The sequence below is a fragment of the Elephas maximus genome, chromosome 3 (assembly GCF_024166365.1).
Source record: "Elephas maximus indicus isolate mEleMax1 chromosome 3, mEleMax1 primary haplotype, whole genome shotgun sequence".
NCBI lineage: Eukaryota > Metazoa > Chordata > Mammalia > Proboscidea > Elephantidae > Elephas > Elephas maximus.
The window spans coordinates 144,816,254-144,888,342 of record NC_064821.1 but is presented as its reverse complement, the minus strand read 5'-3'; positions in this window follow the sequence as shown (position 1 = coordinate 144,888,342).

The window sequence follows — 72,089 nt, the reverse complement described above, 5'->3', positions numbered from 1 at the left end:
AACCCAGTGCCGTCGAGTTGATTTCGACTCATAGTGACCCTATAGGACAGAGTAGAACTGCCCGATAGAGTTATTTGCTCAGCATACAGATTGAATAAGTATGGTGAAAGGATAGAAGAACCCTGATTCACATTTTCTTGATTTTAAATCACTCAGTAACCCCTCACTGTGTTCAAAAGACTGCCTCTTGGTCTATGTACAGGTCCTGTATGAGCACAATAAAGTGTTCTGGAATTCTCATTCTTCACAATGTTATCCATAATATGTTATGATCCACACAGTCGAATGCCTTTGCAAAGTCGATAAAATACAGGTAAACATCTTTCTGGGTTTCTCTGCTGACATAAGCAATGATATCCCTTGTTCCACATCCTCTTCTGAATCAAGCTTGAATTTATGGCAATTCCCAGTTTTCTGGTGCAATAGTTTTTGAATGATCTTCAGGAAAATTTTATTTGCGTGTGATATTAATGATATTGTTTGATAATTTCCACATTCTATTCCTTTTTTTTTTTTATTCCATCACCTTTCTTTGGAAGGGGCACAAATATAGATCTTCTATTCATTTGTTCAAGTAGCTGTCTTCCAAATTTCTTGACACGGACAAGTGAGCCCCTCCAGCGCTGCATCCTTTTGCTGAAGTACTTCAATTGGTATTCCTTCAATTCCTGGAGCCTTGTTTTTCGCCAATGCCTCGAGTGAAGCTTGGACTTCTTCCTTCTATACTATTATTTCTTGATCACGTGCTACCTCCTGAAATGGTTGAATGTTGAGCAATTATTTTTAGTACAGTGAATTTGTGTATTCCTTCCATCTGCTTTTGATGCTTCCTGCATCATTCAAAGTTGTGCCCATAGAATCCTTCAAAATTGCAACTCGAGGCTTGAATTTTTTCTTCACTTCTCTCAGCTTCAGCATGCTCACCATGTCCCTCCCTTTTGGGTTTCTAACTCCAGATCTTTGGACATTTCATTATAATACTTTACTTTGTCTTCTCGAGCTGCCCTTTGAAATCTTCTCTTTAGCTTTTTTACTTCATCATTTCTTCTATTTGCTTTGGCTACTGTAGGTTCAAGAGCAAGTTTCAGAGTCTCTTCTAACATCCATTTTGGTCTTTTGTTTCTTTCCTGTCTTTTTAATGACTTTTTGCTTTCTTCATGTATGATGTCCTTGATATATTACCACAAGTTTTCTGTTCTTTGATCTTTAGTGTTCAAACCATCAAATCTGTTCTTGAGATGGTCTCTACATTCAGGTGGGATATACTCAAGGTCGTATTTTGGCTCATGTGGATTTGTTTTAATTTTCTTCAGCTTTAACTTGAACCAGCATATGAGCGATTGATGGCCTGTTCCACAGCAGACCCCTGGCCTTGTTCCGACTAATGATATTGAGCTTTTCCGTGGTCTCTTTCTACAGATATAGTGGATTTGATTCCTGTGTTTTCCATCCAGTGAGGTTCATGCGTATTGTTGCCATTTATGTTGTTAAAAAAAAAAGTATTTGCTATGAATAAGTCATTGGTCTTGCAAAATTCTATCATGTGATCTCTGGTGTTTTTTCTGTCACCAAGGCCGTATTTTCCAACTACTGATCTTTAGTCTTTGTTTCCAGTTTTCCCATTCCAATCATCAGTAATTATCAATCTATCTTGATTGTATGCTTCATCAATTTCAGACTGTAGAAGTTGGTAAAAATCTTCAATTTCTTCATCTTTGGCATTAGTAGTTGCTGTGTAAATTTGAATAATACTTGTATTAATTGGTCTTTCTTGTGGGAGTGTGGATATTATTCTATCACTGACAGCATTGTCCTTCAGAATAGATCTTGAAATGTTCTTTTTGGTGATGAATGCAACACCATTCCTCTTCAATTTGTCATTCCAGGCATAGTAGAGCATATCATTTTCTGATTCAAAATGGCCAGTATCAGTCCATTTCATTTCACTAATGCCGAAGATATCAATCGTTATGCATTGGATTTCATTTTTGACAGCTTTCAAATTTCCTGGATTCATACTATGTACATTCCACATTCTGATTATTAGTGGATGTTTGCAGCTGTTTCTTCTCATTTTGAATCATACCACATGAACAGATGAAGGTTCTGAAAGCTTTACTCCATCCGTGTGATTAAGGTCACCTCTACTTTGAGGAGGCAGCTTTTCCCCAGTCATCTTTTCAGTGCCTTCCCATCTGAAGTGCTTATCTTCCAGCACCATATCTGACAGTGTTCTGCTACTATTCATAAGGTTTTCACTGGACAATTTTTTTCAGAAGTAGACTGCCAAGTCCTCCCTAGTCTGTCTTAGTCTGGAAGATCAGCTGCAACCTGTGTACCAATGACGGCCCTTCTGTTATTTGAAATACCAGTGGCAAAACTTCCAGTATCACAGCAACATGCAAGCCACTGCAGTACAACAAACTAACAGACACGTGGTGGCCAGGTGTAGAGGGAATGAATATAACAGTAGAAGGAAACAGATCAGAAGATGAGATTGGAAAGTACAGAGGGGCCAGGTTGTGAACAGTCTGTGGTGTTCTGGGGTGTATTTTATTAAACATGCAAAGAATATGGTTTTTAAGAACGCAATTTTTGTGCAGTGCAGAGGAATGAAGAAGCTGAATAAAAACATGTTCTTGCTTCACTCCATTTTCATTTTAATTTTCCCATCTCCTTATTTAAGATGGAAACCTTGTTTGTAACTAAAATGCTGACACTGCCTCGGTTGCTTTGCTTCAAATGCTGCCTCTTCTCCAATTACTAATTGAGAAAAAGACTTCAATTCTTATTTCATTCACGCCTTCTATTTGGAAACGGTACTGCCCCCTGCAGTGGCCCCCATTGTCTGGTCAATATTTTTTGTTGCCTGATGGGAAATACGAATTTCAAGCCTACACAGCAGAAGGTAGCTATTAACAATCTAGAAACCGTTGAAGCAAGTGCTGATTGTGACAGCCATGCGTATCTCTGCATATTATTCTGTCACTGTTTCCCTGGAACTGAAGATTTCTCTTTCTCTAAAGAGGAAATCTTTGAAAGCTCACCAGTTTTCTGAGAGTCATTTCTTTGATGGCATTTGTTTTAGTCAGTGTAAAGAGCCGATTTCTCGCGCCTAAGAAAGTGTTCATTACATTCTCTGGTAGATCCTACGCTACCTCTAACTCCACATATTATTCATTAATAACAATTCCCCATCTCCCAAGAATGGAACGAAGAAAGGCTCACTAAGGGGACTGAACCATCAGAAGCTTTCTGTTTTGCATGATGGTCTGGCTTTGAGCATACTTGATAGCAAATGTGCTTTTGCTAAAAGAAATCAAAGTGATCTGTAAAATTAAATTCAGAAGGGTCATGAATAGGGATGAAGGTGATTTTGATTCTCTGTTTTCCTTCTTCTGGGTATATTAGCAAAGGTTGTTGACAAAAAGTGAACACTTAAGCTGAAAAGGAAATTTAACATGAAGCTGTCTTAGGTGCAAAGGCACAAGAGTTGAATAACATCTGGCGAAGCCATAGATCTTTTAATGTGATTCTCTTTATTGATAAGAATAGAGTCCTTTTCTCTAAGAATTTATATGTGGCAGGAATACTGTATTTTCTGGCATATTTAGTTCACACCAGAAATTACAGTTTTATCCTGAAAATAAAAACCAAACGAATCTCAGCTGGTCATTTGTATAAGAAGAAAACAAAGCATTATTATTATTTTTTTTAATCCTTTTAGTGGAGAGAGTCCCACCATCAATTTGTCTGCAGAATATATGAACTAGTTTATTACTCGTATGCTTCTGTGAGTATACGAGTGAGAGTAAGAGTTGATAACTCAGCTTTATGCGAACCAGTCTGCCTTGGCTGGACAAAGGGAAGAAGAGTTTTATAGGATTTTCCATGGGCTGCCACTGACTGGAGTCACTCAGGAACACTTTCTGACCTGCAATAATTTATGAAATTTATTGCTGCTTAAGCTTGTCTGAACAATTTTGGCCTGTCAGAAGAGTAAATGATTTATTTGAAGATTATAGCAAGGTCGTCTTAAATACTTCATCAGAAGAGAAGCCGATGCAATTGCATCATGCTTTCTGAACAAACAGCACAGAGCCCTTAAGTGAGGCAGAGGGCTCCTTCCCAGAGAGACTCCAGACTCTAGCCAATTAGCTTAAATGATGCAATTCCACTGGAGTAGACCAGGGAAGCCATTAACAAGCTGAGATCAGTGACTCTGCTAAGGTAGAGACTTCCTTGGTTGGAGAGCATTAGCTTCAAATTGTCTGTCGGGGAGAATTTAGATTTGGGTGAATCAAAACTCAGCCTCCCCCGTGACATAGCTTGGGGTAGACTTACAACATGTATGGCAGAGAGCAAAACCTGAAGAGGTAAAGAAGGAAAATCCCTAGCCAACTTGTAGACACTTCCTTCTGAAGGCAGAAAACAGACTGAGAATTAGAATCAAGGTTTCTGTCAGCGGGAGGTGAAACAGAAACTGCCTTAGAGATTCTGAGGCATGATGGGGTAGCAGCGCCTTTAAAATGAAAAGTGGAAAGCAGTAGTTGAGCAGGCAGCTGCAGTTGTTAGCAGCCCCCCAGACCCCACAAGCAGTTATAAGCTGGTTTCAGCAAATATTGGTGATGGTAGGCTTTATTTCTTTTGAAGGTAACTACATCTTTTGACATATCTTAAATCACAAGAGGGGTTTATGTCCTATCACATTTTCTATATCTCAGCAGTTCCCTAATGCTGGCATCTAGATACCGAAACACTTACGGTTCAGTGAATGTATGATTTACTTTTGGTAACAAGGTGTGGATTATTCTCCTGGTTCAGAGACAAATTTAATATTTTTCATTTGAACTTTTATATTTCTTTTTTACTCTTATTAAAGCTATAACCTAGGCTATAATTTTCATCACATTATTCACAACACTTTCTACGCTGCACTTAAGGTAACATTACATTTCTTGAGGAGTAGAAACCCAGAAACTACAAGTATCACGTAATTAAAATCTAACTTCACTGCTGGAAAGCTATCTATCAATTGACAGTATATCAAACTTTAGTTTTAATTGAACTAAAATCAGTACAGTCCTATCTCTGGGTTCTAGAATAAGTTGTTAGAGTTGGAAACAGTTATTTTCACATTTGATCGAGACGTGACTGGCAATAAGAATCAGCAAATCCTGCTTGAAGCTATACACTACCATTTAATATGTATATATGATTAAATTCAGATGCATTTTAATTCATTTACTCAGCGAGCATTTATTGGGCCCCTACTATACGCCTGGTAATCTGATAGGCTAAAACATATAAAAAATAAATTATGGTGACAAGACTTGAGCATAATTAGCTTTGAGACTAAGTAGAAAGTGGTATGTTATAAGCAAGTATCGGTAATTGCAATGGGGATCCAGAGAGAATATCTGCAGCCAGGGAAAGCTTCACAGGAGATGTAATTTTGAGCTGGATGTTTTAGGACGAATCAGGGAAAAGTCATTCCAGAGCAAAGACACAAGGGTGGGAAATTACAGGTTGTGTGCATAGCAGGGTTGGTAAGTAAGACAGATTTTTTTTGTATACACTGTCTTCATGGTATGAGTTTTTTCAGCTTTTGACAAAATCTTTTTATTATGCAATTTAGAGATAGGACTTAAGGTGGTGATCACATACTAAATTAAATTCTCATTAAGATATTTGTTAGTGTAATGAGATCTTTTCCTGTGGAGTTTTGGTTTAGCCTTTTCTAGACTTTGGGTGTGTAAGTGGACGGAGATAGAGCTATACTGAATGAAGGTAGAATATCACCTAATTAATAGGGAAAGAAAGTGTGATGGTGTGAATGGAGATACTTCTCCGTGGACAAACAATGCTGGGTGCCTATGTTGCTGTCTTTTTTGTGATATCGAGAAAATCTCGTGCATTTTAAATGAAAATTTAGTTCTGCTTTAGTGCTGACACTTTGTACTTGCTTGTTATGTTACCTTAGGTGGTCCTTTCTTTATAGGATTTCTTTTTATCTACTCAGCTTGGTAGCTCTATGAAGATTTCAGGCTTCAGAAAGTCCACCACCATCCCCTTTGAGCCAAGAAATAAATTTTGCTGGAAAAAGTGAAAATGCAGGCTGATTCAAATATTGTTCTTTTTTTTTTTCTTCAAAAGCACATGCTTCCTTTCACAGCTCTTACTAAATTAGGACAGAGATGGTTTACATCTCATCAGCCAGCTTTTGGGTAAATAAGTTGACCAAATCAGAGACAACTTGATACAGAATTTCTAAGACACTCACTGCACACACATTTTGTAGTAAAAGCTTTCTTTGACATTAACATGTTGTATAACAGGAACCACCATCAACAACAGCAAATGCAATTTGTGTGATAAATTGGAATAAACAAATTGAAGCTATGAGGATATGTATTCTCACCAGAAAGGCAAAAATGGCCACTAATAAAAATTCTTAAAGAGAGGTTAGTGATGTAAAAACTGAGCAATATCTAGAAGGTATCCAGTTAGCTAAATGTGTTTTTAACCCTAAGGGAAATCTGACTGTCCAGGGTGAGGAAAGGGAATTAAATATTTCACTAGCCAAATATTACAGAAGAGTCTGAAAGAAAGAATCTACCTTTACTGCTGGAAAACCATCACATGCTGTATCAATATAATGCACGGGGTTAAGGACTAATAAGGTTCACTTCACTGGTTTTCTTACCAAAAATGTTCTAAATTTAGTGACCAAAGTTGACAGGTTTATTTGTCCATGTGATCTCAGCTTAAGTTAGCAAACCTGATTTTAACTTTTCTCTCCCATTTGTTTCCTTTCTCCTCTTACACACCTTTTTCTGTTCCTCTGTCTTCACTCTCTCTCCCCTAGTATCTATATTCATTTTCCTAGGTCTTCACTATTACAGAGGGAAATGGGTGAAAAACTCTATTTCATTCAATGTGTCTGAATACTTTCCCTATGAATATTTGCATTTTGCGTGTGTAATAATATATATATATAATATATTACATATATATAATATCTGGCACTGCAATATTATATATATATATAATATCTGGCTAAACATATATTGCATTGGGCAAATCTGCTTCAACAGACTTCTTTAAAGTGTTAAAAAGCAAAGATGTCACTTTGCTGACTAGGGTACACCTGACCCAAGCCATGGTATTTTCAATTGCCTCATATCTATATTCTATATATCTATATTCATATCTATATTCCTTAATTACATATTCTATATATATTCATATCTATATTCCCTAATATCTGTATTCATTTTCCTAGGTCTTCACTATTACAGAGGAAAATAGGTGAAAAACTCTATTTCATTTAATGTGTCTGAATACTTTCTCTAGGAATATTTGCATTTTGTGTGTATAATAATACATATATAATATATATATTATATATATAATAATAATAATATCTGGCTAAGCAGATATATTGCACTGGGCAAATCTGCTTCAACAGACTTCTTTATAGTGTTAAAAAGTAAAGATGTCACTTTGATGACTAGGGTACACCGGACCCAAGTCATGGTATTTTCAATTGCCTCATAGGTATTCAGAAGCTGGAAAATGAATATGGAAGACCAAAGAAGAATTGAAACATCTGAATTGTGGTGTTGGAGAATAATAGTGAGTATATCATGGAGTTCCAGAAAAATAAATAAATCTATCTTGGAGGAAGTACAGCCAAAATACTCCTTAGAGGTGAGGATGGTGAGACTTTGTCTTGCTTACTTTGGACATGTCCTTGGGCAGGACCAACTGCCAGAGAAAGACATCATGCTTGGTAAGGTACAGGGTTAGCAAAAAAGAGGGAGATCCCCAACGAGATGGATTGACACAGTGGCTTTAAAAATGGGCTTAAATATAGCAATGATTTTGAGGATGGCTCAAGACTGGGCAACATTTCATTCTGTTATACATGAGGTTGTTATTAGAGTCGACTTGATGGCATCTAACAACAAAAACTTGAACCATTAATGATGCAACCATTTATCTAAAGGTAGTCTTGCATGTATTTTCAGACAATCCTCATAGGTGGTGCCTTGCTGTTTTGATGGATGAGGCCAATTGCTCTGATGTGTAGCAATAATTTTTAGGATGACTAGTGAACACAGATAAAGTATCAATCAAGTAGAAGTTTTCTTCAGCATCTATCTATAAGGAAAATTCTAGATTTCCCCTAGGAAAAAGACACTATCCATCCTACACTTTATTCCTTTGAGGCTTCCATCAATAACAGCTTTCTCTAGGAAAACACAAATCTGAGCTGCATCGGCCACCAGTGAGGCTAATCTCACCTCAGCAGTCCAGAGAGTTACAGGTACCTCAGCAGAGACATAGAAGTGTCATCATTACTGGCTATGACACAATATCCAGGACCCAGTGCTGTGTGATCTGTCCCCCATGCTCTCATTCAAAGATCTTTTGATAAAACATTTGTGTTATTACCTGTGAGTTTTCAGCTTTTGTAATTAAAGCTTTGGCATTAGCCTTAGTTTAAAATGTGTAGTGTTATGTATATATATATATATGATCAAAGACAAGTGAAATAGTAAGGGAATGGAGCTGACTCTGCATACTAGACCATGGAGTCCTGGATAGCAGTGAAGATCAATGCAATGTGAAGGTTATGAAAAGGAACTTCATTATTAGATTTGTGTTCTCATTGCCATTTATTAGCTGTGTTGACATTCAAAAAGTAGGATGCAGTGAGGATTAAATGAGGTAACACAAATCAGGCAGTACACTCTCTGATACATAGGAAAAAATAAAAGTTGCCATCAAGCTGATTCCAACTCATGGCAACGCCATGTGTGTCAGAATATAACTGTACTCCATTGTAGTTTCAATAACTGTGATATTTCAGAACATTTCAGCTCCAGGAGAAGGCTTTCCCTCTCTGTTGGCTCTGGGGGAAGGTCCTTGTCATCAGTTTTCCCTTAGTCTAGGAACTTGTTAATGCAGGGACCCCGTGTCCAAAGGATGAGCTTTTCTCCTGGTTCTTATTTCTTAGCTGTAAGAGGTCCCCATGTTTCTCTTCTTGCTTCTGTCTTATATCTCAAAAAAGATTGATTTAAAACACAGCCTTATTTTGTAGATTGAGTCCTGCTTCATTAATATAACTGCTGCTAATCCCACCTCAATAACATCATAGAGGTAGGATTTATAACACATAGGGAAATCACATCAAATGACAAAATGGTAGACAATCACAATACTGGGAATCACGGCCCAGAAAAGTTGACACACATTTTGGGGGGACACAGTTCAATCCATAAGAACTTTCCAGGGAGTTTGTGGATCTCAGCAAAGCATCTGCATGTAGAACCCTCTGGAGAGAATATTCTGAAAACAGTCTGGAAGGTTAAACTTTGCATCTCTCATGGAATGATTTCCTCCCTTCTCTAGTAGCTGATAATCGGGAGAAAGAAAGAGGTCCATTCAATGTTAAAGTACAAAGTAAAACTTCAGGTAGATACTGAAATAATATTTCCCATTTTACTCTAATTCAAGTCCAGGGATTTTTAGGAAAGTCAATGATGTGACTGCGAAGATCTAATGATGAGACTCCTAATCCCTTCACCTGCTGGTTGGGAAAATGTTCCTTTGGTGCTGCGTCTGAGACAGACCATTGTCTGGATAAGTAGGATGCTGACTTTGACCATCTCAGATGTACAGGTGAGAAGATCTTTTTAGAGCATTGGAAAGAAGTCTAAGTGAAGGAAATATAAAAATGAAATATTTCCTATCACGGAGACACCTTTTAAGGGTAGTCTGCTTGAATTTTTCATGTTTTCAGTAGGTTATGTGGCATTTTGCGAATATCAGGAAGAAATGTTTATAAATCCTTAGAAGGCACTATGCGCAAGAACCCCTAAAAACTTCAATAATAAAGAAAGAAAAAGAATAGGAAAGTTGCGAATTAACTATAGATGAAACTGCTGAGCACTGTCACCTGCAAGTTAGCTTAACACTTTCCTTGATGTTTATGCCAAGTATCTGTGAAATTTACACGATCTCCAGTGTAGGGACCTTGCTTAGAGGGAACTGTTGTCACTACCCTAGATAAGCAGATAAGTGGACGGTAACATCATCCATTGGTAAGCCCACTTTTACAGCCCTTTGGAAGGACTATTTCACTGAAACTGTTTATGCAGAAAGGAGTGGTCTCATCCACAGTGCCTTGGTCAGAGAAGAGAGTCCCCCACATACACATTCTCTCACACTTTTTGTAGCATTGCCTCTGACTTACTTCATGATCAATTTGTGACAGTTTTTTTTTTTTTTATCTTTGAAGTGGAAATAATATCTGCTTTTCTCTCAGGAACATTGTGAAGATAAATGAGATAAATCATTTGAAGTGCTTTGGGCTCCACTGATGATAAGTGCTATGTTATTTCAAAGCATTATTATTTACTTCACAAGTGACTTGTCACCATTCCTAATCTGTGTAAAGCACTTTGAATTCCTTGGAGAAAGACTTGATATTGAGTGAAATTTTAATACAAGTGGATAATATGCAATGCATAGAATGCATTCTGTTAGAGGCCTGATTACTATTGTGGGGGAAAAATAATGCATGCTGTAGCATCGGAGATAAGAAGAAATGTCAGGGCATACTTGGTCCTTCGAACTTGCGTTCTGATCAGGTCTCCCAACTAACCTAAGAAACTTACTTGTGTTAGAGACAAAGAGCTTGGGTGTGAATATTTGGTTTACATCCTTATCAAACATTTACTGAGCATTTACTATGGATCACTGGACTAAATTCTAGAGTTACAAAAATGACCAAGGTAAGAAAAAGCTTTTGTGAACAATGAAAACATATGTAAAGAAAAGTAGGGTATAACAATGTAATCAGTTAAAGTAGAAACATCAGTGGGACATCAAGACGGTTAAAATGACAGTTAAATGACTTGTTTTTCTTTTAGGCTTGACGTTACTAAAGGATCCCAATAAAAAAGAAGCAGCAGTAGAAGTAGAGCTTCTACCCATTGCAAATTCTTTTTTAATTTTACTTTAGATGAAGGTTTACAGAGCAAACCAGTTTCTCATTAAACCATTAGTAAATATATTGTCTTGTGACATTGGTTAACCACCCCACAACATGTCAGTTGTTCCTTCTCAACCTTAGATTCCCTATTACCAGCTTTCCTTCCCCTCCTGCCTTCTAGTCCTTGCCCCTGGGCTGGTGTGCCCCTTTATTCTCATTTTGTTTTATGGGCCTGTCCAATCTTTGGGTGACAGGTGAACCTTAGGAGTAACTTCAGTACTGAGCTGATAGGGTGTCTGGGAGCCATACTCTCAGGTTTTTTCTCCAGTTTCTGTTGGGCCAGCAAATCTGGTCCTTCTTTTTGAGTTAGAATTTTGTTCTACATTTTTCTCTAGCTCTGTCCGGGACACTCTATTGTGATCCCTGTCAGTGGCGGTAGCCGGGCACCGTCTAGCCAATTCTTCCGGACACCCCTAAGATGCAGATTTTAATCTCTGATACCATCTTTCACTATAAAAAAAGCCAGGATTTCTTGGAGGAGAGCTAATCTCATGCTTCAGATCAGGAAAAAAATATCATAATGGGCTTGGATATTTGGCTGTTGCTGTTCATCAGGAGTGCTTTCAGGCATGACAGAGGCACTGCAAAAGGGCCAGAGAACGAAATTTAAAGGCTTTCCAGATGGCCATTTTAAAGTAGTTTGGCTATGTAATAATAATAATATTATGGTTAGTTGGAACAAACCAAATTTGTTAAAAGTTAGGAATTCTTATTGGTTAAAATTTTATATAAATTTTAGTTATGGGCAGTCCTTCGTTTAAACCATATTTTTTGAGTGCATGCATACCCTGGAGCAGTCATAGAATTTCCATTCTAGTGGAGAAACACAAAGAAATAAGATAAACAAATAAATAAGCAAAACATACGTTAAATGGTGGTGAGTCCTACAGAGAAAAATAAATCTGTCAAAGGTGTGCCAGAAATGAGACCCTGCAAAGACAAGGAGAGAACCAGGTTATCTGAGGTAAGAGTGTTGCAGGCAGAGTATAAAATGTTGGAGCCGTGGTCAGAGAATAGAGAAGTACAATTGTGTAGAGCCTCCTAGGCCCCTGGGGAGAGTTTGGCTCCTCCCTGAGCAAATGGGAAGCCATTCGAGGCTGGTGTGGATAATAGCTTGCAGGTGGGGCAAAGCAGAAGTAAGGTCACCGCAGGGAGGCTACTGCGAAAATCCAGGGGAGGTAAATCATGTTGGCCTGAGAAATGATCAGATTCTCAATATGTTTCATAGTTAACACTAACAGGGGATTTAAAAAGATTTGATGTGGGGTACGAGAGAAAGGCAGTTGTGGAGGGTGGTGCCAAAACTGTGGCTTGAAGAATCACAAGAAAGGAGTTGGCTCTTACAGAGTTGAGGAAGAATGTGGGGAAACATTGAGGGAGGAAGACTAGAAGCACAGTGATACATGTAACAAGTTAGAGTTGTGTGTTTAGGCATTCAAGGAGAGAAGTAAAGCAGGCAGTGAATATATGAGGCTGGGGTTCTGGGAGAACTGAGCTAATGATATTGTTAGTTATTGTGTGTGTGTGTGTGTGTGTGTGTGTGTGTGTAGGCTAGGGCAAGTAAATGCACAGATTAGGAACAGGCAGAGCTGATTAAGAAAGATGATCTGAGAGAACCTTGAAAGCGTTATCCTGAAATTCAGGTGGGAGGCAGGGTTTCAAATGTAGTTGTAACAAAAAGAAAAGTGAAATAAAATAAGAGCTGTATAATTTTTAGGGATTTTAACAAATTGTCAGCTTATTATTTTTTATTACATGTTTGTTTATAAAGTGTCTCTGTTGTAAGTCCAGTTGCACTGGTAAAAGTAGCTCTATTCCAAAAACAGGAGTGATGGGCACTGAGGATCACTCGTAACAACCAGGTGGAAAGGGCTTCAGTAATTGGCACGTGTAGCCATTGACAAAAACCAAATGGGAAGAAGGTTTAACAGTATTTCAAAATGAACAGTTCACCCAAGAACTGAAGAGGAGAGATAATAATGCAGACTCATTTCCTCATCTCTTAGGAGATGATAACTCTAGATGGCCTTTTGAATTACAATAAAATACTAGTGAGGAGTGCCTGTAATTTTTAAATCACAATATCAGACCAGGTTACTGTACTGCAGACAATTAAATGGGTTAAGTATTGCAGGCCATTTGAAAATTTATTGGAAAGACAACAACTTATAGAAACAAAAACATATACCAGAGAAAGATGTAATTGTCCCAAATACATGACAAGCAAAACACTATTATTAAAATGGATACAGCCAAATGAGCCATTAGGGTTTAATTCTCCTAAATTGGGGGTAGGAGGAGCCACAGCAACTGCTGTTTTAAGACAATATTTCTTTATTTGAAGGGGAGGGAGGTTGGATAAGACCAGTGAAATTCTAGGGAGGGATCAAAGTAATAATATTTTTCTGAAATCACAGAAAAATATCAAAATAAATACTGAAATAGCCTAGGAAGCTAATAAATCTGGTCAAGAGATAACAAATTAAAAAAGTAAGCACATGGAGTTGGTTATTTTAAGCTAGAGGTTAAGTGTAAATGTCATAAATTTTGTAATTATTGCATTTGTATAGATTTTATCTGTAGTTTAAAGTATTTTTGGCAATTTAGAAGAACAAGCCATAGTAAATTTGTAATGGTCATATGTATTATTTGAGAGAAATTAGTCAAAATTGCGACTGATGCTTGAATGTTTAAGAACAATTAGCTTTCATAGTTTATTTTTTAGATATGGGTTCAAAGCATTGAACATTAAAATCCAAAGAGGAGTGAGTATTCCTCACCCCCATAAATTCCCTTGGACACTGAGAATCAAGCACAGAGTTGAGTCAAAAACCATCCCAGTCTTCAGGACCTGACAGCATGATGATGGAGATAAATCAATGATACATTTATAAGGCCACTGGTACATAACTGAGGCCTGCTTTAGGGCAGTTTTTCTCAAATGTGTTGATCTCAGGACCTCTTTATACTTAAACATTATTGAGGACTCCAAACAGCTTGTGTTTAAATAAGTTAAATCTATTTGTTTTATTGTTTTTTATCAATATTTAGCATATTAAAATGAAAAGTGAGATGTTTAAAAATATTTATTAATTCATTTTCACAAATATTAAAACCCATTTCATATTAACATAACACATTTTTTATGAAATATAGATAGTTAGCTCCATGTTCCCAGGGACTCCTGGTGGTGCAGTAGTTAAAAGCTCAGATGCTAATCAAAAAGGTAGGAGTTCAAATCCTTGGAAACCCTATGGGACAGTTCTACTCAGTCCTATAGGGTTGCTAGGAGTTGGAATTAACTTGGCAGCAACGGGTTTGGTTTGGGTATTTTTTTTTATCTTCACAAACACAAATTTTAGTGAGAAAAGTTGTTTTAAATTTTTTTGGAAATCTATTTTGTGTCTAGCTTAGGAGAAGGTAGATTTTCAGATCTGTTTTGGCATTTAATCTGTTGTAATATGTTCTTCTAGCTGTCATATATGAGGAATATCTGGACTACCACAGGTATGTATTTAGAAAAGGGAAGAGTATTTTAATAGTATTTTTAGATAATTCTCTGCTACTAAACCAAAACTCAACAGGTAGTAGTTTTTGAAAGGTTATGGTTAAAGGAGAATTTGAAATAACTTCAATAAAACTTTCTTATTCTATTACATAGATTCATCGGACTACTCACATTTTGAATGGATATTTTAGCATTATCTTATAAAATCATACATTGCTTATTTGAAAAACATTGGCTCAATGAGTTATACAGATCTTCCAAATACTGACACATTTCATTATGCAATATCAAAATTTCACATTCGTTAACAACACCACTGATTTCATCAGAGAAGTGTTTATATATTGGGAAGATATCAAGCTCACAATGGCACATAAAGGTTTTCCAAAATTCTAATTTTCCTTGACAGTTCGTTTTATCATAATAACAAATACTATTAGTTTTTTTTTTCTGTGAAATAATAGGCTCATTTCATACATTTTTTTGAAAAATATCTGCAAAACGTGCAGGTCTGAATAAACATAGCTTTCTATTGTTCTTTCAAGCAAAAACGGCATTCCTTTAAAAAAAAAAGTGGCTAATTCAGCTGGTAGCAAAAGTGCTTTATATGTGCTTCCCATTTCATTACATGAAATATTAAAAAGATGTGTACTCAAGTATCCAAATTAAATATATATAATTTTTACTTTATCAAGAAAATTCCTAAATCAAACTGGCTTTTTTTTCCCCCTCTCCAAGTGTCTGGCTATGAAATACTATACAGTGACTTCTAGGACCATTTAGTGTCCCCGCCCCTTGGCTTGTACTAAGATTCTTGCATGCAGTTTTACCCACTTGCTTTGGCACCATTTGTTTGAATGTCGACATAGTGAAAAAGGCCCATGTCATCTTAGTATTATCGTGAAAATAGTTTTGAACTCACAGAGCCCCCAAAAATGCATTGGGATTCTCCTCAAATCTGTAAACCACATTTTGTGAACCACTGTTCACATTTTGTGAACCTAGTACCCCAGGAGAGGTACTAGGGATTATAGTTAGGGAAGACCTCTTTAAGAGAAAAGACACTTGAGCTGAGTCTAAAAGATAATTGGTTTTAAAAAAAAACAAAACCAAGTGCCGTCGAGTTGATTCCAACTCATAGCGACCCTATAGGACAGAGTAGAACTGCCCCATAGAGTTTCCAAGGAGCGCCTGGCAGATTTGAACTGCCGACCTTTAGGTTAGCAGTAGTGGCACTTAACCACTACGCCACCAGGGTTTCCACCTGCCCCTAGTAACTACTAATAAACTTTGGTCTCTGTACGTTTGTAAATTCTAGACATTTCATGTAAGTGTGATCATACAGTATTTGACCATTTGCGTGTGACTTATTTCACTCCGCATACTGTTTTCAAAGCTCATCCATGTTGTAGCGTGTGTGAGAACTTTCTTAATATGGCTGAGTGGTATTCCATTGTATGTATATACCACATTTTGTTTATCCATTCATCGACTGATCACCCCCCCAACCTCCATCAGGATATTAATTCAGCATACTTGTTTCCACCTTTGACTATTGTGAATAGCCTGAGGTAACCAATTTTACAGTTTGCTGTGTATCCATCAAAGGGTATTGCTTAGTTTTTTTTGTGATTTTGAAACTGCTTAGTAGGCAGTTGGATATGAATTGAAGCTTATAGCATCACTCACATGTGGGAAGTGGTTAAAACCATGACTCTGAGTCAGATAACCTAGGAGATTATACGAGGACCACCACATGGAAGAAGCAGGCAAAGATCAGAAAGTCCACAGGGAAACAGAGAACGACAAGTTTTGAATGGAAATCCTGATGATAGTTTTAGTTTTAAAACATTGAGGATGTACCTTTTTATCAAGAGTATGGTGAATTAATATCCTGAAGGAGGTTGGTAGGCTGTAATAAAAATTGAAAATTGAATAATTTTCATGTGGTTCTGTACATTGAATGCAGTCCCTCTTCCGTCAGAATTTCAGGGACACTCTTGACAGCACTCAGAGAAATAATGAAGGACGGCGCTTATTGTAAATTTGGTATTAAACAAATGAGCAAACATCTGATGGCCAATTAGAAAAAAGTGGGGAGGGGAGAGAGGATTATTTCTTAATGCAGCCCTAAAATGTGAAGAAAATTGCAAATTTTCCAGAAAATATTAGAAAAAGGAAGACACTGAGAAAGCAATCACTTCAGTTTGTGTTGGGGTGAAAAAATCTCTCAGAAAAAAAATCTAATACAGTTTGGAAGATGAAGAGAAGAAGGATAGGTGACTTTCTAATATTTAACCTGCAAAAATGTAATGAAAATCAAATTAAATTAGTACATAGCTTGGCAGTTATAAGTATTGCTTTATTTTGGTTTTATTCAAGTGGAAATGAAGGACATTTTACAGCCCTCAGAATGGGACTAGAATCAGCGTGCATGCTTTTCTTATTTGAAATCTGCAAGCACTTACTATTGTCATAATGAGTAGACACTGATTTGAGTGTTTGTGTGCTTTCCCTATGTAATAATCTGCCCTCTTTCACAACACATTTAATGCAATTAAATATTTTTGAACATCTATATGTCAGATACTGTACTAGATACTGGGTATACTGTTTTTTCCCTTAAAGAATCACAGTCTCCCTAAGCAAACTTCTACCTAAGCCATTAAAATACACTGGGATAAGCATGATACAACCCATTGACGTCAAGTAATTTCCAAATCATAGCGACCCTATAGAACACAGTAGAACTGCCTTATCGAGTTTCCAAGGAGTAGTTAGTGGATTCCAACTGCCAACCTTTTGGTTAACAGCCAAGCTCTTAACTCCTGCATTCCAGGGCTCCCAATGATGGTGTAGGGATTGCTTTTTAAAAAGTCTAGTAAAACTAGACTTCTACAGCTTTTTGACGTTTAGGAATTTTTTTAAATTTTTATCTCTTCTCTCTTCCCTGAGAGTAGGCCTTTAACAAAAGAAAATAACCACTTTACATCTCATCTAAATATCTGGGGCCCACGCCCCCGGCCGGCCTCGGACCCTCGGGCCCCAAGGCCGCTGAACCGGGGACGAGCGGGCGCGGCGGCGACGGGGCGGGGTTGGATTTTTTTCTGTTTGTTTTTTCTCCCCCCCCCACTCCCTTTTCTCTCTTTTTTTCTTGCTTTCCTCCCCCCCCCCCCACCTCGGCCGCCGCGGCCCCGTCATCCTCCCTCCTCTCCGCGGACTCCAGGTCGACTAGGCCCTCTCTCTCTCTTTCTGTGTCCCCGTCTCTGTCTCCGTCTCCCCCCTCCCCCTCTCTCTCCCCGTCTCTCTCCCCCCCTCTGTCTCTGTCTCTGTCCCTCCCCCCTCCCCCCTCCCCGTCTCTGTCTCTGTCCTCCCCCTCCCCCTTCTCCCCCCTCCCCGTCTCTGTCTCCGTCTCCCCCCTCCCCCTCTCTCTCCCCATCTCTCTCCCCCCCTCTGTCTCTGTGTCTCTGTCCCTCCCCCCTCCCCCTCCCCTCTCCCCGTCTCTGTCCTCCCCCTCCCCCCTTTCCCCCCGTCCCCATCTCTGTCTCCCCCCCCTCCCTCCCGCCTCCCCCTCCCTCCCCCTCCCTCCCTCCCTCCTCCTATGTAGGAAGTGTTGAAATTTGAGTTTTTTAAAAAAATCCAAAGATACATAGTACAATTGAGTATCCTGTGTTCTTCTAATCTGTGAGATGGAACCTCAGTTAATTTAGCAGATTTGGCAACTTACACAGAAAAGTACTTAATTGTCAGGTAGCTTTACCAGTTGCCCTAGAGTCGACTCTGACCCGTGGAAATTCCCGTGTGTGTAACAGCAGAACTGTGCTCCATAGGGTTTTCAGTGGGTCATTTTTTGGAGATAGACTGCCAGGCCTTTCTTCTGAGGTGGCTCTGGGTAGACTTGAGGCTACAACATTTCAGTTAGTAGCTAAGTATGTTAACTGATTGCACCAAAAATGAAATAGAATGCTTGATGAGCAATATTCAGGCATTAGTGAACTGAAATGGACTGGCACTGGCCATTTGAATCGGACAATCATATGGTCTACTATGACGGAAATGAAAAATTGAACAGAAATAGCGTCACATTCATTGTCAAAAAGAACATTTCAAGATCTATCCAAAAAAAATGAGAAGATGCAAATAACCAAAATGAGAAATGAGATGGGTGATGTTACAAACAGAACAAATTGAGATATAAAGAATCATAACAGAATATTATGAAAAATTGTACTCCATCAAATTTGAAAACCCAGAAGAAATGAAAAAATTTCTACAGACACACTACTTACCTAATCTAACAGAAACAGAAGTAGAAAATTTGAACAGGCCCATTGCAAAAGAGGAAACCCTGGTGGCGTAGTGGTTAAGTGTTGTGGTTGCTAACCAAAGGGTCGGCAGTTCGAATCCGCCAGGTGCTCCTTGGAAACTCTATGGGGCAGTTCTACTCTGTCCTATAGGGTCACTATGAGTCAGAATTGGATCAACAGCACTGGGGTTTTTGATAGCAAAAGAAGAAATTGAAGAGGTCATAGAAAAAAACTCCCAGTGAGGCCCAGAAGGCTTCACTGGAGAATTCCATCAAACATTCAGAGAAGAGTTGACACCAATTCTACTCAAATTATTCCAGGACATAGAAAAGGAAAGAATGCTCCCTAATTCATTCTATGAAGCCGGCATAACCCTAATAGCAAAGCCAGGCAAAGGCATCACAAAAAAAGAAAATTACAGACCAATATCTTTCATGAGGAGCCCTGGTGGCACAGTGGTTGAGAGCTTGGTTGCTAACCAAAAGGCTGGCAGTTTGAATCCAGCAATTGCTCCTTGGAAACCCTATGGGGCAGTTCTACTCTGTCCTATAGGGTCACTATGAGTCAGATTTGACAGGAAGGCAACAGTTTTGTTTTTTTTTTTTTTGGTTTATCCCTCATGAATTAAAAAAAAAAAAAATTTGTTGCCATAGAGTTGATTCCAACTCATAGTGACCCTATAGGACGGAGAAGAACTGCCCCATAGGGTTTCCAAGGAGAAGCTGCTGGCATCAAACTACTCACCCCTTGGTTAGCAGCCCAACATTTCACCACTGCACCACCAGAGTGCCTCCTTACGCATATAGATGCAAAAATTCTCAACAAAATTCTAGCCAACAGAATTCAACACATCTGAAAAAAAAAAATACATCACGATCAAGTGGAATTTATACCAGGGTGCAAGGATGCTTCAACATTAGGAAATCAATCAGCATAATTCACCACATAAATAAAACAAAGGAAAAGAATCACCTGATCATTTCAATGGACACAGAAAGGGCATTTGATAAAATCCAATACCCTTTTTGGATAAAAACTTTCAACAAAACAGGAATAGAAGGGAAATCCCTCAGCATAACTAGGAAGATATATGCAAAACCAACAGGCAACATCTATTCTCAGTAGAGAAAGATTGAGAGCATTCCTCTTGAGAATGGGAACGAGACAAGGATGCCCTTTACCACCACTATTATTCAATATTGTACTGGAAGTTCTAGCTAGAGCAATAAGGCAAGGGAGGGAAATAAAGCATGCGCAAATCGGGAAGAAAGAAATAAAACTATCCTTATTGAAAATGACATGATCCTACACACAGAAAATCCCAGAAACTCCATAAAAAAAAGTTATTGAAACTAATAGAAGGATTCAACAAAGTGGCTGGGTACAAGATCAACACACAAAAATCAGTTGTGTTCCTCTATTCTAAAAGGAAATCAAGAAATCAGTGCCATTTACAATAGCCCCCATAAGGATAAAATATCTAGGAACAAACATAGCCAGGGGTGTTAAAGACTTATACAAGGAAAATTATAAAACACTACTGCAGGAAACTAAAAGAGATCTGCATAAGTGGAAAAACATTCCATGCTTACAGATTGGGAGACTTAACATTGTGAAAATGTCAGTACTACCAAAGCCATCTAGATATATGCAATCCCCATTCAAATCCCAAAAACATTTCTTAATGAAATGGTAAAACTAATCTCCAAATTTATATGGAAATGAAGGAGATCCTGAAGAGCTAACGCAATATTAAAGAAGAACAAAGTAGGGCCTCTCACTTCCTGATCTCAAAACTTACTATATAGTCACTGTAATCAAAACAGCCTGGTGCTGGTTCAATGACTGACACAGAGACCAATGGAACAGGATTGAGAACACAGAAGTAAATCCATTTATCTATGGGCAGCTGATCTTTGACAAAGGGTCAAAGTCTATTCAATGGAGAAAAAAATCTCTTTAACAAAGGGTGCTGGCAAAACTGGATATCCATATGCAGAAAAACAAAGAGGATTCATACCTCACACAACCCACAAAAACTAACTCAAAATAGACCAAAGAACTAAATGTTAAAGCTAATAGCTATAAGGTTACTGGAAGTTAATATGGGATCAACACCAGCGGACCTAATTTTCAGCATAAATAGTCTATCAAACAAAGCTAAAATGTATGAATGATAGAAGATAAATTAGATAACTGGGACCTTTTAAAAATTAGATACTTATGCTCATCAAAAGATTTTACCAAGAGATTATAAAGAGAATCTACAAACTAGGAAAAAGTCTTTGGCAATGACATATCTGATAAAGGTCTAATCTCTAAAATTTATAGAGAACTTTTAACACTCAAATACAAAAAGACAAACCATTCGATCAAAAAATGGGCAACAGACATGAACAGACACTTCACCAAAGAGGACATTCTGGTGGCCAACAAATACATGAAAAAATGCTTGTCATCATTAGCCATTAAAAAACCAAAAAAACCAAACCCAATGCTGTCGAGTCGATTCCGACTCATGGCGACCCTATAGGACAGCGTAGAGCTGTGCCATAGAGTTTCCAAGGAGCGCCTGGCAGATTCGAACTGCTGATCATTAGCCATTACAGAGATGCAAATCAATACTACAGTGAGATATCACCTCACCCCTGCAAAAATGTCAATGATTTTAAAAAACAACAAATTCTGGTGAGGTTGTGGGAGAATTGAAACACTTATGCATTGCTGGTGGGATTGTAAAATGGGACAGCCACTATGGAAAACGGTATGGTGCTTTCTGAAAAAACTAGAAATAGAAATACCATGTGATATAGCAATCCCATTCCTAGGTATGTATCCTAGAGATATCTTAGTTATCTACTGCTGCTATAACAGAAATACCACAAGTGGATGGCTTTAACAAACAGAAATTTATTCTCTCACGGTTTAGGAGGCTAGATGTCTGAATTCAGGGCACCAGCTCCAGGGGAAGGCTTTCTCTCTCTGATGGGTCTGGGGGAAGGTCCTTGTCATCAATCTTCCCCTGATCTAGGAGCTTCTCAGCACAGGGAAGCTGGGTCCAAAGAGTGCACTCTTATTCCAGCTTGGCTTTCTTGGTGATAGGAGGTCCCTCTACTTGATTCTTTCTTTTATATCTCGAAAGAGATTGACTCAAGATATAACCTAAATCTGTGGGTTGAGTCCTGCCTCATTAACATAACTGCCCCTAATCCTACCTCATTAACATCATAGAGGTTAGGATTTACAGCACACAGGATAATCACATCAGATCACAAAATTGTGGACAACCACACAATACTGGGAAACATGGCCTAGCCAAGTTGGCACACATTTTGGGGGGACACAATTCAATCTATGTCAAGATATAAGGGCAGTGACATGAATAGACATATGTACCAAGCCAAAAACCAAACTCAGTGCCATCAAGTTGATTCTGACTCATAGCCACCCCACAGAGTTTCCAAGGCTGTAAATCTCTATGGAAGCAGACTGCCACATCTTTCTACTGCAGAGCTACTGGTAGTTTCAAACCACTGAAATTTTCAGTTAGCAGTCAGTCACTTTAACCACTGTGCCACCAGGGCTCCTCAGACATGGGCACGCCTGTGTTCAATGCAGCATTATTCACAACAGCAAAAAGACAGAAACAACCTAAATGCCCATCAACAGATGAATGGTTAAATAAATTATGGTACATACATGCAATGGAATACTACACAACTATAAAGGATAATGAGGAGTCCAGTAAACATCTTATAACATGGGTGAATCTGGAGGACATTATGGTGAGCAAAATAAGTCAATCACAAAAAGACAAATATTGTATCATCCCACTATTATAAAAAGTCAAGAATGAATATACACACAGAAAGCAAAGTTCTTTGCTGGTTATCGGGGATGGAGGGAGAGGGAGGGGAAATCACTTTCTAGATAGTACACATTGCTGTCGAGTCATTTCTGACTCACAGTGACCCTACAGGACAGAGTGGAAATGCCCCGTAGCATTTCCAAAGAGTGGCTGGTGGATTCGAACTGCCAACCTTTTGGTCAGCAGCAGAGCTCTTAACCACTGGACCATCAGGGTCCTTCTGTATAGTAGACACTTATTATTTCTGATGATGGGAAAGGCAGTACCCAATATGGGTGAAGTCTGCACAGCTTGTCCAAGGTAAGTGAAGACACTAAGAAGTACACAAGAATAAGGAACAATTTTGGTAAACGCCATAACATACAATTTTGCAACGACAATAATAACAACCAAAAAAAAGTATGTGTAGTTACATAGACATGCATGCATATATGTGTATAGGAAAGCACATATGAGAATATGGGCGTGTATGTACAGGTGTATCTGTAGGCATATGTATATATGTGTTTATGTGCACTGCATATATATTCAAATATATATATAATAAACCACATAGGGGGCATAGTTATGGATACTTCCTAGACATAACCAAAAACTTCATGGGATTGGATTACTGGGTTTGAAGGCTTGGGACCATAGTCTGGTAGGACAACTCAGTTATTGTCATAACATATTCATAAAGATAATGTTCTACATCCTAGTTTGGTGAGTAGAATCTGGGGTCTTAGAAGCTTGCAATTGGCCATCTAAGATACAACTATTGGTCCCTACTCGTCTGGAAAAAAAGAGAATGAAAGAAATCAAAGACTCAAAAAGGAACTTGTGCATATTGCCTCATCTAACCTGAGACTAGCAGAACAAGATGGTGCCTGGCTGCCACTACCAACCATTCTGACTAGGGACACAATAGAAGGTCCCAGACAGAAAGGGAGAAACAAGTAGAACGAAACTCAAATTCCTAAAAAAACGGCCAGACTTGCTGGAATGATACAGACTAGAGAAACCCCTGAGATTATCACACTAAGACACCCTCTGAACTTGGAAATGAAGCCACTCCCATTGGTCACCTTTCATTCAAAAAATAAAGTGGCTTATAAAATAAACAATATCACCCATGAACATTGTACTCCCTTAAATAATCAACCATCAGACACCAAACGGTCAACATTTACGCTAAAACAAAGATGAGAAGCTAAGGAGGGGCAGGGAAGCAAGATTAATGGAAACAGAACAAAAAGAATGGAATTAATGAGAATGTTGACAATGAGAAAAATGTAAACAATGTCATGGAAAAAGTTGTATAAAAATTGTTAAATGGGAACCTAATTTCTATGTAAACTTTCATCTAAAACACAATAAAATATTTTTAAAAAAAGATTTATCTCGAAGTACAAGGCTGTCAGTGAAAGGATAAAAGAAAAAAATTAAGCTTCAAGTTGCAATATTGAAAGATTCTATGGGCAAAATATTAAAAGACCCAGGAAACATAAAAAGAAGATGGAAGAGATACACAGAGTCAGTGTCCCAGAAAAAATTGGTCAACTTTCAACCATTTCAGTAGGTAACATATGATCAAGAACCAATGGTATTGAAGGAAGAAGTCCAAGCTATACTGAGGCATTGGCAAAAAAAACAATGCTTCAGGACTTGATGGGATACCAATTGAAATGTTTCAACAAAGGGATGCAACGCTGGAATCACTCATTCTTTTATGCCAAGAAATTTGGAAGATAGCTCCCTGGCCAACTGACTGGAAGAAATTCGTATTTACTCCCATTCCAAAGAAAGGTGATCCACGAGAATATGGAAATTATTGAACAATATTATTAATATCACACACAAGCAAAATTTTGCTGAAGATAATTAAAAAATGATTGCAGTAGTACATGGACAGGGAACTGCCAGAAATTCAAGCCAGATTCAGAAGAGGACGTGGAAAGAGGGATATCACTGCTGATGTCAGATGGATCTTGGCTGAAAGCAGAGAATACCGGAAAGATATTTACCTGTGTTTTGTTGACTTTGCAAAGCTGTGTGGAGCATTACAAATTGAGGATAACATTGACAAGAATGAGAATTCCAGAACACTTTAATTGTGCTCATGCAGAACCTGCCCATAGGTGAAGGGACAGTTATTCAAACAGAACAAGGGGATAATGCTTAGTTTAAAATCAGGAAAGGTATGTGTCATGGTTATATCATTTCACCATACTAACTCAATCTGCATGCTGAGCAAGTAATCTTAGAAGCTGGACTGTATGAGGAAGAACAGGGTATCAGGATTAGAGGAAGACTCTTTAACAACCTGTGATACATAGATGACAGACACAACCTTGCTTGCAGAAAGTGAAGAGGATTTGACACACTTACTAGTGAAGATCAAAAACAACAGCCTTCGGTATGGATTGCACCTCAACATAAAGATAACAAAAATCCTCACAACTAGACCAATAAGCAACATCATGATAAATGGAGAAAGGACTGAAGTTGTCAAGGATTTCATTTAACTTGGATCCAAAATCCATGCCCATGGTAGCAAGAGTCAAGAAATTAAAGAATGTATTGCACTGGGCAAATCTGCTGCAAAAGTTCCCTTTAAAGTGTTAAAAAGCAAAGATGTCATCTTGAGAGCTAAAGTGTACCTGAACCAAGCCATGGTATTCCCAATCACCTCATATGCATGGAAAAGCTGGACAATGAATATAGAAGACTGAAGAAGAAATTATGTATTTGAATTATGATCTTGGCAAAGAATACTGAATATACTATGGACTGCCAGAAGAATGAACAAGCCTGTATTAGAAGAAGCAAAACCACAATGCTCCTTAGATGCAAAGATGGCAAGATTTCATCTCACGTAGGTTGGGCAAGTTATCAGGAGGGACCAGTCCCTGGAGAAGCACATCATGCTTGGCAGAGGGTCTTCGAAAAAGAGGAAGAACCTCAATGAGATGGATTGACACAGTGGCTGCAACAACGGGCTGAAACATATCAACGATTGTTAGGATGTCACAGGAGCGGGCAGTGTTTTTTTCTTTCTACATAGGGTCACTATGAGTTGGAAGAAATTCGATGACACTGAACAACAACAACAGCAACAGTATTTATGGGAGCAGATTGCTAAATCTTTTCTCCCCCGGAGCTGCTGGTGAGTTTGAACTGCTGACCTTTCGCTTAGCAGCTGAGCACTTAACCATTGCATCACCAGGCCTCCTTGCAACTTATGGACATATTAACATCCTTGGACCTATATGTTAGTATTCCTGTGCTGCACTCTTTTGCATTTTTTCTTTTTTTAAGAAAAAGATATCATGTTAACTTCCACTCTGATAAGAAATGTGAAGGATAAAATGGAAATAAAAAGGAGAGTTAGACACAACAGAAAGGTGATTGAATCCAGAGACCTGTAACAAAGAATGACTTTGCCTAGAACACAATGTAAGCCAGGGCTGAAAATGTGGTGAGAATGAGAAACAGAATGTTAAACAGCTTTTCAAAAACTGTGAGGTATATGTCGCACTGAAAGAGAAGGCAGCCAATCACATGAAGGAAAAGTGTTAAAAGTATAGGAGATAGAGACTTCTGGCATGACAGCATGAGGCGATCTACAGACTTGCTCCCTACCAACATTAATAAAAAATTATTTTAGGAAAAGAAAACAGGAGGCGGAGCCAAGATGGCGGACTAGGCAGACGCTACCTCGGATCCCTCTTACAACAAAGACACGGAAAAACAAGTGAATCGATCACATACATGACAATCTACGAACCCTGAACAACAAACACAGATTTAGAGACGGAGAACGAACTAATACAGGGAAGCAGCGATTGTTTCCAGAGCCTGGAGCCAGCGTACCAGTCAGGTACGGCACAAGCACAGAGAGCGGCTCCACCCCCCTGAACTAACCCCGGGAGGGGGACCAGCCGGTTCCACGGGCGGCGTGGGACGCAGCCGGTAGGAGAAGTCCCTGGGAGGCAGTGACTGGTCTTGGAGCAGAAAGAGCAGCGTCCGAGCCGGGGAACCGTCCTGCAGGGATTTGGACTGGACGCAGGTACGGCATAAACACGGAGAGCTGCTCCACCCCCCTGAACTAACCCCGGGAAGGGGCCCAGCCGGGTCGTGCGGTCGGCGTGGGACGCAGCCGGTAGGAGAAGTCCCCGGGAGGCAGCGACTGGTATTGGAGCGGGGAGAACAGCGTCCCAGCCAGGACACTCGGTCACGGCACAAGCACGGGGAGCTGCTCCACCCATCTGAACTAACCCCGGGAGGAGGCCCAACTGGTTCTCGGAGGTGGCACGGCCACGCGGCTGGAGGGACGAGAAGTCCCCGGGAGGCAGCAACTGATTTTGGAGTCAAGAGTGCACCGTCCCCGTAGGGGAGCCTTGACGCTGGGCGTGGGGCTGGAAGCGGAGGATCTGACCGTGACTCCAGTGGGCCAGACCCCCCGGGGGCAATCTCCACACAGCCAGCACACATAGGCGAGGTGCCTGCGGGAATCTCAGATATAATAGTCATTACAAGCAAGACAAGCAACTCTGGCTATATTCTGAGGTGCTACTCTCCTATCTCTCTGTTGCCTCCACCACCCTCCCCAGGCGGCTTCATTAACATCTGAATAGCCTGAGCCAGAGGGAGAACTCTGATAGGGATCTGACTGCATTTTTTTTTTAGCGGATTTTCTGGAAAAACTAGTTTCCCAGTGATGGCTCGGAGACAACAATCCACATCAAACCACTTAAAGAAGCAGACCATGACAGCTTCTCCAACCCCCCAAACAAAAGAATCAAAATCTTCCCCAAATGAAGATACAATCTTGGAATTATCAGATACAGAATATAAAAAACTAATTTACAGAATGCTTAATGATATCACAAATGAAATTAGGATAACTGCAGAAAAAGCCAAGGAACACACTGATAAAACTGTTGAAGAACTCAAAAAGATTATTCAAGAACATAGTGGAAAAATTAATAAGTTGCAAGAATCCATAGAGAGACAACATGTAGAAATCCAAAAGATTAACAATAAAATAACAGAATTAGACAACGCACTAGGAAGTCAGAGGAGCAGACTCGAGCAATTAGAATGCAGACTGGGACATCTGGAGGACCAGGGAATCGACACCAACATAGCTGAAAAAAAATCAGATAAAAGAATTAAAAAAAATGAAGAAACCCTAAGAATTATGTGGGACTCTATCAAGAAGGATAACCTGCGGGTGATTGGAGTCCCAGAACAGGGAGGGGGGACAGAAAACACAGAGAAAATAGTTGAAGAACTCCTGACACAAAACTTCCCTGACATCATGAAAGACGAAAGGATATCTATCCAAGATGCTCATCGAACCCCATTTAAGATTGATCCAAAAAGAAAAACACCAAGGCATATTATCATCAAACTCACCAAAACCAAAGATAAACAGAACATTTTAAAAGCAGCCAGGGAGAAAAGAAAGGTTTCCTTCAAGGGAGAATCAATAAGAATATGTTCTGACTACTCAGCAGAAACCATGCAGGCAAGAAGAGAATGGGACGACATATACAGAACACTGAAGGAGAAAAACTGCCAGCCAAGGATCGTATATCCAGCCAAACTCTCTCTGAAATATGAAGGCGAAATTAAGATATTTACAGACAAACACAAGTTTAGAGAATTTGCAAAAACCAAACCAAAGCTACAAGAAATACTAAAGGATATTGTTTGGTCAGAGAACCAATAATATCAGATATCAGCACAACACAAGGTCACAAAACAGAACGTCCTGATATCAACTCAAATAGGGAAATCACAAAAACAAACAAATTAAGATTAATTAAAAAAAAAATACACATAACAGGGAATCATGGAAGTCAATAGGTAAAAGATCACAATAATCAAAAAGAGGGACTAAATACAGGAGGCATTGAACTGCCATATGGAGAGTGATACAAGGTGATATAGAACAATACAAGTTAGGTTTTTACTTAGAAAAATAGGGGTAAATAATAAGGTAACCACAAAAAGGTATAACAACTCTATAACTCAAGATAAAAACCAAGAAAAACATAACGACTCAACTAACATAAAGTCAAGCACTATGAAAATGAGGATCTCACAATTTACTAAGAAAAAACGCCTCAGCACAAAAAAGTATGTGGAAAAATGAAATTGTCAACAACACACATAAAAAGGCATCAAAATGACAGCACTAAAAACTTATTTATCTATAATTACCCGGAATGTAAATGGACTAAATGCACCAATAAAGAGACAGAGAGTCACAGACTGGATAAAGAAACACGATCCATCTATATGCTGCCTACAGGAGACACACCTTAGACTTAGAGACACAAACAAACTAAAACTCAAAGGATGGAAAAAAGTATATCAAGCAAACAATCAGCAAAAAAGAAGAGGAGTAGCAATATTAATTTCTGACAAAATAGACTTTAGACTTAAATCCACCACAAAGGATAAAGAAGGACACTATATAATGATAAAAGGGACAATTGATCAGGAAGACATAACCATATTAAATATTTATGCACCCAATGGCAGGGCTGCAAGATACATAAATCAAATTTTAACAGAATTGAAAAGCGAGATAGATATCTCCACAATTACAGTAGGAGACTTCAACACACCACTTTCGGAGAAGGACAGGACATCCAGTAAGAAGCTCAACAGAGACACGGAAGATCTAATTACAACAATCAACCAACTTGACCTCATTGACTTATACAGAACTCTCCACCCAACTGCTGCAAAATATACTTTTTTTTTCTAGCGCACAAGGAACATTCTCTAGAATAGACTACATATTAGGTCATAAAACAAACCTTTGCAGAGTCCAAAACATCGAAATATTACAAAGCATCTTCTCAGACCACAAGGCAATAAAACTAGAGATCAATAACACAAAAACTAGGGAAAAGAAATCAAATACTTGGAAAATGAACAATACCCTCCTGAAAAAAGACTGGGTTATAGAAGACATCAAGGAGGGAATAAGGAAATTCTTAGAAAGCAACGAGAATGAAAATACTTCCTATCAAAACCTCTGGGACACAGCAAAAGCAGTGCTCAGAGGCCAATTTATATCAATAAATGCACACATACAAAAAGAAGAAAGAGCCAAAATCAGAGAACTGTCCCTACAACTTGAACAAATAGAAAGTGAGAAACAAAAGAATCCATCAGGCACCAGAAGAAAACAAATAATAAAAATTAGAGCTGAACTAAATGAATTAGAGAACAGAAAAACAATTGAAAGAATTAACAAAGCCAAAAGCTGGTTCTTTGAAAAAATTAACAAAATTGATAAACCATTGGCTAGACTGACTAAAGAAATATAGGAAAGGAAACAAATAACCCGAATAAGAAATGAGAAGGACCACATCACAACAGAACCAAATGAAATTAAAAGAATCATTTCAGATTATTATGAAAAATTGTACTCTAAGAAATTTGCAAACCTAGAAGAAATGGATGAATTCCTGGAAAAACACTACCTACCTAAACTAACACATTCAGAAGTAGAACAACTAAATAGACCCATAACAAAAAAAGAGATTGAAACGGTAATCAAAAAACTCCCAACAAAGAAAAGCCCTGGCCCGGACGGCTTCACTGCAGAGTTCTACCAAACTTTCAGAGAAGAGTTAACACCACTACTACTAAAGGTATTCCAAAGCATAGAAAATGACGGAATACTACCCAACTCATTCTATGAAGCCACCATCTCCCTGATACCAAAACCAGGTAAAGACATTACAAAAAAAGAAAATTATAGACCTATATCCCTCATGAACATTGATGCAAAAATCCTCAACAAAATTCTAGCCAACAGAATCCAACAACACATCAAAAAAATAATTCACCCTGATCAAGTGGGATTTATACCAGGTATGCAAGGCTGGTTTAATAAATTACATTAACCATTAATGTAATCCATCACATAAATAAAACAAAAGACAAAAACCACATGATTCTTATCAATTGATGCAGAAAAGGCATTTGACAAAGTCCAACACCCATTCATGATAAAAACTCTTACCAAAATAGGAATTGAAGGTAAATTCCTCAACATAATAAAGGGCATCTATGCAAAGCCAACAGCCAATATCACTCTAAATGGAGAGAACCTGAAAGCATTTCCCTTGAGAACGGGAACCAGACAAGGATGCCCTTTATCACCGCTCTTATTCAACATCGTGCTAGAAGTCCTAGCCAGGGCAATTAGGCTAGACAAAGAAATAAAAGGTATCCGGATTGGCAAGGAACAAGTAAAGTTATCACTATTTGCAGATGACATGATTATATACACAGAAAACCCTAAGGAATCCTCCAGAAAACTACTGAAACTAATAGAAGAGTTTGGCAGAGTCTCAGGTTATAAAATAAACATACAAAAATCACTTGGATTCCTCTACATCAACAAAAAGAACACCGAAGAGGAAATCACCAAATCAATACCATTCACAGTAGCCCCCAAGAAGATAAGATACTTAGGAATAAATCTTACCAAGGATGTAAAAGACCTATACAAAGAAAACTACAAAGCTCTACTACAAGAAATTCAAAAGGACATACTTAAGTGGAAAAACATACCCTACTCATGGATAGGAAGACTTAACATAGTAAAAATGTCTATTCTACCAAAAGCCATCTATACATTTAACGCACTTCCGATCCAAATTCCAATGTCATATTTTAAGGGGATAGAGAAACAAATCACCAATTTCATATGGAAGGGAAAGAAGCCCCGGATAAGCAAAGCACTCCTGAAAAAGAAGAAGAAAGTGGGAGGCCTCACCTTACCCGACTTCAGAACCTATTATACAGCCACAGTAGTCAAAACAGCCTGGTATTGGTACAACAACAGACACATAGACCAATGGAACAGATTTGAGAACCCAGACATAGATCCATCCACGTATGAGCAGCTGATATTTGACAAAGGACCAGTGTCAATTAACTGGGGAAAAGATAGCCTTTTTAACAAATGGTGCTGGCATAACTGGATATCCATTTGCAAAAGAATGAAACAGGACCCATACCTCACACCATGCACAAAAACTAACTCCAAGTGGATCAAAGACCTAAACATAAAGACTAAAACGATAAAGATCATGGAAGAAAAAATTGGGACAACCCTAGGAGCCCTAATACAAGGTATAAACAGAATACAAAACATTACCAAAAATGATGAAGAGAAACCCGATAACTGGGAGCTCCTAAAAATCAAACACCTATGCTCATCTAAAGACTTCTCCAGAAGAGTAAAAAGACCACCTACAGACTGGGAAAGAATTTTCAGCTATGACATCTCCGACCAGCGCCTGATCTCTAAAATCTACATGATTCTGTCAAAACTCAACGACAAAAAGACAAACAACCCAATCAAGAAGTGGGCAAAGGATATGAACACACATTTCACTAAAGAAGAGATTCAGGCAGCCAACAGATACATGAGAAAATGCTCCCGATCATTAGCCATTAGAGAAATGCAAATTAAAACTACGGTGAGATTCCATCTCACACCAGCAAGGCTGGCATTAATCCAAAAAACACAAAATAGTAAATGTTGGAGAGGCTGCGGAGAGATTGGAACTCTCATACACTGCTGGTGGGAATGTAAAATGGTACAACCACTTCGGAAATCCATCTGGCGTTATCTTAAACAGTTAGAAATAGAACTACCATACAACCCAGAAATCCCACTCCTAGGAATATACCCTAGAGATACAAGAGCCTTCATACAAACAGATATATGCACACCCATGTTTATTGCAGCTCTGTTTACAATAGCAAAAAGTTGGAAGCAACCAAGGTGTCCATCTACGGATGAATGGGTAAATAAATTGTGGTATATTCACACAATGGAATACTACGCATCGATAAAGAACAGTGACGAATCTCTGAAACATTTCATAACATGGAGGAACCTGGAAGGCATTATGCTGAGCGAAATTAGTCAGAGGCAAAAGGACAAATATTGTATAAGACCACTATTATAAGATCTTGAGAAATAGTAAACCTGAGAAGAACACATACTTTTGTGGTTACGAGGGGGGGAGGGAGGGAGGGTGGGAGAGGGTTTTTTATTGATTAATCAGTAGATAAGAACTGCTTTAGGTGAAGGGAAAGACAACACTCAATACATGGAAGGTCAGCTGAATTGGACTGGACCAAAAGCAAAGAAGTTTCCGGGATAAAATGAATGCTTCAAAGGTCAGCGGAGCAAGCGCGGGGGTCTGGGGAACATGGTTTGCGGGGACTTCTAAGTCAATTGGCAAAATAATTCTATTATGAAATCATTCTGCATCCCACTTTGAAATGTGGCGTCTGGGGTCTTAAATGCTAACAAGCGGCCATCTAAGATGCAGCAATTGGTCTCATCCCACCTGGAGCAAAGGAAAAGGAAGAACACCAAGGCCACACGACAACTAAGAGCCCAAGAGACAGAAAGGGCCACATGAACCAGAGACCTACATCATTCTGAGACCAGAAGAACTAGTTGGTGCCCGGCCACAATCGATGACTGCCCTGACAGGGAGCACAGCAGACGACCCCTGAGGGAGCAGGAGATCAGTGGGATACAGACCCCAAATTCTCATAAAAAGACCAAACTTAATGGTCTGACTGAGACTGGAGGAATCCCGGCGGCCATGCTCCCCAGACCTTCAGTTGACACAGGACAGGAACCATCCCCGAAGACAACTCATCAGAAATGAAAGGGACTGGTCAGCGGGTGGGAGAGAGACGCTGATGAAGAGTGAGCTAATGATATCAGGTGGACACTCGAGATTGTGTTGGCAACTCTTGTCTGGAGGGGGGAAGGGAGGATAGAGAGAGAGGGAAGCCGGCAAAATTGTCAAGAAAGGAGAGACTGAAAGGGCTGACTCAATAGGGGGAGAGCAAGCGGGAGTAGGGAGTGAGATGTATGTAAACTTATATGTGACAGACTGATTGGATTTGTAAACGTTCACTTGAAGCTTAATAAAAGTTATTAAAAAAAAAAGAAAACAGCCATTTAAAATCACTGGACTATAGTCCTAGGGGCATCTGGTACCCGAAAAAACATCCATGTCTTCAAGAAAATCTGCTAAAGTTCAGTTAAGAACAATGAGGATCTGTCCTGTTTGAACCAAGCATGCTCCCTGCCTCTCCCCTCTCAGCTCAGCAAGATATAAAGTGCAATCCAGACTGGTGCAGCCAAGAACACAGCCCCTATTTCTTTGTTACCTCAATTCCCAATCATAGGGCTATTTTCCTGGGAGGGGCAGAATGTCAGCATTTCTTATCCTGCCCCCAGGCACTTGTTGAGACCAGGTGAGAGAGGCCAAGAGGTAGCGGCTTCCTTCTTCAACTCAGTCCCTGCTGGTGAAATGGAGGCTCTACCTTGTGTGCCATTGAGAATACTGGAGCCTAATCAGCCTTGCCCTGATTCATAAGGTGATGGTTCCATGCCAGAAAAGGCAGGCAGAAAAGACCTGAGGCTACTGTCCACCTGCTCCACCTAGCATTCACTTCCTAAAGCTTCTGGTCAATAAAAAAAAAAAATAATAATAATAATACCAAGATACACTATGAACAATCCAAAATTCAAAAATGAATTTAAGAAAATAATTTCATTTATTTACAACAGCATCCAGGAGAATAAAATACTTAGAAATATATTTGACCAAAAAGTGGAAAGCTTATACTCTAAAAGACTACAAAACATTGTTGAAAGAAATTGAAGAAGATTTAAATAGATGGAAAAACATCCCCTATTCATGCACTAGAAGACTTAATATTGTTAAGATGTCATTAAATTAATTATAGATTCAATACAGTCTCTGTTAGAATTCCACTGACTTCTTTGTCGAAATTAACAAGCTGTTTCTAAAATTCTTATAGAATTGCAAGAGATCCAGAATATCCAAAACAACCTTGAAAAATAACAAAGTAGGAAGATTCACACATCCTGATTTCAAAACTTACTGTAAAGCAACGGTAAATAAGACAATGTCATATTGACATGATAGACATAGAGATCAGTGACTTACAATTAAGAGTCCAGAAATAAAACCATGTGTCTATGGTCAACTCATGTTCAACAAAGGTGCCAAAACCATTCAATTGAGAAAGAATAGTCTCTTCAACAAATGGCGCTGGGATAACTACAGTTAAATAGGCACATGCAAAAAATGAAGTTGGACCTATCTCACATAATATACAGAAACTAACTTAAAATGGATCAAGGACATAAGTGTCAGAAGCTAAAACTATAAAACTCTTAGGAAAAAATGCAGGCTTAAATCTTCATGACCTCAGATTTGGCAATAGATTCTTAGGCATGACATCAAAATCATGAATAACAAAAGAAAAATTAGATAAAATGGACTTCATCAAAATGAAAAAAAATCTTGTGCTTCAAAGAACACTATTAAGAAAGTGAGAGAACAGCCCACAGAGTGGGAGAAGATATTTGCACATTATATATCTGGTAAAGGACTTGTAACTGTATATCTAAAACACTCATACAACTCAGTAATGCAAGGGCGAATGACCCAATTAAAAAATGGGCAAAATATCTGAATATACATTGCTCCCAAGAGGGTATACAAATAGCCAATAAGCACAGGATAAGATTCTCAAAATCAAGAATTAGCCGTCAGAGAAGTACAAATCAAAACCACAATATACTTCATACCCACTAGGGTAGCCAGAACCCAAAAGTCAGATAATAACATGTGGTAGTAAGACTGTGAAGAAATTGGAACTCTATACACTGCTGGTGGGAGTGAAAACTGTGCAATGACTTCAGAGAACACTCTGGCAGCTCCTCTATGATTAAGCATAGAGTTACCATATGATCCAATAACTCTACTCATAGGCATATACGGAAGTGCAATGAAAACATATGTGTACTTTATGTGCACTTGTACATTACTGTTTATAGTAGCATTATTCATAATGGACAAAATGTAGAAACAATCCAAGTGTCCATCAATTGAAGAATGGGCCAACAAAATGTGGTATATCCATACAATGGAATATTACTGGCCATAAAAAGTGATGAAGTACTGCTATAACATGGATGAAACTTGAAAATATTATGCTAAGTGAAAAAATAAACAAACAGTTAACCAAACCGGTTGCTGTTAAATTAACTCCGACTCATAGTGACTCTATAGACCAGAGTAGAACTACCCAATAGGGTTTCCAAGGAAGGACTGGTGGATTCGAACTACTGACCTTTTGGTTAGCAGCCAAGCTCTTAATTACAGTGCCACCCCCAAAAGACCACATATCACACGACTCCATTTATATAAAACATGTAGAATAGGCAACTCTCTAAAGACAAAAAGTAAATGAGTGGTTGATTAAGATTGGAGGGATGGGGGTGGGGGAATTGGGAAACCCCTCCCAGCAGGTGCAGGGTTTCTTTCTGAGGCGATGAAAATGTTCTAACATTAACTGTGAATATACTAAAAACAATTGAATTGAACATTTTAAATTGGTGAATTATATATGTGAATTGTATCTCAATAAAACTATTTTTTTGGGTTTAAAGCTATTTTTAAAAGTACAAGATATAAATTGGAAAAAAAAGTTCACTTCCAGTGAATGATTTGCAGGATCGTTTATAATTCATTTCTCCACACTGTGTAGTTCATACTCGCCATCTGCCTGCACTGGGATAGATGGATAGGCACTCCTGAAGAAAAGAGAAAATCCATAGTCCCCAAATGAAGTAGCAAGAGTGTAGTTAGTGAAACAGATATTAGGGTCATATGAAAAATAAAGACAAATGTTACAGAAATACAGAAAAGGGAGAAATCTACAAGTAGAATATGGATGACATTTGAGATGGGTCTTGAAGGGTATGTAGGATTTTAACTGGAGAAAAATAACTGGGGAGAGAGAAACCATTATTGACAGAGGGAACAGCCTGAACAAAATCAGAGACAATGATCTGAAAATGGTGAATGGTTATTTACATACTAAAAAAAAAATGCCTAGAGTTATCAGAATGCTTCAGGAAGAAAGAGAGAGGAAGGAAGATTTCCACACTGAACACTATTGCAGAGTCTGAACGGTATTCTTCAAGCAATACAGTAAAGGGATTAAGCCACCAAATGATTGCTTTAGGAAAGGACAGTTAAAGCTCAATTGCTTCTAAAACCCAAACATTAGAGTACTGACATGCATGTATCATTAAAAGTGGTTCTCAAACGAGGAAGCTGGTCAGAATCAGAGGAGGTGCCTTTCAAAAAAACACGTCTTTTCCTGGTGAGAACTACTTCCTTAGAAAAATCCTCAGCAAATCCTACAAAACATGGTGCCTGTAGCAAAGGGCATTTTAATAAAGACAGGCATGATATTTACTTTACCAAATATTAATTGATCATCTACTATGCAATGTGGAAGAGAAATAATAAATAAATAAGATACTGTTTCTTGCCTCCAAGGGTCTTCTTCTAATCTATCCTATAGTTAAAAAAATTAAAATTACACAATGCAACGGTCGTAAGTGGTGAGGGCTGCTGAGCGAAGTCAAGCAAGCAGGGGATGAGTCTCTAAACCGTAGGTCAGCAAATTATAGCCAAATCTGGCCAGCAGCCTTTTGTGTACAGCTGTAGGAGTGATTTTATATTTTTAAATAGTTGAAAAAAATTGACAGAAAAAAATCTCATAGTATGCAAAAATTATATGAAAGTCAGATTTCGGTGTCCATAAATTAAGCTTTACCAGAATCCAGTCATGCCCATACATTTACATATTATCTGTGGCTGCTTTCCCGTTCCAATAGCTGAGTTCAGTAGTTGTGTTAGAACCCTTATGGTCTGCACAGTTTAAAATATTTACTATCTAATCCCTTACAGAAAAAGTTTTATGACCTTCCTAGTTCTAGACTGAAAACTGGAAAGGCTGGTTGAGATGGCCTACTTACCTCTACTTTGTCTTGGAGAACTATTCCTAATAGAGAAGAGGTCAACGCAGGTGTGATTTAATATTCCATCCCAGCAGCAGCACATTCAGTGTAACAGCATGTTTGTTTTGTTTTCCCAAAACCACTCAACAGAAATGACTTTTTAAAATAACTAGTAGTGAGATGTTTATTTGGGGAGGTAGTCATTATATTAGCATAAGGAGGGAAATTTGGAAGTACTTACGAAAGGGATGATATCTGCATAATAACTTTGTGTTTATAGAAAAGCTAGCTTCCTTGGTTTGTAATGTAGGGGTCTATTGTTTTTGCTCTTAGATGCAGTCGGGTCAGTTCCAAATGATAATGACCCCATACACAACAAAACCAAACGCTGCCCAGTCCTGCACCATCTCCATAATTGTTATGCTTGAGCCCATCGTTTCAGGAACTGTGTCAATCCATGTCATTGAAGGTCTTCTTTTTTGATGACCCTCTACTTTTCCAAACATGCTATCCTTCTCCAGGGACTAGTCCCTCCTGACAACATGTCCAAGACAAAGTTTCACCATCCTTGCTTCTAAGGAGCATTCTGGGTGTACTTACTTCAAGATTTATTCATTATTCTGGCAGTCCATGCATATTCAATATTTTTCACCAACACTATATTTCAAAGACATCTATTCTTCTTCAGTCTTCCTTATTCATTGTGCATCTTTTGCATGCATATAAGGTGTTTGAAAATGCCATGGCTTAGGTCATGCTCACCTTAGTCCTCAAAGTGATGTCTTTGCTTTTCAACACTTTGAAGAGGCATTTTGCAGCAGATTTGCTCAATGCAAAACATTGTTTGATTTCCTGATTGCTGTTCCCAGGAGTGTTGACTGTGAATCCAAGTAAAATGAAATCCTTGACAACTTCAATCTTTTCTCCGTTTATCGTAATGTTGCTTATTGGTCCAGTTATGAGGATTTTTGTTTTCTTTACGTTGAGGTGCAATCCAAACCTAAGGCTGTAGTCTTTGATCTTCATCAGTAAGTGCTTCAAATCCTCTTTACTTTCTGCAAGCAAGGTTGTGTCATCTACATATCACAGGTTGTTAATGAGTCTTCCTCCAATCCTGATGCCCCATTCTTCTTCATACAGTCCAACTTCTCAAATTATTTGCTCAGCGTACAGATCGAATAAGTATGGTGAAATGATACAAGCCCGATGCAAACCCTTCCTGACTTCAAAACACGCAGCATCCCCTTGTTCTGTTCGAATGCCTGCCTCTTGATCTAAGTATGGTTTCTTCAAGAGCACAATTAAGTGTTCTGGAATTTCCATTCTTCACAATGTTAACCATAATTTTTCATAATCCACACAATCAAATACCTTTGTATAGTCAATAAAACACAGGTAAACATTTTTCTTGTATTCTCTGCTTTCAGCCAAGATCGATCTGACATCAGCAATGACATCCCTCCTTCCATATCCTCTTCTGAATCTGGCTTGAATTTCTGGCAGTTCTTTGTCCATGTACTGCTGCAACTGCTTTTGAATGATCTTCAGCAATATTTTGCTTGTGTGTGATATTAATCATACTGTTCGATAATTTCCACATTCTGTTGGATCACCTTTCTTTGGAATGGGCACAAATATGGATCTCCTCCAATCAGTTGGCCAAGTAGCTGTTTTCCAAATTTCTTGGCATAGGTGAGTGAGTGCTCCCAGAATTGCATCCATTTGCTGAAACAGTTCAATTGGTATTCCATCAATTCCTGGAGCCTTGTTTTTGCCAGTTCCTTAAGTACAGCTTAGACTTCTTCCTCCAGTACCATCAGTTCTTGATCATATCCTACCTCCTGAAATGGTTGAACATCAACCAACTCCTTTTTGGTGCAGTGATTCTATGTATTTCTCCCATCTTCTTTTAATGGCTCCTGTATTGTTCAATATTTTCCCCATAGAATCCTTTAGTATTGCAATTAGAGGCTTGAATTTTTTCTTCAGTTCCTTCAGCTTGAGAAATGCCGACCATAATCTTCCCTTTTGGTTTTCTAACTCCAGGTCTTTTCATATGTCATTACAATATTTTACTTTGTCTTCTCAAGCTGCCCTTTGAAATCTGTTCAGCTATGTTACTTCATCATTTGCTTTTAGCTGCTCTAAATTCAAGAGCAAGTTTCAGAATCTCTTCTGACATTCATTTCAACCTTTTCTTTCTTTCCTGTCTTTTTAATGACCTTTTGCTTTCTTTGTTTATGATGTCCTTGATGTCTTTCCACCTGATGTCATTCCACAACTTGTTTTGTCTTGGGTCATTAGTGTTCAATGTGTCAAATCTATTCTTGAGATGGTCTCTAAATTCAGGCGAGATATACTAGAGGTAGTATTTTGGTCCTTGTGGACTTGTTTAAATTTCTTCAAAAAAAAAAATTTTTTTTTTTAACATGTATTTGCTTATGAGCAATATTGATGGTCTGTTCCACAGTCAGCCACTGGCCTTGTAATGATATTGAGGTTTTCCTTGGTCTCTTTCCACAGATACAGTCAATTTGACTCCTGTGTATTCCATCTGGAGAGGTCCACATACATAGTTGTTGTTCCTGTTGTATTCACAAAGTCGTTGGTCTTACAAAATTCTATCATGTGATCTCCAGGGTTGTTTTTATCACCAAGGCCATATTTTCCAACTATGGACCCTTCTTTGTTTCCAACTTTTGCATTCTAATCACCAGTCATTATCAATGCATCCTGATTGCATGTTTGATCAATTTCAGACTGCAGCAGTTTGTTAGTGGTTGGTGTGTAAATTTGAATAATGTTCTTATTAACTGATCCTCCTAGTAAACATATGGATATTATCCTATCACTGACAACATAGTACTTCAAGACAGACCTGGAAATGTTCTTTTTGGTGATGAATGTGAAGCCATTTCTCTTCAACCTGTCATTCCTGGCATATTAGACCATATGATTGTCTGATTAAAATGGCCAATAGCAGTCCATTTCAGCTCACTAATGCTTAGGATATCGATCTGTATGCAGTCCATTTCATTTTTGATGACTTCTAATTTTCTGAGATTCATACTTCATACATTTCATGTTCCAATTATTTATGGATGTTTGCAGCTGTTTCTTCTCATTTTGAGTTGTGCTACCTCAGCAAATGAAGGTCCTGAAAGCTTTACTCCATCCACATCATTATGTTTGACTCTAATGTAGGGGCCTAGGAAGTAGGAAAGGACCCTGATTAAAGAGTGAATTGAAATATTTTTTACAACCAATGAGACTGATGTTTATTCTCAAGCTAACCTCTCGGGACAAGATGGCCACAACTACTTTTTTGATTAACAGCTAGTTATTTTCATAGTGATCTAACACAACACCTTATAATGTCTTGTTATCCTTAATTTGCAGAAGATATTAAAGAAATTCAGAGAGTGTCTGTGCTAAACTTGAGAGAAAGCAGAACAGCCTTGGCTTAGCTAGGGTTTGAACTTTGCACAAGCAGCTTTTCCAAAAAACCCTTTTCCTCAAATCTTCTGGTTAACCTGAAGGAAGGCTTACTTGAGTGCTTGGCGAAGATTTCTTTACCCTCTAACTGTTCCCTGCTTTGCCTATGCCAGAATATGGTGGAAATGCAAACTTTCCACCTTGTCTTTTTCTTTAGTAACTTTGCTAAGGGAGTAAGAGCTTAGAGTTGCTTATTTTTGGAGTGAGTGTTAACAATTTTGGAAACCCTGGTTGTAGTGGTTAAGTGCTATGGCTGCTAACCAAAGGGTAGGCAGTTCAAATCTGCCAGGCACTCCTTGGAGACTCTATGGGGCAGTTCTACTCTATCCTATAGGGTCGCTATGAGTCAGAATAGACTCGAAGGCACTGGGTTGGGTTAACGATTTTAGATTTTTTTCCTTCTGTATACACTATTCTGGCAGTGACCAGATTCTGAACAAATCTCCAAAGTAAACTAATTTACTGAAGCTTGCTCTTATTTGTCATTTTGAAAAATGAATAAACATCAGTAAAAGAAGCAATCCAAGTTCTTATGCCAAATATGTGTATGTCCAAGACCAGAATATCTTCAAATTTGATTATGGATATGAAGTCTGAAGTGATAGGTGTTTTTAATTTTCTTTCTATGTTTTTTTCCCTATCACTTCATTCACATCCTCCAGTATTGATGGGCCTTGGAAGTAGGGCTGCTTGCTGCTTAAGGAAATATCTGTTCTAGCAGGTTGGAGGCTGGGTTATCTTCAGTTTTATCTGGAAGAAGACTTGATTTCAGACCAGTGTATTACTGATCATGGCTCAGAGAATCTTTTCCAGATGGCTGTAGGTTGTTCCAAAACACAAAATACCCAATTGGTCTGAAGCCTGGATGAGAGTCCCAGGGAGCATCGGATAAAGGTTGGAAGCGATTATTTCTGTTGCTGGAAACTCATCTTTAGTATCTATGTTGTTGTTGCTGCTAGGTGCCCTTGAGTTGGTTCCGACTCCGAGCGACCCTGTACGACAGAGTAAAACTGCCCCACAGGATTTCCAAGGAGTGGCTAGTGGATTTGAACTGCTGACCTTTTGGTTAGCTGCTGAACTGTTAACCATTGTGCCACCAGTGCTCCATGGTATCTATAGAACTAGGCCAAACTGAGCAAGAGAAGAGGAGGACAGAGTGCATCCTGGCTTCCTTCTCCCTTCTTTCCATGCTTATTTTAAGGGAAAGGTACATAAGACTTTTGTTTTTTTTTGCATAAGAATTTTTACTCTCTTTTTTTCACTATTATGTTTTATTAATAGAGACATGTTGTTGGTCACCTTCTGGGTTGCTTCCCTGTCATCCTCTCCATGTCTATGTGCTTTCCCATATTTTCTCCATCCCGCCCCATTTTTTTTTTTTAATTGTACTTTAGATGAAGATTTACAGAACAAACCAGTTTCTCATCAAACAGGCAGTACACACATTGTTCTATGACATTGGTTAACAATCCCACAACATCTCAGCACTCTCCCCTCTCAACCCTGTGTTCCCCATTACCAGCTTTCCTGCTCCCTCTGGCCATCCAGTCCCTGCCCCAGAGCTGGTGCACCCCTTCAGTCTTGCTTTGTTACATGGGCCTGTTGAATCTTTGGCTGAAGGAGTGACCTCATTACTGAATGAGTGACCTCATTACTGAGTTGAAAGGGTGTCTGGGAGCCATACTCTAAGGATTTCTCCAGTCTCTGTCAGGCCAGCAAGTCTGGTCTTTCTTTTTGAGTTGGAATTTTGCTCTACATTTTTCTCCAGCTCTGTCCAGGACAATCTATTGTGATCCCTGTCTGAGCAGTCAGTGGTGGTAGCCGGGCACCATCTTCTTGTTCTGGACTCAGTCTGGTGGAGGTCATGGTAGATGTGGTCTATTAGTCGTTTGGACTAATCTTTCCCTTGTATCTTTAGTTTTCTTCATTCTTCTTTGCTCCTGAAAGAGTGAGACCAGTGAAGTATACTGGATGGCTGCTCAAATGCTTTTAAGACCTCAGATGCTTCTCACCAAAGTAGAATGTAGAACGTATTCTTTATAAACTGTTATGCCACTTGAGCTAGATATTCCCCAAGATCATGGTCCCCACAGGCCTCAGCCCTGCAATTTGGTCCCTCAGGGAGTTTGGATGTGTCTGTGAAGCTACCATAATCTTGCCTTGTACAGATTGTACTGGCTTCCCCAATATTGTGTACTGTCTTACCCTTCACAAAGTTTCCACTTATCTATTGTCTACCTGGTGTTTTTCCATCCCTGCCCCTCCCCTCCCTCCTAACCATCAAAGATTGTCTCTTTTTGTATGTAAAACTTTTCATGAGTATTTACAGTAGTGGTCTCACACAATATTTGTCCTTTCGTGATTGACTTATTTCACTCATCGTAATGTCTTCCAGATTCATCCATGTTATGAGACACTGCACAGATTCATTGCTGTTCTTTGTCATTGTTGAATACTCCATTGTGTGTTTGTACCTCAGTTTGTTTATCTGTTCATCTGTTGATGGGCATCTAGGTTGTTTGCATCTTTTTGCTATCGTGAACAATGCTGCAGTGAACACGGGTGTGCATATGTTTGTCATTTGTGATGACTCTTATTTCTGTAGAACATATTCTTAGGAGTGGGATTGCCGGATCATATGGTATTTCTATTTTCTAGCTTTCTAAGGAAGCTCCTTAATCCTTTTCCAAAATGGTTGTATCATTTTGGATTCCCACAAGCAGTGCATAAGAGTTTCAATCTCCCCACAGCCTCTCCAACATCTGTTATTTCCTATTTCATTGATTTGTGCCAGTAATGCTGGGGTGAGATGGTGTCTCATTGTGGTTTTGATTTGCATTTCTCTAATGGCTAGAGACTGTGAGCATTTCATCATGTGTCTGTTGGCTGCTTGAATGTCTTCCTTGGTGAAGCGTCTGTTCATTTCCTTTGCTCATTTTTAATTGGATTATTTGTCTTTTTGTTGTAGAAGTGTTGGATTTTCTTATAGATTTTAGAAGTTAGACCTTTGTCTTATTTGTAATAGCCCAAGTTTTTTTCCCAGTCTGTAGGTTCTCTTAACTCTTTTGGTGAAGTCTTTTGATGAGCATAAGTATTTAATTTTTAGAAGATCCCAGTTATCTAGCCTATCCTCTGATTGTGGTTTGTATCTTGTTAATGCTGTGCATTAGAGTCTCTAGTGTTGATCCTATTTTTTCTTCTATGAACTTCATGGTTTTTGGCTTTATATTTAGGTCTTTGATCCATTTTGAGTTAGTTTTTGTATATGGTATGAGGTCTGGGTCCTGTTTCATTTTTTCGCAGATGGACATCCAGTTTTGCCAGCACCATTTGTTACAGACTGTCTTTTCCCCATTAGATGGACTTTGGGCACTTGTCAAAGATCAGGTGACCATAGGTGGATGGATTTACATCTGGGTTCTCAATTCTATTCCATTGGTCAATGTACCTGTCGTTGTACCAGTACCAGGCTGTTTCTGAGGTCAGGTGCTGTGAGTCCTCCTGCTATATTCTTCTTTGGTAATGCTTACTTATCCGGGGCTTCTTACCTTTCCACCCTCCCCATTTTTAAACTCTCTGAATTTTCTATTTTCATTGATCTCTCATTTCAACCTTTTCTTTCATTTTCTTTGTAGAAAACCCCAATACTTTCAGAGGCCAGACAGGTAATATAAATATGTGAAGTGGCAGGGTTGTACATCGGGAAGTAGTGAAGACTAGGCAAACTGAAATGCAAGATATTTTGACTAATAAAGGAGTTTCTGGGTAAAACAAATGATTAAGCCCTTGGCTACTAACCAAAAAATTGGAGGTTCAAATCCACCCAGAGGCACTGTGGAAGAAAGGCCTGGTGATCTACTTCTGAAAAATCAGCCTTTGAAAATCCTATGGGGTCCAGTTCTATTCATGGCATCTCCCTGAGTCAGAATAGGCTCCATAGCAACTGGTATTGACCGATAAACAAAACTAGAGTGCCAGATTCCAACCCCTGGTTATCACTTTGCTATTGATTCTCTGTTTCATTCCAGCTTTCTAAAAAATGCACAGGATAGGAGTGGGCTTTACAGTCTTCAAATTCTGGCTCTGCTACTTACTTGCTCTGTGAATTGGGTGAGTTAATCTCTCTGTACCTCTTTCCTCATCTGAAAAATGGGATAATAATGACAATTATCTATTGAGCTGTTACAAAGATTACATGAATTAATAATTATAAAGAACTTAGATGGCACATAGAACTCAGATGTGCTATATAAATGTTTTAAATAAATATTAGATTTTATTATGGCCAGCAAGCCTGTATGAATCTTTTCCTAAATTTCATTTTTCTCCTATTCTCCCTGCCTTCCTCCACCTCTGTGTTCTTGAGGGAAACACAAACAAGGAATCAATATATACAAGGAGAAAAATAAGGCACAGATAACCATTTGATTATTAGCTGAGCCAGTACTAATTACCCAAAAGCTGGCTGTCTGATTAAAGCAAGCTACTTAGACTTGACACTAAAGGGTTTTCTCACTACCTTTAAAGCCCAAATTTGAATCTTATTACCAGATTCAGATGTCAGGTCTTGGAAGGCACCTAGTAGTATCTTTGCAGAAGTATAAATATTTTAACAACAGCAATTAAGACTATTGTCTCTTTCCTTACTGACCCTCTGTCCTATCTCTTACTGAACCCTGGTGACCCACTGGTTAAACAACGGGCTGCTAACCAGGAGGTCAGCAGTTGGAACTCACTAGTCTCTTTGTGGGAGAAAGATGTGCAGTCTGCTTCTGTAAAGACTTACAGCCTTGGAAACCCTATGGGGCAGTTTACTCGGTACTATAGGGCCACTATGAGTTGCAATTAACAGCGATGAGATTTTTTTTTAATCCCACCCAGGCCCACTCTGCCTCTTATTGCCCCCTCTTCACATTCACGTTGTTGTTGTGTGCCGTGGAGTCAATTCTGGCTCATAGTGACTCAATGTGACAGAGTAGAACTGCTCCTATAGGGTTTCCTAGGCTGTAGTCATTAAGGGAACAGATCATCAGGCCTTTACTCTCACGGAGCCACTGGTGGATTCAAACCAACAACTTTTCAGCTAGAACTTAACCATTGCACCACCAGGGCTCCTCTGCACATTCTTAGAGAGGCATCAACGCCTCTGTGTTTTGGGATCTGACAAGAGGAAAACGGAGAAAACCTTCAGTTTGGTTTTGTGGGGAGGTACTTACACAGTTTTTAGTCACTTCCTTGTATAGTTCAATTATTGCTACCTGTCCCAGGGTAGAAGTGGCTTCTAAAAATGCTTCTAACACTGATAAATTTGAATTTTAAATGCTTACAAGAGTATTTAAGATTAGTCATGGCACAAGAATGATTGAAATGCCCTGAAATCTTACAGCTCATATATAAAAGAACTTGAAAGAGATTTTTGAAATCCTGACAACAATCTTGGAACAATATACGACAGTACAAATAACAGGTTGTGAAATTAAAAAAATATATTAACTTCCTAAAGTAACAATAATGAAAAAAATTCAACCAACTCTGCTGGAAGAAAGACTGAATTATTGTCCTTTTTTCTCTATAGACACTAATGCTACAAAGGCAGACTTATGGAGCAGTGAAGCAGACAGGAATGGCAGGAAAATAAGTGCAGGTAGGTTCTGGCTCTCATATTCAATTTGGCACATGAAATGGACAAGAATAGATAACTCATGGATTTGCATGACCAATTAACAATGACTCTCCTGTCTAGTAAATATGGCTCAGTCGACACCTAGCCCACTCTGCGGAGGTGGTGGGTGGTGATGGGGCGGGGGTTAAGTTCCAGCTCCTAATGGGACTTAATATTTAGGAAAATTAAGGTTAATTGTTTGCAATTCTTCTGTAAGGAAGAGTGGTCTTCAATCATTTGTTTATATCAGTATTCACTGAAGAATATTTATTTTGTACTATGCTATTTATTTTGTTGCTCAAAATGTCTCATAATTTGCCATTGGGAGCTCTTTCATGTTGACTTCTGTGTCCCTTTTATATGCACCCATTCTTTTGTCTTTTGAGCACTTCCTTAATTTCATCCTTAGTCCAGGCTCATCTTGTATTTTTTTCTGCCTCCAGCCCTAGAACCAGCCATTATTCCAAAGAGTCCTGGTTCCTTTAATTGGAGAACAGTATTTAGAAACCAAAATCTGAGTGCTGGGTAAGCTTATTGTTACTGGGATATATTGCTTCCAGAATCTCTCAGCAAACAGATCTTAATAATATATGTGTACATATTAATTTATATATATACACATCTCAATAATTGTTTCTGTACGTATCCATCTGTATCTATATAAAACTAAACATGAGTTCATACTGATGTGTCCAACTCTAATCTAGTACCACAAAGTTCATTGTAGCCTTCCTTTCTCAATCATCTGTAACTTCCCTCTCCAACAGTGAGAAAACTGGTACCCATCATTCATCATCCATTTAATACTTATTCAACTCCAACCTACATGTAAAGCCCTTTCAAAATTGCTAAACTGTATTTCCATGAGAAACAAATTTAGCTGACTATAGTACAGTGTTTATGTGTGGTTCATTTTGTCTTTAGCCTTACAATTTGTGGTCAAACATCATTTGCCAAAGTTACATAGGTCAGGTGCTTTTTTTCCCCACCTCCTTCCATGCAGGTATGTATTCATTTGTAATGTAGTCCTAGTCATTTGCCCTCCAGCATTCTGGATGATGCCTTTTCTATTCTTTTTTAACTTTAATACAATAAACTTCGTTTTTTTCTTTTTGATGTACAGTTGTATGAGTTTTGGCAAATGTATAGAGTCCTGTATCTCCTACCCAGTTCAACTCCTTTTTGAACTCAGTAAGGTAAGTTCATATCCTGATCTCCACACAAAAGTCCTGCCATCACTGATCATCTCTTTAATATCTCCTAGCCACACATCAAATGCCTTTGATATGTTCACTCAATATTCTCCAAAAACTGAAATGAAAGTGGTTCTTCCTTTACTTGTACTGCAAAGCTGTTGAGTGCTTTTGCTACCAAGACCTGAAATTTTGGAGAAAATTACATAATAAGAATGTTATGTATATCTCTGAAATATTTCAGGAGTATAATAGAAAAAAAGCAACAACTAATCTTAACATTAATATTGTGAGTATTTGTTCCATCTTTGTCTTTTCTATTTTCCTATTGACAAGTATAACATATTTATCAGATTAGGATAAGTAATATACCCTAAATTATTCCCACGATTGTAATCTACATTTCTTTACAAGCAATTTAGCTATGAAATTTTGAAAATTCAAAAAACACACCATTAATAGGGCATCTCATTTATTATCTGTATAAACCACTTAAATATCTTATAGTATTGTCTTGACCAACCTTTTTATCATGTAATTATCCTGTTAATTTGCATATTTTTCTGCTAATAATATTTTTCAAATTGTTTAATTTTATCTTGGTTTCTATAACATGTTTTGAATCTGAGTAATTATCACCCTTCATTTAATTTGTTCCCTTGGAGATGTACAGTATATGGTTGTAACACCTTACAAATCTCTTTTTAAATTGATGAAGTTTATTTCTTCCTGGCTTTTTATCAAGATTAACAGAAGATGCTTGAAAACATATTTTCCAAAAGCCTACCTGGAACACTGAGCTCTCAGGTCTGCACACTGGAGTATTTTGCTTTGGATTCGAGGTTGTCAGCATGTTGTGTGGGCTCTGCTTTTGCAATTATTTTAAATGTGGTTATTAAATCCTTTCAGAAAATTGTTCTACAGTTCTTGCATTTTCTTATTTCCCCCTCCTTTCTTTTGCCCAGGTGCTAGAAGTATGTTTTTTTTTTGAGAAATACACTTGATTTTCATTAAGATATCAAAAGAGGTGAGGAGTGCAGAGAGGCTGGCAGAAGTCAGAAAACAGTGCTCAGAGAAGAGAAAAACGATTATGGTAAGTGAAACTTTCAATTTTAGATGGAGGTTTGAAGGCCAGAAGAAAGAAATTAGTAGTTCACTCCAAAGTAAAATTTAAGGTAAATACAGCTTTAACTCAGAACAAATGTTTAGTTATTTAATCACATAATTATTTTCTAGTTTCAAAATAAAAATTGAAGCAAATGTTTCCAAATATTTTACTGGAAGATGGAACTATTATATACATAGTGCTTTCAATCAAATAACTTCTGAGTGAAATGAAATATTTACATTTTTGTTTTTAATTGTCAATTTAATGGTAATCAGCAATATGATTAAAGGCTTTTAATTGAGTTGTCATAAAGGATATAAATCATGGTTGGCAAATATCTAGCACAAACAGCACCACTCTGTAATGACATGCCCATGCCAGACATCACCAATCAACCACAGCGCTCTTTCCCACATGTCAGCGTAAGTCTCAGAATATTTCTCATTATAACACTTCTAGGCATTCAGTGCCAAGCATTCAAAGGCAAAATAAAATTTAAACTTATTTTACTATTGATTGTATAAACTTTTACCTCTCACCTCCCTGAGGTACAAAATGCATGGGAAATATTCTATGTGCAGGTAGTTATATAAAAATATAGGTTAGATTATTTCTTGATTGATCCCCCAAAAATCTCTTATTAAATATCATGTAATTTCTTAAGCTTTATCACAGCAGATGTTCTTTCTACATACATGATGTTATAAATTAGCAAAGAATTCCCTACTCCAGAACAGGAAAAAATTATGAAAGATCCACTATAGATACATTCTTTCCACATACAGAGCATGCTTAGAGCCCCAGACATGAAGAGTAAGTGATAAAGTCACTTAACAAAATAGTCAAATACATAACATGTGTTTTAATGAAACTCAGAATATGAGGATTTTGAGTGGAATTAATACAGTAAAATAATGAGCAGGATTTACATTTACTGGGAGCTAGAGAAAAAACAACAACAAATCAATCTTTACTAAGTTCATTTAGCCTCAGTTTTACACTTCCTAGAACGGGAATTGTATAGCCTACAAAACAATTTATATTTTATCTGTACCATCTAATTAATTAAATGGCCCCAGAGTACCAGACTCACAAATCTCGTTAATAGCTGAATACTGAAATAAAGGCTGTTCACCCCTACTAGAATAATATTTGCATATCCCCACCTGTGATGGGTAATAAGTACCTGCCACAAATCAGAATTATGAATTTTGTACGCCTAACAAAACCGCAGGGGAAATTATACCTCAGACATTCCATAATAATTGCAGCTAAGCTGTTTAGTGCCATCCACTTATTCTGCCTGAAGTGTTTAAAGCACCAACAGTTGTAAATGAATTCAGGCACATATTCAAGAGAGTGTTGTTTTTTTTTTTTTTCCAAAAAGTTTTTCTGTCTTGCCATATGTAATTATCTTAACCAAAGTATTCAGCTGTATGTTATAATGCGTTCACAGTTAAAGCAGCAAATTTAAAAAGAAGAGACAGAGAGAATTCCTTCCATCAGCCTATTAGGTGTATTTTAGAATTCTGTTGTTGAAACTTTGCAATAGCTCATGATGGGTTTGGAGGCATTGACACTCTGAAACTTAGATTGACTAGCTGGGGTAGGATTCTAATGGTGCAATCTGTAAATTGGTAAATGATAGAGTATGTAGCCCAGGAAACCAAGGTGTTAGAGGGAGCAAATATTGGACTAGCAACCCCGGTTTCAAGATGACATAACATGGTCTATCCCTAAAATAGCTTGTCTGAGCTTCAGGATTGGGCTGTGAAGTCCATAGGGCCCCTGGGAGTAATCCAGCCTGAGACCACCACAATTCCAGATCCTTGGCTGGGAACAGTAAGAGTTGCAAGGGACGTATCTCTTCTTAGTGTTAAGCGCCTATAGGGAAAGTATCATGGCAGTGCCTAGCCTAGAGGATCACAGAGGAAGAAAAAGCAGATAACTTAGCATTAACTAGTAGATAGCAATAACCATGTTCTGGTATAACCCCAAAAGAGACAAGATTTTTCCTGTTTAGGAGGTATGGAAGTTACTTAACATTTTTTACGGTAGTGAGGTGTAGTGGATAGACAAGTTAACTATGTAAATACCAGAAGGCCCAATGTCAACTATTGCCAAGAATTGGCTTTGAGATCTTGAGCAACATGCTTAGTTTCTCTGAGTTCTCGCCACCCACCTAGAAAATGTCAACAAAAAATAGTTTCATCTATCTATCAACTGGTCAATTTACTGCTTGGGATGGTGGTGTGCCCCAGTGGCTGCACTGTATATACCTTAGCATCACACAGGTAAGTAATTGTCACTATTTATTTCCCCCATTAGGGACATGGCTATCGGCTGCCTGCCTGAGGCAAACTACTCTGTTGAAGAGAATTTACCACATGCATAAAGGAGCAATACAGGGGAGAAAACATGAAAGAAATTCAATTCTTCAGTGACAAAGAATGTCTTTCTACCTATTTGGTTTTTCTTTGTGTGCTTAGCCTGTGTGTGTGTGTGTGCGCGCGCGTGTGTGTGCATGCACGCGCGCGAGCACAAAAAATAAATAAACCTCATATTCTAGAAAAGGGCTTTAAAAATAATTAGGATTTATATATTTTCAAAAGAGTGGGCAGGGTGCAGCGAGTCACCAAGAGGTGATTAAGTCAGGTTGTTTGAGGCTCCCTAAGGTGACAGGATGGTCTGCGGGCTTTAGAGAGAAAGCTTATATAGCCTATTACCATGATGAAGTGAAATTTAAAATTACATTTCATATTTGTAAAGGACTAACAGGCAAGGTCCCTATGGATTGTCAAATACGACATAAAATGCTATAAAAACCAGACCATAATCTCTCACTAACTTACACATTAGCCTCAGGCAGTAAAGATGGTTTTTATTGGAAGCAGATTTTGTGAGGGGAAAAAAAAGTTATGCGCAGTTTATCCTGGCTTTTCAGGCACTTTGCTTCTTCCCTGAGTTAACATGATGTATTCCAAGTGATTAAATAAACGTGTCTAGCAGCTCTTCTCATGCACTTGAAAGGAGGCAAAGTAAAGAAGGATTTACTCTGGAAAAAAAAAAAAAAAACTCTGAAGAGAGGTCTTAATTCTATCACTGAAAAGTCTCCCTGTTTATTCCAATCACTATTACAGAAACCAAGAAAGGCAAGAAGAAAAAAAAAAGATAAAGCTTCTAAAACAGCCTCTTGTAGAAACCCACTTGTACACCATGTACTATTTCAGTTACTGCCTTACACCTTTAAAAAGCAAAAGTAGTAAGTGTGGGAAGAATGCAGGGGTCAGAGGAGGTATCGTTTTCAGCACCATGAGTACACATGACCCAGGGAGTTAATAGTTTGGGTTTTAATTCATTTATTATCATGGAGTTGCTGAGAAAGGCTAGCCTAACATTTTGACGGACTGGTAATTTTTGTCTTCAAGTGTAATTGATTTTCAACAGTTTATGCTCAGATTTACAACATGTGGCAGATTTATACATGGTATCTAGATTCAACAGTCAAGCAGTGAGCGTATCTGTGTCTTTTGTTTTGTTCTCCTTTTAAGAGTTAGGGATTTGCAGGGGTCTGGAAGCCAGTCTAAGCTTTTATGTGGGGACTTACTGCTGGCTATTTAAATTTGGGTTGTCCACCTCTCGATTTAATATCTGTAAATGTGAGCTATTTTCAGAGCTAACTTGAGCAGAAATTCAACGTTCTGCCTTCCTCCAGTGCCCATGGATCTGTCAATTGAGGGCCACGCTACCATGACTTACGTAGTTGAAATGGAGAGGGTAGTGGCTAGCCTGTGTTCTGAAAATCCCAAATTAAGTGGCCCATGTATAATCACATACTTTATGAGTTCCTAAAACTTTGTTGTGCCAGAAAGCAAATACAGACTTTCAGAGTGTCAAACTGACCTTGTCCGAATCCTATACTTATCACTTACTAGCTGTGTGACCTTAGGCAGCTAAGCTACTTCCTCTGAGATTTTATCACTCATAAAACAGAGACAATGATATCTGCCTCAAAATATTACCGGAAAGATGAAATAAGATCTCATATAGGGCTTGTTTAAATCACATTATTGGACCATGGCTTCAGGGTACCCTAGATCACTAACATCTGAAGTATCAACAGCAAAAGAGGAGTCTTCAGATTCTGGGGGCATAAGAAAGAGAACGGTCAAAGAAAGAAAATGCTTTTACAAAGGAAGATGAGGTTAAGTGTTAATTGCTGTAGATAAAGCTAATAAAATAAGGACTAAAACAATCCCTTCCCCAAAAATGACACTTTTTTCCAACCACTGTATAGGATTGCTATGAATTGAAATTGGCTCGACTTCAGTGGGTTTGGTTTTCTGGTTTTTGATCTCCGTTATCTGGTCCACGAGCATCTTCCTTCACTTTATTAAACTGCTCTCTCCAGGGTCACCAATGAATTCCTTGTTGCTAAACTCAGTCATCACTTTTTAGTCCTTATCTTATTAGATCTAAAACCTGGTACGGTTTGGGTATTTGAAAAGGAAGCACCATAGATAGGTAGAAAGAGCTTGGGCTTAGTAACCATGTGCCTTGGGCAAGCTACTCGACAATTCTGAGATCATTTTCCTTCTCATATTAGGAAAAAAAAAATGCTTAGAAGCGTGTGATAACAATACAGAGAAGCATCTAGCACAGCGTTTGACATGTGATGGATGCTTAATAAAGGTTAGTTTGCTTTCCCTTCTCTCTCATGCAAAATGGCACCACATAGGAGCTTCAATTATTTTCTTCGGACACATTAGCATGCAAGGTCCTTCAAGTTATGAAATGTATTTTAATTATCCGTATATCCACAATGCCTAGTGCAGTGTTAATTGTAATCACCATGCTTTGTGCCTATCTCCTCCCGAATGCATGTTCTGAATATCTGACAAGGCCATCTACCATGTGACCACTGGCTAGCTCTGCAGGCTTTTCACCTGTACCTCTTCCCCTCTACGTTCCAGACACAGTACACCTTTTTCATTCTTTAACATTCAGTGATCTTTCTCACCATTGGAGCTTTCCATGACATTTCTTCAACTCTTTCCATTAAAGCCCCTCTACCTGAGCTATCTTGAATATTTCATTGACACAGTGGCTACAACAATGGACTCAAGCATAACAATGATTGTGAGGATGGCACAGGACCTGGCAGTGTTTCGTTCTGTTGTACTTAAGGTCACTGTGAGTTGGAACCTGGCAACAACAACAACCTGCATTATCTTGAGTGTGTTTCTTCTCCTTACAATGGAACCACCCCTGATTGCTATCCTTTAGATTAGAGGCAGTGTGTTGATGGTTTAGACAGAACACGAGCTTTATTGATGGTTTAGAGGGAACATACAGGTTACAATATGTATGACTTTAGACAAGTCATAAGTCTTTTGGAAAAGGTAATAACAGTATGTACTTCACAAGATTGTTTTAAGGACAAAGTGAGATCATTCAAGTAAAGCACTTATTATAGTAAGCACTTAATAAGTGACATCTATTATTAGAGTGATGAATACTTTTATTCTAGTCTCAAGATTCCTTACTGAAATCATGATCTAAAAGTTTTACAAACCTTTTTAATTTTAATTTCAGTTATACCTAAAACAAATGTTCATTAGTATATTTCTTTAGAATATTGAAGCTTCAAAAGAGAAGCAAGACAGTAATTGAATTTGTTATGTGCATGGGGCTTAGAAGGGGAAAGTGTACACATGAAGCATTGGTTTTTTTGCTATTGTCAAAGGCCAGAGAAATAAGGCAATAACATCAAAATAGATATTAAATTGTGCTTGAGCACAATTTTGACCTGGGACTAAAATCATTTTCATGTTCCAGTTTTAATTTGGGTCTAATTCAAATTTGACAATATATTTCTCTAATTGCTATTTAAATTACTGACAAATTGCATATATTTTGTGTATTTGTAGATATATAACGTGTGTATTATTAAGCTTTGGAGAAAAATTGAATTCAAGATGGAGATTACTTTTTAAATTAGAGTAAAAATATTTTCTATTCCCCAAACTTACAGCTTATGAAATCTGATTGTTTTAATAAATGTTAGAGTTCTTTCAGACCTTTTTGGTGATTTGGTTACCAAAGGTTTTTATATGTTGATGGCTGAATCAGGAATTGCTAAAGGCAGGCCAAACCTAAGCAAAGCAAAGGAAAAAACCTTTTATGTCCTACCAGACTATACACCTTCTATCTAGATGCCTTAGATTTCTCCAAGTTTATCAACGGACATTCTCACAGCTATGTTTAAAGCAGACAATGAAGTACGCGAGAGATGACTTTTATGTCTGTGTGCAGGCTTAGCGACACAGTGGTTAAGAGCTCGGTTGCTAACCAAAACATCGGCAGTTTCAATCCACCAGCTGCTCCTTGGAAACCCTATGGGGCAGCTCTACTCTGTCCCGTAAAGTCACTATGAGTCAGAATTGACTTGACGGCAACGGGTTTGGTTTTTGGTAGGCTTAGTTGAGCTTCAGAAGACAAATCCTGTGTTAAAACTAACCTGTTCTCTATACCTTTACAAAATGTTCCTTCTGCTCTCCTTTTCGTTTCCCAAAATTCATTCTCAATGATATTATTTCCATTCTTAAAGGTCTTACTGTTTATTTAAGGTTTACCAAATTAAGTAATTAGTACAAACTGCTAGTCTTGGCATTTAAGAACACCCAAGTCCCTTTTTATGAGGATGACACCAAAAGTGAAGAATCAAAATATGGTGAAACCATATGAAATTGTGCACTATAGATTAGTAAGTAAACACAAGTAAGCCCCTGTGTACCTTGCTTACCGTAAGCCTGTGTGTACCTTGTTTACTGGTTAATCCACCCCTACAGGGAATAGTGTCCCAGGAGAAATAACCTTGATCACTGTGCCCTCATCAAGTTCCGCAACCACTGAGTCGACTATGAAGATCAAAGATAACAACACACTTGTGTTCATTGTGGATGTCAAAGCCAACAAACACCAGATGATACAGGCTGTGAAGAAGCTCTATGACATGGATGTGGCCAAGGTCAACACCTTGATTGGACCTGATGGAGAGAAGAAGGCATAAGTTCAACTGGTTCCTGACTATAATGCCTGTTGTTGGCTGTTGCCAACAAAATTGGAATCACTTAAACTGAGTCCAGGCTAGCTGATTCTAAATATAAATTTTTTTACCACATGTTAAAAGAACAAAACAAAACAAACAAACAAATCCATCCAGTTTATCCTGCAACATGCTATACCAACTTGGATAAGTAATTTTATATTCCTGAGCCTTTGTTTTCTCAACTATAGAACAAAGCAGTTAAACTACAGAATTCTTAAGGTCTGCTATATGTCTAGAAGTCCATGTGTTTCTGATTTAACCCTTCTACACATATTTTTGGGTGGTGCAAACAGTTAAGTGCTTTACTACCAACCAAAAGTTTGGAGGTTCTAGTCTACTCGAGGTGCCTCAGAAGAAAGGCTCAGCAATCTAGAAAAATCAGCCACTGAAAATCCTATGGAGCACAGTTCTACTCTGACACACATGGGGTGACCATGAGTCAGAATCAACTCAATGGCAACTGGTTATACACATTTTCTATGAGTCCCCTACGTGTTCCATTGTTTCCGGCCAAACTGGCCTGTGTACTCATTTGTGCACTTGCCCATCTGCTTTCCAACTTCTATTTCCTTGTCAATACTGATGTCTTCTTAAAAAAAGTTCTTTCATTTTTGTCACATCAGATTCTTCCAGTTCTTCAGAATTCCTTTCACACTACACTCTCCATCATACCCTCCCTGATACCTTCCAGCCAGCAGTGATATTGTTTCGGATATTTGTTTGAAACTCTTATATGTATATCATACAGGAGTTTTACTTTATTGTAGCTTATTTTATCTACTAGATTTAGAATAAAGACACTCTGTTACTGACTTCCATGTTCTTCTGGAGCATCTGACAGTACATGGCACATAGTAGGCACTCAGGAAAGTAAGTGCCTGTTGGATGGAAAATCTGGCCTATTATTCTGACACATAGTAAATGGTAAAATCATTTGCTGTTACCAAAAAAAAAAAAAAGAGTGTTGGCTTTTTATTCCAGATTCCATTTTGTGTGTTATTTTTGAATGTGAAAAGATGCAGTTGAATACTTTTCTTTATTATACTATATGAGTATTAGCTCTCCCTTGACAGTATGACAGGCAGAAAGATGATGTTGGTTGGTGCTTTCTTTTCTCCAAGCCATTATGCAGAGAATAAGCTCTGAGTGATGAGGTCAGACCCCTGTATCTAACAAAGAAACAGGTTGCTTCTAAACATGAAACATCTCAGACCATTCCCTGTAATCAGTTAACAATTTCTGCTTGATTAAAACGTGCAGTTTTCCATTTGCTTAATTCTTTTAATTTAAAATTTTTTTAGATCAGGCTTTCTAAGGAATTTTTGCATCTCCCTTCTTTTCCTCAATCAAAAACATTTTTCTCAATATAAATCAACCCAATATTGTAATTAAAAAGTCATTTTCCAGTGATAAATACCATCGATGTGGCCATTAAAGCATTGAGAGCACACATCTCCTACTCTCCATTTACCGTTGTTACTATAATGAAGGCTCCATAGATCTGATGGAATTTGGCAGGTAAAGGGATCTAGCTGAATCATCTCAAAGCTCTGGAGTTTTGGGTCCCCAGCTATTATGGCTGAGCAGCTATGAGGATGCAGAAATTAGAGCTTTGTTTTCCTCAATTCCTGAGCCATCTGCACCACACAGAAAGCACTGTGATCTCAGTCACTCAAAATGAATATTTGAAGTTTCACTTTTGATGTGTTTTAATTTTTATTATTTTTTTGTTCGTAGCTTCTCAAATCTCTTGATCCCAGCCGTCCTGTCTCTCATTCTGCAGGCGTCATTCTGCATTCCACTTTCTAGGATCAGAGATTATAGATAATCAAATAGGAGCCCTTTTTTAACCCTTTAATGATTTTCATGGCAAACAATCAGGACGGTCCCAAATCTCTTCAAGATTTGCCCATTTATGTTTAATAGAAAAATATTGAAACTGGAGTTAAGTATACAGAAGACATTTTATGTTATCTTCTTCTTGTTGCTTTCATTGTTTAGTGTGATTTAAACCACCTGATTTTTCAGGTGAATGGTAGCCAAGTTAAGAGTTTAAATTAGTGTCCTTTCTTAGACTGCTTAATAACTGTGTATATTGCATGGTAAAAATGACCGCAGAGGTGGTATGCCTTAACTCTCTGTATAGATCCTTTGGAGTGGAGATCTTTGTGACAATGTAATACCTACAAGCAATTTTCACTAAGATCAGTGGATGTTGCTGTTCCTCATGTTGGGAAAGCCTTAGGAACTAGTCTCCATTTATAGTGAAAATTAAGGATACTGCAATCTTTTCATTTTTATAAATTAAAATCCAGAATTTAGAATCCTAGGCTTCCCTAACGTGGTAAAAGACCAATAGGGAGATGACAGAGACAACTGTCCATACTTTTGAATACCATACAAGACTTCATGATCTGGTCTTGCCTTCATAAAGAGTATAACCTTCCACTCACAATCCCTTCAAAACTTCCATTAACACAGATTTCTTCAACCTCTCCATTATTGACATTTGGGTTGGATAATTTTTTCTGCCCCAGCTTTTCATGTGCATTATAGGATGCTATAAACATCAAGCTATAGTGTTTTCAATTGCCTCATATGTATGTGAAAGCTGGACAACAAATAAGGAAGACTGAAGAACTGATGCCTTTGAATAATGGCTTGGCAAAGAATATTGACTATACCATGGACTGCCAGAAGAACAAAAAAATCTGTCTTAGAAGAAGTATAGCCAGAATCCTCATTAGAAGCAAGGGTGGCGAGACTTCATCTCAATACTTTGGACATGTTATCGGGGGGACCAGTCCCTGGAGAAGGACATCATGCTTGGTAAAGCAGAGGATCCGTGAAAAAGAGGAAGACCCTCAACGAGATGGATTGACACACTGGCTGCAACAATGGGCTGAAACACAGCAACAATTATGAGGATGGCACAGGACATGGCAGTATTTTGTTCTGTTGTACACACGGTCGCTATGAGTCAGAATCAACTCAATGGCACCTAATAACGACAACAGCATGGATGTTTCGCAGCATCTCTAAGGAGCCCTTGTACTGCAGTGGTTACGTGATCAGCTACTAACTGACAGGTCTGCAGCTCCAACCCACCAGCCACTCCGTGAAAGAAAGGTGTGGCGGTCTGCTTCCGTAAAGGTTATAGCCTTGAAAACCTATGGGGCTGTTCTACTTTGTCCTACAGGTCCCTATGAGTCAGAATGGACTTGACAGCAATGGGTTTATTTATTTATTTATTTTTGGTTTAGTTTCATTTAACAGGTAGAGGCCAGAAATGTTGCTCACCCACTGAGTTAATTCCAACTCATAGCCCCCATAGGACAGAGTAGAACTGCCCCATAGGGTTTCCAAGGAGTAGCTGATGGATTTGAACTGCTGACCTTTTGGTCAGCAGCCAAATGTCACTAACAACTCAAAATGTCAATATAAATAAATAAGTCTGCGGACATTGCCAAATGTTCCCTGAACAACATAATCATCCTCCTCCCATTAAGAAAATCTGCATTAGAACAACATTTACCTATTTCTAAGCCCCTGCATATACCACATATACCAGTCAGGGTTCAGTGCAGGCAACAGAAAGTTTTTAGGTGTTTTCAGCAGGAAGGGAATATGTGGGACTCCATGCTTACAGCACTGTTGGAAGGACTAGAGAAAGAGAATTCAGGCAAACCCCACTGGACTATGGAATTTTAAAGATGTGCCACTTTAAACTGTGAGCCAGAGTGAGGAAGCTGCTACTAAGCCCACCATTGCCACAGCTTTCTCTCAGACCCATAAAGCTTCTCACCAGGCTCCGGAATTCATAGCATTCCCCAACCTGAATTGCCCAGACCTTCAGAAGCAAGAATATGCCAAACCTAACTTCAACCTTTCCAGCCTCACATCCATACATATGTTGACCAAAAATCATTCACAGCCACACTTCTAGCTTTGAGGGAGTTTGGGAAATGTTTATGGTTTTCTGGCCCCTGCAATACACATACATTAAAAAAAAAAAAATTAAAGGTTTGGGAATGGATGCTGTCTTAGTCACCTAGTGCTGTCATAACAGAAATACTACAAGCAGATGGCTTTAACAAAGAGAAATTTATTTCCTCACAGTAAAGTAGGCTAAAAGTCCAAATTCAAGGTGTCAGCTCCAGAGGAAGGCTTTCTCTCTTTGTCGGCTCTGGAAGAAGGTCCTTGTCCTCAATCTTCCCATGGTCGAGGACCTTCTCAGGCACAGGGACCCCGGGCCCAAAGGACGCGCTCTGCTACTGGTGCTGCTTTCTTGGTTGTATGAGGTCCCCAGCTCTCTGCTTGCTTTTCTTTCCTTTTATCTTTGGAGAGATAAAATGTGGTACACGCCACACCTCAGGAAAACTCTCTTCACCTTGGATCAGGGAAGTGACCTGAGTAAGGGTGGTTTTACAACCCCGCCCTAATCCTCTCAACATAAAATTACAATCACAAAATGGAAAACAACCACACAATACTGGGAATCACGGCCTAACCAAGTTGACACATATTTCTGGGGAGACAAAATATCCATGACATGCCACCCTTTGGACCCCAAAAAATCATGTCCTTGAAACGTGTAAAACATATTCACCCCATCATAGCATAGCAAAAGTCTTAACTCCAAGTTCAAAATCCAAAAATTCTTCTTCATTTGTGAAATCTAGAGTACAAGTTATCCGCTTCCAAGGGTAGATTGGCAGAACAGGCACAAGCTAGACATTTCCATTACAAATGGGAGAAACTGGAGGAGAAAAAGGGATAACAGGTACCAAGCAAGTCAGCGGAGCACATTAGATTAGTCCTCAAAGCTTTGAAAATAATCCTCTTCCTGAGACAGTTTGTACAATAGCTCTGCCCTCCAGACTCTAGGTATTTGCCGCATTTTCCGGATTCTGAGTGGAGGCCCCTTGGCCCTGGGCATCAGCTCTGCCTTCTAGACCCACTGGGACAGCAACTCCACTCCCTTGGCTTTAGGAGCACAATTCTCCTAGTCCATCTGAGTGGGAACTCCACCCTTAGAAACACCAGAGGCCATGGATCCACCCTTTGAAATCCTTGAGGTCATGACCATGCCTTGTGAAACTAAGGTAGCTCAGCTTCTTGTGTTCCTTGTCTCTTCAGCTTCTGTTTCCTGGTTTCTTGGCCGCTTGGCTCCTCAGGTTTCATACCCGCATCTGCCCTGCTGGGGCAAGTGTTCCAAAGCTCTGTAGTTCTACTGATAAGTGCCTGGAGGCACCCCACTCCACCAGGAAGCCTTAGGCGCACAGGCACTCAGCTCTCTCGCTCCAAGGGTCGGCTCCAGCACCATCTTGCACTGGTCTTCTGGTTCTGCTGCTTCTGGTTCTCTGCTGTTGCCACTTCTCTGCCTCTGCAGGTTCTCAACTGCACCGGTCCTCTGCCACTGTTGCAACTCTATCCATTCAGTTTCAAACTGCTTCCACATTTTTGGTATCTGTTAGACAGCACCCCACTCTCTCAGTACCAAATTCTCTCTTAGTCATCTAGTGCTGCCATAACAGAAATACCACAAGTGGATGGCTTTAACAAAGAGAAATTTATTTCTTCCCAGTAAGGTAGGCTAAAAAGTCCAAATTCAAGGTGTCAGCTCCAGGGGAAGGCTTTCTCTCTCTGTCAGCTCTGGAAGAAGGTCCTTGTCCTCAATCTTCCCCTGGTCGAGGACCCCAGGCCCAAAGGACGCGCTCTGCTACTGGTGCTGCTTTCTCGGTCGTTTGAGATCCCCAGCTCTCTGCTTGCTTCCCTTTCCTTTTACCTTTTGAGAGATAAAAGGTGGTACAGACCATATCCCAGGAAAACTTCACCTTGGATCAGGAAGAAGCCCACCCTAATCCTCTTAACATAAAATTACAATCACAAAATGGAAGACAACTACATATTACTGGGAATCATGGCCTAACCATGTTGACATATATTCCTGGGGGGACACAATTCAATCCATGACAGATGCTGTGGACCAAAAGACCATACTGAGCCTGCCATGCTTTGACACATCTTCTTGGTTTGGGCTTGCTATTCCCTCTGCAGAGAATTGTTTCATTCATTTGCTCATCCATCCACTCATCAGTCATACAGTCTTTCAACAAGTAATTATTAAATAATGTGTCAGGACTCTCCCAGCTGCCAGTAACTTGAATTATTTCACCGAAACATTTAGTGGGGTAGGGGAGAAGTTGAGTTGGTGTTAAAAAAAAAAAAGCCTTTTGCCATCCCGTTGGTTCCAACTCATAGTGACCCTATAGGACAGAGTAGAACTACCCCATAGATTTTCCAAGAAGTGTCTGGTGGATTTGAACTGCAACCCCCTTGGCTAGCAGCCATAGCACTTAACCACTACACCACCAGAGTTGGTGTTAGGAATGGTAAAACCAAAAACTAATCCATTTGAGTCGATTCCAACTCATAGCCATCCTATAGGATGGAGCAGAACTGCCCCATAGGATTTCCAAGAAGTGGCTGGTGGATTCGAACTGCAGACCTCTTGGTTAGCTCTTAACCACTGTGTCATCAGGGCTTCAGGGAAGGTAGAACAGGGTCCTAAATTACTTTGGGACTCTCTCTCTCTATCCTTCATCAGGCTTTTTCTCTACTTCTCATCATTCTTTTCCTAGAAAGTAATTTTCCATGAGGTGGGGACCTAATTACTGGAAGTCTCAGATTTACACTGTAACAGTTCCACACCATACATTCATGTTTTCAACAAATACATATTTAAGAACCTACTAAATATTTCTCACTGTGCTTGGTGCTGGGTATGGACTGTGAGTAACCTGAAAGAAAAGGATCTCTTATTCCAATTAAAATAAACAAATGAATGAATAATAGGGAATAACAATTTTTCTGGCTTAGGCTATGTGCTTCTACCTGGACCAGGCTCAGTGGGTAGTAGATAAGGTTTTCTGATTATCCCAGTAGGTTCAAATGTCTATACATTTCAATCAATCAGCTAAGGAAGAAAATAGGAGATAGGAGAAATGCATGATGTGGCTATTAGGGGGATCAGTGCCAGAAAGGAACCTGCCATAATTTGTGCTGACTACAACTGCCAGCTATATATGAAACACTATGCTAGGTACCAAGGCTGCTACAATAACTAAGATAAAGTTCCTGGGAAGACTCCTCTGTAAAACCTAACCCAGAGGCCATTCTCCCATTACCAACAGAGGTGACCACTCCCTCCTCTGCCTTACTAGTGGTTTACATATACTACTAATGTTGCCATTATTTGTTTCTGTTCTCCACAGTAGACTATGAAAACCTTGGAAATGGAGCCTCTAACACCTTACTCTAGCACCACAGCTGCCATATAGATGTTACTTCATGAATGTTTGTTAGCTAGATGTTGAAAGAGTGAAATAACAAATGATTGATCATTTAAATAAACAAATGAATGTTTTCCTTTCACACTGAGACAACTGTGGATGAGGGCCTAACTTTCTCCTTTCCTAAAATAACTCAATTGGAGAAGAAAATCTGGCTCGCACAGAGGGTGATGGAGGGGCATCTGATCTACACTGACATATTTCAATTTAAGCTTATCCTTCCCTTGGTCCTTTGCTGTAAGTCTGTCTTCTTGGCTATGGGATTTTTATTGAATTTCTGATATGTGAATGAATCACCATATAAAATGTAAGCTCCCTCTTGAATAAAATTACACAAACAAAATACTCCTGGAAAAATGAGGCAAATAAGTCTCTTCAGTGCTGGCTATTTATAAGAAGCCCCACCTTTCAAATGTTCTTATTTCAATAGCCTTAAATGTTTCTAGTTGGAATTTTAGTGAGAAAGACATATGATCAATGAGAAGTGACACTTTATCTTGGTTGGCTATGAAAGCATTAAAAAACTTATAATGACTAAAAGTATTTTAAGTCACCATATAAAATGACTTCAGATTTCTTTTATCTCTTTATGGGGGTGCACAGGGGACAGTGAGGTGGGTATGACTAAGATTAAAATCAATAAAGACCATTGCTAGTTTTAATACATGATGACAATATTGTACACCACAGTGGCACATAAAATGATACCACCCATAAATCCTTTGCCCTTTTCTTATGCTTCTAAGAAAACACATGAAATCATTTTGACTGATTAACAAGGCTATGCTCCACAAGCTCTACTGACCCTGAAGTTATTGGTATTACCTAAAGTACTTGAAGCTATAATTCAGGGGTGGTTTGCATTGTTAGCAGCAGGAAGATGTTTTCTAGGGAGAAAGAGAAAGACAACAATTATTTAGGATAATTTGTAGTGTATTTCCACAGTATCATGATTAGGACAATATAAGAAACTCTCTAACCTTCAAATGTGTGCAAATGGGGTTACTGAAAATTAAATGTGACCGTCCAGATTCCAAGGAGGGCAAACAGCTCTTCATAGAATAGGATTTAACTTTTGGACAGGTAATGTACAGTTGCTTAGATAGAACCAAACCAAAACAAACCCAGTTCCATCGAGTCAATTCCGACTCATAGCAACCCTATAGGACAGAGTAGAACTGTCCCATGGAGTTTCCAAGGAGTGCCTGGCAGATTTGAACTGCCGACCCTTTGGTTAGCAGCCGTAGCACTTAACCACTATGCCACCAGGGTTTCCTTAGATAGAACAGGTGGGATTAAATAGGATTATTGCTTTTCTACACTTCCCATTCTAACTTAGTTACCTATCTTGCTTCTTATCCCAGAGTTAAAATGGCTGGCTTTTGAATATGGATTTGTGGTCGAGGTAGAGTACCAGGAATGAAGGGAGAAAAATTAAATAACTTGTGGATTAAGCATGGAAAATAAAATGACTAAAAATCAGCAACAATTACACACATCAGGTAGATGTGTAGAGTCACAGAATAAACAAGAGATTCCAAGTTATATTAATTGGAGTGTAGGGCTACCCATTCTAACAAACAGTATGAACCGCTTCAGAGTATTTCTTATCACTGCCAGAACTCTCCCCTGAAAGAAGCAAAGGTCAGGTACAGAGCGACATTAAGGAGGAACTCATGCTTGTGGTCCTAACACCATAATATATCAGGAAGGGGAGGGATCAAGGTGGTGGTGGGGACCCAAGTGAAAGGAGTGACTGAAATTTTATAAGAACTAAGCTCTGAAAAATTTAGGGTGCTGGTCCCCCTGTATATGATTTAACATAAGGAGGCTCAGTGAAGTTCTCATTTTTCATATTACTACCTTGTTTTTTAGAAATATAAAAATTTCAAAGATTTAATGTTATTGATTTTGATGTGTAATATCACAAATTTTGCCATTTTTTAATACCTCTGTTTTGATGATACTTTAAGCAGATGCTTAGTCTATCACCAGGCACTGCCATTAATATGATTCAATTCCCATGACTTCCAGATTCTATTTTTCTACATTCATGTTTCAAATACGTCACTGAGAAGATTCAAATAGCTCATCTTGGGTCAGTTACCTATCCTCACATGCCAAGAAGTTTGGGATTATGTAGCATAGGCATGGCTGCTGATGACCCATCCTGTACACCAAGTCCATTTTCAAAGAAGTGTAAATCGCTGTGAGCTGGAAATCCATCACTTTCTCTGTTTATTTGTGTTTTTCTTTTTTTTTTTTTTGCTACCTATTTTATGTTTTATCTGCAAGCTGAGGCCATCCATGGCCTCATCCCCAATAACTGGGTTTTTCATTACTCCCAGTTAATAGAGAGTTCTTTGCTATGGCTTCCTACTTAAAACTGAAATAACAAAATATGTAATAATGCAACAAATGAAGTGAAAATTAGATGTGATAATTAATTCTGCTGCATGGTTAGTGTGAAAGTTTATTGAAAAAAATTCATGGAAAGGAAAAGGAAAAACTTTACCCAGTATATACAATACACCAGGATATTCCTTAATCTCTAAGATTTTGGTGCAACCTGTACTCAAATGTTAAGTCAGGACCCCAGCTCCCTGAAAAGGGAATATTTAGATAATACTGCCAAAAGGGAGCCTTACCAGGTTCTTCTTGACATCACCAATTTCTTCTCTTTATCTTCTGCAAGAGCCCTAGTGATGTCTCTTTTCAAGTCCTCTGATATGACCACAGTATGAAGATTCTTCACTTCTTTCCCTGGTGCTCACACATTAGCCTTATTTGCTAGTACTATCTCCCACTGGGTGAGAGATACACACATACATCTATTGCTGTCGAGTTGATTCCGACTCATTGCAACCCTATAAGACGGAGTAGAACTGTCCCATAGGGTTTCCAAGGAGCTCCTGGTGGATTCAAACTGCTGACCTTTTGGTTAGTTAGCAGCTGTAGCTCTTAACCACTATGCCACCAGGGTTTCCGGCTGGGAGATAGTAGTACACAGTACATAGTGAATAAGGCTTCTCGTGGTGCAGTGGTTAAAAGCCCACCTGCTAATCAAAAAGCCAGCAGCTGGAATACACCAGCCACTCCTTGGAAACCAGTTGTGGCAGTTCTACTCTGTCCTATAGGGTCTCTATGAGTTAGAATCGACTCCATGGCCTTTTTTTTTTTTTTAATTATCTCCCACTGAACACAGACATTAAAATAGGTATCATAAAATGTTAAGATATTGGAGGAATACATTAAAATAGATAAAAATGATGGAGAATTTGAATGAGTAATTGAATCTAAAAAAAGGGGGGAGGAACAAAATGTACATTCTGTAACTGGAAAATAGAAAAATTAAAAAATTATTGGATTGTTGCACTTCTGGGAAAGTGAAGTATACATACATTTTCCAATTTTTCCCACTAAATACAACTAAAAATGCTGGGCATTATATAAAACACAAACATAAGAAGACTCTGAAATATGGAGGAAATAAGGCAAACTGGCTAGAAACTTCAGGACCCAAACAATAACACAGTGCTAAGTTCCTTGGGTTTTCTTTTGCCTTACATATCCTATAATTGGAAAAGCTGGCAACTGAAAACATCAATGGGCACAGCCAAAAAAAAAAAAAAAAAAAAAAAAACCTCCAACAATGACTTTCTCTCTCTCTCTAGCCCAAGAACCATAAAAGGCACAGCCTAGCAAGACAATAACCACTCTACCCAGTCAAACACCTCAGAAAAAAGTGGGATCACCACCCCTCCCATGCCAGAAAAGGTCAAGTGGAGAGTGTGATTATAACAATGTACTCCAACACCCTTATCAAGGTGGTGTCAAAGAAGGAAAAGTAGGAAGCCAGGACTTTCCATCCCGCTGACAGTTAGTGAGACTGCCATGCACAGTGTGAATGGAGAGTACATTGGGAGCCTGGACTTCCATTCTCATGTGGCGTTAATGAGGCACCCCTTACCCTCCTCTCTTGGTATCAGAAAAGGCCTAGTGGAGAATCAAGACTGTCACCGCTGCCCAGTAGTAATGAGATAACACATACCACAGTGTCGATGGAGACAATGTGGGGAGCCAGAACTTCTATCCCTGCCCAGCAATAACAAGGAACCCTCTTCCTGTGTCATGGGTGTCAACTGAGGCCCAGTGGGGAACTTGGACAACTATCTTCACCTGGAAGTAACAAGGCAGTGCCCCCACCTCTTCCCCTGCTTGAGCAGTATTGTAGAAGGCTAGCTGTAACAGAAGGTTTAAATGATAAGATACTACGAAGATGTCCAGGTTTCTGTAGAAAACGGGTACTCATACCAAGAACCAAAATGATCTCAAACTGAATTAAAAAAAGGCAGTTAATAAATGCTAAAAATGAGATGCCAGAGATGCTTGATTTAGCTTTAAAAAATCATTTTAACAGAGTCATAATAAAAAAAAAAACTCAATAAACAATTATGAACACACTTGAAACAAACAAAAAACAGGAAGCTTCAGCAAAGGAATAGCAGTTATAAAGAAGAACCAAAAGGAATCTTTAAAATAAAAACTCCAATAACCATATATATGCATATATTTTTTAATCAGACAATCATAAGGTCTACTATGCCAGGAATGAAAAGTTGAAGTGGAATGGCATTGTATGCATCATCAAAAAGAACATTTCAAGATCTAGACTGAAGTACAAGGCTGTCAGTGATAGGATAATATCCATACACCTACAAAGGAGACCAGTTAATATGACTATTATTCAAATTTACACATCAACCACTAAGGCCAAAGATGAAGAAATTGAAGATTTTTACCAAAAGACTTTCTCCAGAAGTTGGAAACAAAGAAGGATCAGCAGTTAGAAAATATGACCTTGGTAATAGAAAAAAATGCCAGAGATAGGATTTTGCAAGACCAATGACTTATTCATTGCAAATACCTCTTTTCAACAACATAAATGGGGACTATACTTTTTTTTTTTTCATACATATAGACCTCACCGGATGGAATACGCTGGAATCAAATCTACTACATCTGTGGAAAGATACCATGGAAAAGCTCAATATCATCAGTCAGGACAAGACCAGGGGCCAACTGCAGAATATACCATCAATTACTGATATGCAAGTTGAAGTTGAAGAAAATTAGAACAAGTCCACGAGAGCCAAAGTACAACCTTGAGTATATCCGACCTGAATTTAGAGAACGTCTCAAGAATAGATTTGATATGTTGAACACTAATAACCAAAGACCAGATGAGTTACGGAATGACATCAAGGACATTATTCATTATTCATACACAAAGAAAACCAGAGGTCATTAAAAACACAGGAAAGAAAGAACTGACCAAAACAGATGTCAGAAGAGACTCTGAAACTTGCCCTTGAATGTGGAGTAGCTAAAGCAAATGGAGGAAATGATGAAATAAAAGAGCAGAAGAAAAGATTTCAAAGGTTGTCTCAAGGCAAAGACGTGGACTTAGAAAACCAATAGGGAAGAATATGAGTGGCAATTCTCAAGCTGAAAGAACTGAAGAAAAAAATTCAAGCCTCGAGTCACAATAATGAAGGATTCAACTGGGATAATATTGAATGACCCAGGAAGCACAAAAATTAGATGAAAGGAATATGCAGAGTCACTATACCAAAAAGACTTGGTCAATGTTCAATCATTTCAGGAGGCAGGATTTGACCATTAACCTATGGTAGTAAAGGAAGAAGTTCAACCTACACTGAAGGCATTGGTGAAAAAGAAGTCTCCAGGAATTGATGGAATACCACTTGAGCTGTTTCAGCAAAGAGATGCTGTGCTAGAAGTACTCACTCATCCATGTGAAGAAATTTGGAAGACAGCTACCTGGCCAACTGATAGGAAGAGATTCATATATGTGCCCAATCCAAAGAAAGATGATCCAATACAATGCAGAAATTATCGAACAATATTAATTTCACATGCAAGAAAAATTTTGCTGAAGATCATTCAAAAGCAGTTGCAGCAGTACATGGGCAGGGAACTGCCAGAAGTTCAAGCCAGATTCAGAAGAGAACATGGAAGGAGGGATATCATTGCTGATGTCAGAAGGATCTTGGATAAAAGCAGAGAATACCAGAAAGATGTTCACCTGTGTTTTATTAACTACGCAAAGACATTTGAGTGTGTGGATCATAACAAATCACAGATAACATTGTGGAGAATGGGAATTCCAGAACTCTTAATTCTGCTCTTACAGAAACTGTACATAGACCAAGAGGCAGTGGTTCGAACAGAACAAGGGAATGCTGTGTTGTTTAAAGTCAGGAAAGGTGTACATCGGGGTTGTATCCTTTCACCAAACTTATGCAAAGAAGAAGAACAGGGCATCAGGATTGGAGGAAGACTCATTAACAATCTGCAATATGCAGATGACACAAACTTGCTTGCTCAAACTGAAGAGGACTTGAAGCACTTACTGATGAAGATCAAGGACCTCAGCCTCCAGTATGGGTTACACTTCAACATAAAGAAAACAAAAGCCTCACAACTAGACCAATAAGTGACATCACGATAAGTGGAGAAAAGTTTGAAGTTTTCAAGGATTTTATTTTACTTGGGTCCACAATCAACACCCATGGAAGCCGCATTCAAGAATTCAAAATCTGCTGCAAAAGACTTCTTTAAAGCTTTAAAAAGCAAAAATGTCATTTTGAGGACTAAGGTGCACTTGACCCAAGCCATGGTATTTTCAATCACCTCATATGAATGTGAAAACTGGACAATGAATAAGAAACACTGAAGAAGAATTGACACAGTTGAAGTATGGTGTTGGTGAAGAATATTGAATATACAATGGACTTCCAAAAGAACAAACAAATCTGTCTTGGAAGAAGTATAGCCAAAATGCTCCTTAGAGGCAAGGATGGAAAGACGTTGTCTAACATACTTTGGACATGTTATAAGGAGGGACCACTCCCTGGAGAAGGACATCGTGGTTGGTAAGCCAGACTGTCAGCAAAAGAGTGGAAGACCCTCAGTGAAATGGATTGACACAGTCGCTGCAACGATGAGCTCAAGCATATCTATGATTATGACGATGGCGTAGTACTGGGCAGTGTTTCGTTCTGTTGTACATAGGGTCACCGTGAGTCTGATCTGACTCAACAGCACTTAACAACAACAATAATCATATTAAGAGCTTAGTGGATGGGTTAAACAAAAGAATGAAAGGAACAGTGAAAAGAATCATTGAACTGGAAGATTAAAAAGAAAAAAAGCCCATTGCCGTCAAATCGATTTCAACTCATAGCAACCCTATAGAACAGAGTTGAACTGCCCCATAGTGTTTCCAAGGAGCACCTGGTGGATTTGAACAGCTGACCCTTTGGTTAGTAGCCGTAGCACTTAACCACTATGCCACCAGGATTTCTAAACTGGAAGACAGAACATTAGAAATTACCCAACCTGAACAGTGAAGAGAATATAGACTAAGAAGAAGGGATACAGCCTGAGGAACCCGTGGGACCATTGAAAAGATCTAACATGTATGTTGTCAAAATCCCAAAAGGAGAGTAGAAAGAGGATGTCATTGCTGTTTGTTGCCATCAAGTTGATTCTGATAAGGCTGAAAAATACTTGAAGAAATAATGGCTGAAAACTTCTCAAACTTGGCAAGACACATAAACCTACAGATTCAAGAAGCTGAGCAAACCCCAAACAGGGTAAAGCTGAAAGTATCCATATGAAGTCAAGGCATAATTAAACTTCTGAAAACTAAAAACAAATAAAATATCTTGAAAGTAGCTCCTTCCCCCAAATGTAACCTTACTTATTTGGGGAAAAACAATTTAAATAATGGTGGCTTTTTTTTTTTTTTTTTCCCCTCATTACAAATCATGGAGGCCAAAACAAAGTGGCATAATACTTTTTTAAAAGAACTGTCAATCTTGAATTCTACATCTACTGAAAGTACGTTTTAGAAATGAAGGGGAAATCAAGGCCTTCTCAGAAGAAGGAACGCTAAGAGAATTTGTCATCAACACATCTATCCTAAAACAATGGCTAAAAGAGTTCTCCAAAGAGAAAAGAAACAATAAAATAAGGAACCTTGGGACATCAGAGGGAACAAAAAACACTAAATAAAAATGCAGGCAAGTACCTTAGACTTCTCTTCTCTTCTTGAGTTTTCTAAATTACACTTGATAGTTGAAGCAGAAATTGTAATACCATGTTGTGTGACTCTAATAGTTTTTAGAGGAAATATTTAAGACAATTATAAACAGAGAAGGGTAAAGGGACATAAAAGGAGATAAGATTTATTTTTTTTAATTGTTCTTTAGATGAAAGTTTACAGAAGAAACTAGTTTCTCTTTAAACAGTTAGTGCACATATTGTTTTATGACATTGTTAACAACCCCATGACATGTCAACACTCTCCCTTCTCAACCTTGGGTTCCCTATGACCAGCTTTCCTGTCCCCTCCTGCCTTCTAGTCCTTGCCCCTGGGCTGTGGTGCCCCTTTAGTCTCATTTTGTTTTATGGGCCTGCCTAA